Source organism: Carcharodon carcharias, chromosome 14, assembly GCF_017639515.1.
Source record: "Carcharodon carcharias isolate sCarCar2 chromosome 14, sCarCar2.pri, whole genome shotgun sequence".
NCBI lineage: Eukaryota > Metazoa > Chordata > Chondrichthyes > Lamniformes > Lamnidae > Carcharodon > Carcharodon carcharias.
The window spans coordinates 114,197,507-114,269,595 of record NC_054480.1 but is presented as its reverse complement, the minus strand read 5'-3'; the positions used below and the strand labels follow the sequence as shown (position 1 = coordinate 114,269,595).

Here is a 72,089-nt window from a genome sequence, read left to right as displayed (position 1 = left end):
TTTTGTTGGCCACAGTCCAATTCACCTTTCCCATTGGGTGTTTGTGCCTTAGCAGAATGTATATCTGATGTAGACCATGTAGTACTTCTTTAAATACTGGTCATTGCCTGTCTACCGTCAAATCTTTTAGTGTATTTTCCCAATCCACCATAGTCAACTTTCCCCTCATATCTTCATAGTTTCCCTTGTTCAGCTTTAAGACCCTAGTTTCAGAATGAACTATACCACATTCAAATTTAAAGTGAAATTCTATCATATTATATTCACTATTACCCAAAGGCTCCTTTACAGCAAGGTTATTAATTAGCCCTTTCTCATTACATAATACTAAATCCAAAATAGCCCGATCCCTAATTGGTTCTTCAACATACTGCTCCAGAAATTTATCCCATACACACTCCAAGAATTCATCTTCCACAACATTAGTGCTGATTAGGTTAACCCAGTCCATGTGTAAACTGAAGTTGCCCATTATTACTGTATTACCCACGTTACATGCATCTCTAATTTCCTGAATTATACCATGCCTAACATTACTATGGCTGTACTCAGGGGAGAGTGAGTTATTCCATGGAGCTGGGCTCCACTAGAACTTGGCTGGGACCAGTGTCCTGGCCAATCCTATAACCAGGGCTGTGGACAGGGCTTTTACCTAACAGGTGGGCTAGGAGGGAGTTGTTCAATTTGAACAGAGATTTAGAAATCGAAAGAGAGAGGTTGAGGCATCAGAATAGTCCACCGATGTCATTAAAAACAAGCAGGGAGGGACAGAGTTTAACAACAATTGCACGTGAGTGAATAAAGTCATTGCAGGGGGTAGAAGTAAATAAATGAAATTAAAGATAATAAAAACAGAAAATGCTGGAAAAACTCAGCAGGTCTGACAGCATCTATGGAGAGAGAAGCAGAGTTAATGTTTTGAGTCCATAAGACTCTTCTTCAAAGCTAATGAAATTAAAGATTCTTTATCTGAATGCATGAAACATCTGCATTAAGATAGATGAACTAGTGGCACAAATTGAGGTAAATAGTTTAGATCTAATCACCATTACAAAGGCATAGTTACAAAGTGATCAAGGTTGGGAACTAAATATTCTAGGGTACGCTATATTTTGGAAAGGCAGGTAGCCCTGACAGTAAAAAGTGACATAAGAACATTAGTGAGAAAGGATCTGGCCTCAGAAGATCATGAAGTAGAATCAGTATGAGTGGAAATTAGGAACAGCAGGAATCAGAAAACACGGATAGGAGTAGTTTATAGGTGCCCTAAGAGTAGTTAGTTATACCATTGGACAGAGCATTAATTAATAAATTATTGGAGCTTATAACAAAGGCAATGTAACAATTGTGGGGGACTTCAATCTTCATTTAGACTGGGGCAATCAAATTGGCAAGAGTGGTTTAGAAGATCAGTTTGTGGAATGTTTTCATGACAGTTTCTTGGAGCAATGCAATTTGAATCTGACTAGGGATAAAACTATCAACTTTAGATCAATATCCTGGTGTTTACCATTGACCAGAAACTGAACTGGACTAGCCATATAAATACTGTGGCTACAAGAGCAGGTCAGAGGCTAGGAATCCTGTGGCGAGTAGTTCACCTCAACTCCCCAAAGCCTGTCCATAATCTACAAGGCACAAGTAAGGAGTATGATGGAATACCCTTTAATTGCTTGGATGAATGCAGCCCCAACAACACTGAAGAAGCTTGACAAAGTAGCCCACTTGATTGGCATCACATCCACAAACATTCACCCCCTCCACCACCTCGCACAGCAGCAGCAGTGTGTACCACCTACAAGAAGCACTGCAGAACCTCACCAAGGTTCCTGAGACAGCACCTTCCAAACCCACAACCACTATCATCGAGAAGAACATGGGCCACAGATACATGGGAATACCACCACTTGGAAGATACCCCCAAGCCACTCACCATCCTGACTTTGGAATATATTGCTGTTCCTTCACTGTCACTGGGTAAAAATCCAGCACTGTGAGTGTACCTATAACACAGGGACTGCAGCGGCTCAAGAAGGCAGCTCACCACCACCTTCTCAAGGGCAATTAGGGATGGGCAATAAATGCTGGCCTAGCCAGCAAAGCTCACATCCCTTGAGTGAATAAAAAAAACTGACATAGCGCAATGAAGCAGGGCTAATTAATAATCTTATAGTAAAAGACTCACTGGGAAATAGTGATCATAATACTATTCAACTTGAGGTTATGTTTGAATGTAATGTACTCAAATCATAAACAAGAAGCTTAAATGTAAACAAAGCCAATTACATAGGTATGGGGGGAGGACTGGCTACAGTAAATGGGTAAATAGATGAACAGGTGTGGCTGTAAATGAACATTTAAAGAAACAATTGAACAAAATGTTCAACAAAAATACATTCCATTGAAAAACAAAGACTCAGCAAGAAAGACACGTCTGTGGCTCATTCAGGAAATTAAGGATAGTATTAAAAGAAGAGGCTTGCAATAATGCAAAAAAACAATAGCAAGTCTGAGGATTGGGCATATTTTAGAAACTAACAGAGGGCCATCAAAACGTTGATAAAAAGGAGAAAAATGGAATATGAGAGTACGCCAGGCAGAAATATAAAAACATTTTTAAATTCATTTACAGGATGTGGGCATTGTTGGTTAGACCAGCATTTATTGCTCTTCTGTAATTACGCTTGAGAAGGTGGTGGTGAGCTGCCTTCTTGAACGGCTGCAGTCCATGTGGTGTAGGTACACCCACAGTGCTGTTAGGGAGGGAGCTCCAGAATTTTGACCCAGCTTTTACAAGTATATAAAAAGGAAGAGAGAGCTAGAGTAACCATTGGTCTCTTAGAAGCAGGGACAAGAAAAATTATCATAGAGGACAAGGAAATGGCAGAGGCATTGAACAAATATTTTGTGTCGGTCTTCACAGTAGAAGATATAAGTTTCATATTAGAAATGGATGGTAAGCTAGGAGCTAAAAGAAGTGAGAAAATTAAGGAAAATAATATCAGCAGAAAAAAGTAATGGAGGGTTCTAAAACAGATGGCTACAGAGATGGCAGACACGCTAGCTATGATTTTCTAAAATTCCTTAGATTCAAGAATGGTCCCATTAGATTGGAAGTTGGCAAATGTTACTCCAGTTTTCAAGAAAGAAGGGAGGGAGAGTGAACTACAGCCAGTTGGCCTAACATCAGTTGTTGGGAAAATGTTGGAATCTATTATTAAGGAAGCCTTAACAATGCACTTAGAAAATCTTGGTATTGATAATGTTTTTACTAAAGGGAAATACTGTTTGACAAATTTATTAGAATTTTTGAGGATGTAACTAATAGGCCAGATAAAGGGGAACTAGTAGATGTAGTGCACCTGGATTTCAAAAGGCATATGATAAGGTACCACAGAAAAGGTTAATAGGCAAGATAAGGGCTCATGGTGTTGAGGTAACATATTAGCACGGATAGAGGATTGGTTGATGGACAGAAAGCAGAGAGTGGGCATAAAGCAGGGCTTTTTCATGTTGGCAGACAATGAATAGTTGAGTGAAGGATCAGTGCTGGGCCTCAGCTATTTACAATCTATATTAATGACTTAGATGAAGAGACAGAGAGGTCTCTGCTGATGATACCAGTCTAGGTGGAAAGGTAAGCTGTGGGGAGGACACAGAGACTGTAAGGACATATAGACAGGTTCAGTGAGTGGGCAACAAGATGGCAAATGGAGTATAATGTAAGGAAGTGTGAAGTTATTTACTTTGGTCATAAGAATAGAAAAACAGATTTTTTTTTAAAAGGTAAGAAAGTTCTGAGTGGTGATGTTCAAAGAGACTTGGGTGTGCTTGCACAATGAATGTAAAAAGTTAACATACAGGAGCGGCAAGTAATTAGGAAGGCAAATGGCATGTTATTAAAAGGGGGTTGGAGTACAAGAATAAAGAAGTCTTGCTAAAGTTGTACAGGTTTTGATGAGACAACATCTGGAATACTGTGTGCAGTTTTGGTCTTCACATTTAAAAAAGGATATACTTGCATTGGAGGCAGGACAGCAAAGGCTCAATAAATTGGTCCCTGGGATGAGGGGGTTGTCCTATGATGAAAGGCTGAGTAAATTGGGCTTAAATGCTCTGGAGTTTAGAAGAATGAGAGGTAATGTCATTGGAACCTGCAAAATTCTGAAGGGGCTTAGTAGGATGGACACTGAGAGATTGTTTCACTGGTCGGGGAATCTAAAATACGGGCGCACAGTCTCAGGATAAGGGGCCGATCATTTAGGACTGAGATGAGGAGAAATTTCTTCAGTCAAAGGGTGGTGAATCATCACTGAATACATTTAAGGCTGAGATAGACAGATTTGTTGTCTTTCAGGGAATTAAGGGATATGGAGAGCAGGTGAAAAAATGGAGTTGAAGCCCAAGGTCAGCCATCATTGTATTGAATGGCGGAGCAGCCTTGATGGGCCACGTGGTCTACTCCTGATCCTAGTTCTTGTGTTCTTATGGGTACACACTCTCTCCCTGATCATATTAAGGGCATACACCAATCCCCCACCACCCATTGACCACAGTATTCAACATCTCTATAGAATGGTGGTTTCACCCACTGTACATGTGGAACCTCAGCAGAATCTGTTTCTTGAAATCAGTACTGCACATTGAACTCTGAGAGACTAGAGTTATACTGTGCAAAACAGATCTTTCTGTCATGAAAACTGGCAGCTACTGCCTGATTCTGCTCGAAATCAAGAGTTACCTTCAACACAAAGGCTGGTTTATAAATATACCTTTTAATCCCATCAACCTGGCCAGGAATTTATCTCGTGGTCAAAGGCTAGCATCTAACCCAGCAGCTACTCAGCCTTCCCCTGCCATCACCTTCTAAAAATTACCTGTGTTTCTCTTCTATCTATTGGAAAGGAAGTTGCAGCCCCACTGATGAATCTTTCTGTAGGCAGGTCTGACAGATACAGCAGAAGATGTGGTAAAATGTGGAGGCCTGTCACTAAACAACGCTTTTTTTTTTGCAGGTGCTAGTTATATTCTTCAGTACTTCTGTGGAACAAGGCAGAGACCATAATGAACCATGGGTTTACCTAAAAAGTTACAACAAAAAATAGTGTTCCCTTCAGTTCAGCATCTGCACTGTTCAATGAAAACTCAAATTTATTTTAAATAAACTTCAAATCATTATTGCAGCCTGAAATAAATGTTTTTCACTTTTAATGTTTTTCATTTCTTTCTTCCCTTCTCCTGAAGCCATTAGTTGTTGCTGGGCTACATTTATGGTATCATGGCTCTTAGTAGAGTACAGTTCCCTGGTACAAAAACAAAAATAGCTGGAAAAATCAGCAGGACTGACAGCATCTGCGAAGAGGAATACAGTTAACCTTTGAGTCCGTATGACTTCATCAGAACTAAGGAAAAATAGAAATGAGGTGAAATATAAGCTGGTTGAGGGGGATGGGACAGGTAGAGCTGGATAGAGGGCCAGTGATAAGAGGAGGCAAAGAAGAAATTGCCAAAAATGTCATAAACAAAAGGACAAAGGGGTGTAGACGGTTATGATATTAGCTAAGAAATGTGCTATTGGTGACATTAAGGGTAGAAAGCAGGACAAGCAAGTGACAGCCCTAGTGGGGGTGGGGTGGGGGGGGGGAAGGGATTGAAATAGGCTAAAAGATGGAGATAAAACAATGGATGGAAATAAATTAAAAATTAATAGAAATAGGTGGGAAAAGAAAAATATACAAAAAAATATATATTTTAAAAATTATAAATAATTGGAAAAAGGGGGAGCGGAAAGGGGGTGGGGATGGAGGAGAGAGTTCATGATCTGAACTTGGTGAACTCAATGTTAAGCCTGGATGGCTACAAAGTGCCTAGTCGGAAGATGAGGTGCTGTTCCTCCAGTTTCACTGGAACAGACCTGAGTTTTTCCAGCTATTTTTGTTTTTGTTGCAGATTTCCAGCATCCACAGTATTTTGCTTTTATCTTACAGTTCCCTGGTACCTGACTATTACTGGGATACAGTCCCCCAATGGCAGATTCTTGCTGGGTTACAGTTCCTGGGATACTGACTCTTGCTGGGTTACAGTTCCTGGGATACTGACTCTTGCTGGGTTACCGTTCCTCGGATACTGACTCTTGCTGGGTTACCGTTCCTGGGATACTGACGCTTGCTGAATTACCGTTCCTGGGATACTGACACTTGCTGGGTTACAGTTCCTGGGATACTGACGCTTGCTGGGTTACCGTTCCTGGGATACTGACGCTTGCTGGGTTACCGTACCAGGGATACTGACACTTGCTGGGTTACCGTTCCTGGGATACTGACACTTGCTGGGTTACCGTTCCTGGGATACTGACACTTGCTGGGTTACCGTTCCTGGGATACTGACACTTGCTGGGTTACCGTTCCTGGGATACTGACACTTGCTGGGTTACCGTACCAGGGATACTGACACTTGCTGGGTTACCGTACCAGGGATACTGACACTTGCTGGGTTACCGTTCCTGGGATACTGACTCTTGCTGCATTACAGTTCCTCAGATACTGACTGTTACTGGGTTACAGTTCCTGGGATACTGACTCTTGCTGCAATACAATTCCCTGGCTGAGGTACAATTCCTAAGATTCTTACTTTTTCTGGGGTACAGTTCCCAGGCACTGACCCTTCCTGGAATCGAATTCCTGGAGTGCTAAATCTTGCTGGAATTCATGTCCTGAGGCCCTGAATCTTGCTGGGGCACTGACCTCTGAGCAATGGCTCTAATAGAGAATGGTCTCCTGCATGTTGACTTCTGTTGGGGTACAGTTTTCCTGGGGCTGAATCTCACTGGGATACTGATAATTGTTTCCATGGGTATGACTCTTATCGAAGAATATGGTCCCCAGGCGCTGATCCTCACTGCAGTGGGTGTTGTAGGGGGCTATAGTGGTCTAACCTGGCTGGTCTCCCTTACCCAGGAACACTGACTGCAATAATATTTCCAACTAATAAGAAAACAGAATAACTCAGTAAATGGCAGCAATGGAATTACTTCATTCATTCTCTCTTACTGGGGTACATTCAATGAGTTCCTGCAGCCCTGTGAAGCCTACCCCAAGCTCACAAAATGAAATCAGCAGAGTATTCGGCCATCACAATTAAACCTGATCCTGTCCTCAGGTCATATTCACACCTAAGTCTTCCGGCAACAGATCACTTGTTGACTTGTTCCCCTCTCTATCTCCTTGACACCGAGATTAATGATTATGTCCCACGTGTCCCTCAAACAGAAACCAGCATCAGCACCTCTGGAGTCCCCAGGTGACACCAATATTTATTTAAGAAGCAGTTACCTGGTGAATGGCATGTATTCACTTCGTGAAATTGGCTTCTGATCTGTATGTATTTGCATTTTCTTTCAATTTAAAACACAGAGGCACTTTTTTCTAGCCCTCTTCCCATCCTATACAGGTCTCTTTGTTCTCTGAATGGGATTAGGTCTTGGTGCAACTACTCAGATGGCGACCTGTGCAAACTTGGCGCCACAAAATCTCCACTGCAGGAATCATGTCATGTGAAAACTCAGTGCCTATTCAAAGTGTATTTTAATCAAACTCAATCTCAATTAATTCCGCTCATTGCTCTATTATCTTTGCTCAGACGTAGTTCCCTGTGAGTTGGGCAGTTAAGTTGAAGCCATTCCCATTAGTAGGACTCAGGGAATCGATTATGCGATTAATTACTAGTTAGAGACTTAATTGTCCCTAATGAATCAGCAGGTCCTGAACTGCCTATAGGGAAGTAACAAGCGGAAAAAAAAGCTACTTCAGTTTGCACTCTCTCTAATTAGAAAGGGGATTCTGAGCTTTTCAGGAGCTTGGAACAGAATGGGCTTTGTCCCTGAAACAAAAGTTAGGAGGGGAAACAAAACAAATTTAAAACAAACCTTTTGAAAGATGTCCGCCTGGTGGAGAGGATGCATCCAAAGATGAATAATTCCATTGATTAAATTAAAAGTGACAAGTTTTGAATTAAATATATTACATATGAAGACGATAAACAGATGGAGGAAAAAAAGTAAGGGCAGGCAGAATAACCTGGGAACGTTTTATTTTCAAAAGCAGGATAAACACCCAGAAAGTGCAGAGCAAAGAAGGAAGTGTTCACAAGGCAGAGAAATAGGAATTTGGGGAAATAAAAACAAAATATTGTGCAGGAGGACAGTACAACAGATCAGAACATGTTGCAATGGAGGGCAGGTTTACACCTGCCCTACAATCCAATTTGAGTTATCAGCGATCCTTACAGACATAAATGCTCTGTGAATACTTAAAGAAGCAGGGAACACATTTCAGTTGGGTCAGTTTGGTGCAGCTCCATAATTTCTCCAACTTCTCTTAGATGGCTAATTAACCACCTTAACAATCAACATCACTAAAAACAGATTATTGGCTCATTATTATATTGCTGTTTGTGGGAGCTGACTAGGTGGAAATTGGCTGCCACATTTTCAACATTAGCACAGTGACTACATTTCAATAGTTTCATTGGCTGTAAAGCTCTGTGGGATGCCCTGAGGTTGTGAAGGCTGCTATATAAATGCAAGTTAACGAACAGCAACACTATCATCTTGAGTCTGTAAGCACCCAAATGTAATTGTAAGTCTTAAAAGTAAGGTAAGACGACAAAAGCATTTTTGCAATCTGTTAAATTTAAACCCTTTGTCATCTTATTTTGTGACTAAAAATGCTGATGATGCTGGATTAATAAAGTGCATTCTTTCAGCACTCTGCAAAGGTAAGATGTCAAAAGCATTTTTAAAATCTGCTAAATTAAATTTAAACCCTTTATCATACTATTTTGTTACTAAAAATACCAATGAGCTATTTATCACACATCTGCAACTTTGGGAGAAGGGAGAGAAACAAATATTTACAAAAAAGCATGTTGCTAGATATGTTTGATCCACCCTTGAGATAGTTCACTTAATTAAATCAAATGTCTCATAAAATGGCTTGGGAATATTTATCCATTCTTGATTTATCAAAATCCTATTTTATCTACCTTCTCCGATGTCCCTCACTCCCTTCTCTGGTCAGAGATATAACTAAGTGCTTCCTAAATTCATTTTTCACTCCATCCTCTTCAATGGCATCCTGTTATTAACCCACAGTCATCTTCATTGCTTCTCTCTGTCAAAGGTGAGAATCTTCAATGAGATGCCCAGAGCTGCAAACAGTGCTCCAGGTCGGGTGAGACCAATACCTCATATACAGCACCAAACAACCTCCTTTTGATTGTCTCTGCCCTCTCACTGATATAACCCAGTAATTTATTTTTCCAGTTTTGCTACAGCCAATCATAGTGCTAGTACTTTCTTAGCACTAAAGCTCCTAGATTTCTCTCCTGATCACACTATCTTATTGTTTCTTTTAACACACTAAATAACCCTTAAATCTCCTGATCCCCACATTGCCCCACTGTTCCCTTTTGCATATTCTTCCTCTGGTGTTTCTTTTTTTGCTTCATGTTAGTTATTTTGCACTTAACCACATTGGAGCACATCTGCCATCTACTGACTCAGTTAAATAAAAACAATAAATCTTGCTGAATCTGATTGCATTGCCCCTTCTTATTGCCATGCCATCTAATGCACTGTGCAATAGACTGACAGAAATCAGTGGCTAAAAGGACCAGTGTATGACATTGTTCTGCTCTGTAGCACACTTCCTAGTGGCAATTTATAGTTTTCTGCTTACAGGTTCCAAAAGCAAGTGAGCAGACTTAGCCAAGGGACACCTGAGACAACAGATGCAGCTAAAGGTCTTTAGACGGATTTAGATCTGTCTGCAACTAGAGGGAGATAAATGGCAGATGAATGTCAACAGCTTGGCTCAATTGGTTACGTTCTTACCTCAGAGTCAGAAGGCCTAAGCAGGACTTGAGCATGCAATCTAGGCTGAAATCTTAAGGAGATTTGGAGTGCTGCATTGTCAAAGGTATCACTTTACAGATGAGATATTAGGCAGACAGTGCCTCAGTTCATTTGGGTGAAAATAAAATATCTCCAAACACAACTTAAAAAGGAGCAGGGATCTGCCCTGACCAATATCCTTCCCAATCAAAATCAGAAGGTCTGATTATTCCTCTCATTGCTTTATTCATATTTTCGTTTTTAATACTGATAACTGTGAAATGTTGCACACTGCTTAAAAATAGACACCATGAAAGGTTTTGAATTATCAAAGGCAACACTAACTTCAGTGCATCACAGCATTAGGGAGAGAAACATTGGTTCCTGATCACAGTTTCCATCTAGTGACTCCTGCTGGAAAGTGTAGGTGCATGTGCATGCTCATGTCCGTGTGCATGTGTGAAAATATGAATGAGAGGGAGGGATTGGGCCTGTGTGTGCATCGCCATGATTTAACTTACAGATGTGACTCAGTGGTATCTCGCTCACTTCTGAGGGAAAAGAGTGTGAGTTCAAGACCCAGTCCAAACATTTGAACACAGAATCCAGGCGAACAGTCCACTGCAGTAGTAATGGAGTGCTGCACAGTTGGAGGTGCGGTCTTTTGGAGGAAATGTTAAACTGATGCCCTGCCTGCCCTCTCAAGTGAATGTGAAAGATCTGATGGCACTTTTCAATGAAAGCCAGGAGAGTTCTTTCTGGTGTTATGGCCAATATTTATCCTTTAGCCAACACAGGAAAACACATTATCACATTGCTATTTGTTGGACCTTGCTGTGCACAAATTGGCTGCCTTGTTTCCTACATTACAACAGTGACTATATTTGAATATGTATTTATTGGTTACAAAGTGCTTTAGAGTGCCCTGGAGTCATGAAAGGCACAAGATAAAATCCTGAATAACCTGCTAACGTTCACTCTCTAGGTATGAATTTTGGTATCAGTCATCCTTGGGCAAGGCACCCAAGGGTGACTGGTCTCAAACAGCAACACTCGGCTAGAGTAAGTGCCCTCAGGTGAGAAGGGAAGAAAATGAATATTAAAAGCTACAGAACATTTGTCCATCAAGTTCAGGCTCTCAGATCTACCTCTTTCCTTCAGCGTGGTGCCTAACTGTTGAGGCAAACCCTGAGAAGTTTTCTAATAGATCTGGCCATTTTAACTTCTTCAGTTCACCATGTGCTGAAGCAGGGCGAATCCCCACAATTAAAGCAGCTCTGCCCAGTGAACTGCCAGCCCCCTGCCATGCTGAGTGATTGGAGCCTGCCTGCTTCTGACAGCTGCATGAAAACCCACATCGTCTGTGTAAAAGTTTTCAACTCAACTCGTTTCTGTTCCTGTGGTGAGGGGACAATGTTAAAAGGAAACAAAACACAAAGCGTTGTGTGCAACATGATGTGCTGTTATTCCAACACTTTCAGTAAAAAGAATTACAGGCATGGAGTGGGCATACAATGATTCATTAACCCTGGACGAGTGACTGGCACTTTCAAAAGGAGATAGGAAGTAATGTTTCTTAATCTTATAGAAACAGAAAGTTTAGGAAAAACTCAGTAGTTCTGGCAGCATCTGTAGAGAGAGAAACAGAGTTAACATTTCAAGTCCTAAATGACTCTTCTTCTGAGCATTTCTTAATGTTATGTTGGTAATAGTGGACGAATGAATGGAACATTGTGAATGGTGGGTACCTAAGATAATAGAAAATGCTGGAAATACACTGGTGAGCTGCTCAAAGTCTGATAGAGATTAAAAAAAAGTTGAAATTTTGGAAATGTTTTCCTAACTCCCTCTGCATTACTCCCACTCTCAAAAGGCTCCTCAGTCTCTATGTTGTCTCCTCTACATTGGAGAGACCAAACGCAGACTGGTTGACCGCTTTGCGGAACACCTTCAGTCTGTCTGCAAGCATGACCCAGACCTCCCTGTCGCTTGCCATTTCAACACACCACCCTGCCCTCAAGCCCACATGTCCATCCTTAGTCTGCTGCAATGTTCCAGTGAAGCTCAACGCAAACTGGAGGAACAGCACCTCATCTTCCGATTAGGCACTTTACAGCCTTCTGGACTTAACATTGAGCTCAACAACTTCAGATCTTGAACCCTCTCTTCCATCCCCACCCACTTTCTGATCCCCCTTTTCCCATAATTTATATTTTTAAAATATATTTTTCTTTTCCCACCTATTTTTAAATCTATCGTTTTATCTCCACCTTTTAGCCTATTTCGATCCCTTCCCCCTACCCCACCCCCACTAGGGCTATCTGTCACTTGCTCATCCTGCTTTCTACCCTTAATGTCACCATTAGCACATTCCTTATCTAATATCAACCATCAACACCCCTTTGTCCTTTTGTCTACAACATCTTTGGCAATCTCTTCTTTGCCTCCACCTATCATTGGCCCTCTATCCAGCTCTACCTGTCCCACCACCCTGCCCCCCCCACCAGCTTATATTTCACCACATTTCTATATTTCTGATGAAGAGTCATATGTACTCGAAACGTCAACTGTGTTTCTCTCCACAGATGCTGTCAGACCTGCTGAGTTTTTCCAGCTATTTTTGTTTTTGTTTCCTCAGCCTCTACCTTTGGCTGGAAATTGTCTTTTCCATTTACAGTGTTTGATTTTCCCCCACCATTTGAAGCTGTCTTGGGTGTTTTGCTCAGTATTGGAGTACATGTCTTGTTCAAAATGGCTGCACAACAGTACATTGGTTTTGAGCAGCTTGTCCCCTTCCTTCCATCAGCCCTACAGATCATTCCAGCTCTTTTTTTGTTCACCTTTGTTGATGGATAAAATAGGAAATGAATTCCCATTCTAGCTGTGAATGTTAATGGATTAATAACATAAACAGGAATTTTGTACAGGTGAGGAACACATTTGTATCAAAATAGTCCTGAGTGACAAACATAGCCCATGATGTAACTTCCAGTCTCTCCTTCCCTCTCCTCCTAGGATTACATTGGCTGATGTTCATTCTGGTGGTTGACCGCACAAGCTGCTTTGCATTAAAGAATAATGTTTTAGTGTTTGATATTCAGAGTTATAATGAAGAGTATACCTGGGTACATGGGCATACGTAGTTGATGGTATACATTGTTGTATACGTTGTTGAGAGTATATACATTATATAATAAGTTAATTTTTTGTGGGAAGCGTATGCTTACTTTTTTTGGTGGCTATAAATGCAGGGGTGTTTACCTCAGGGATGGCAAGATATTCTGCCAGAATTCAGAGTGGGAGAGGCAGCAGTGCTGGGAGTCATCTTTAGAAACATTGAAAATAGGAGCAGGAGTAGGTCATTCAGCCCTTCGAGCCTGCTCCACCATTCAATATGATCATGGCTGAACCTCTATCTCCAAATTGTACTCCCGCACTCTCCCCATTCCCTTTGATGCCTTTAGAGTCCATAAATCTATTTATTTCCTTCTTAAATATATTCAGTGACCTGGCCTCCACAGCCTCTGGGCTAGAGAATTCCACAAGATCACCACCCTCTGAGTGAAGAAGTTTCTCCTCATCTCAGTCCTAAATGGCCTACCCCATATCCTGAGACTGTGATCCTTTAACAGCAAGTTTCTGAATTTAATGTCATGGGAGGCAAGAGGAACAATACTGCCAACTGTACCAACCTCTCTTCTCCCCCCACCTCCCCTCAATTCTGACAACTCTCCCCATGAGTTAGGTAGACAGCCTACCACTCTGTTGATATTCCTCCTCCTCCTCCACCCCAATTCAAGTAACTCCCTCCATTCTCCATAAATATTGGCAGCTTTCTCCTCACCTTCATACATGAGTCAGGCACTTGATGCCAGGCTATCCACCACAAGAGCATCACTATTCACCACATATCTGCAACTTTGGGAGGAGGGAGAGAAGAAATTATTTACAAAAAAGCATGTCTCCAGGCATGTTTGATTCTTCCTTGAGATGGTTTACTTAATTGAATCAAATATCTCATAAAATAACATCCCCACCCCCCCACCACCCCAATTCTGGTAGCTGTTTCCCCTCCTCCCAGTTTCTCTCTCAACCACCCCCACCCCCCTCCCTCTTCACTCCTGATTTCCCTGCTTCTCCTGTTGGTTGCTGGCTGGTTGTCAGTGGGCTGACTGAGGGTTGACCTGACTACAGAGTTATGTTGATCGGTAGGGACTTCAATTTTCCTCTACTATTAACGAGATCTTTCTTTTAATTACCTATGCCAATGAAGGACAGGCACCAGCGCACTGACTGTCGGTTCCTATAGCTATACATTCTCCAGAAACCTTTCCACTTCGGTAGCATTGATGTGTTGGTTCTGTTCTTCTTCCTCTTGTGGAGCTCAAGGCCTCAGTGCACTATTTCATTGTATTGTATGATTTATACATCATAAATTATTTACATATATTGAAAAGTTTCCACCAAATTGCTGGAAAATGCATCAAATGAAGTGTTAGAGATCAATTTTTGGGGAGAGATTTGTAGGTTCATGTCTCTAACGCAGACTCAACCCACCCAATTAATCTCCTACAACCCATGTACTCTTTTCCTATCATGGACGTTACCTATACATTTAATCTTGGTCCACACCTCAAATTCACCTTCTCCCACCACCAGCTCCACCTCCCCCCACCTTTAATCTCCTGAGGGAAAATGATGTGTAAACATTCCCAAATCCCCAAATGTAGTCAAGCAAAACTAAGGTCTATTCTCACACCTCTAGGAAATATTAAAGGTATGTACTTATCAATGCAGAAGTTATTTGCTGTGCTTTACAATCTGTTTGTATTGTGACACTGACTTACTCAGTAACCAGATTCAATGTGATGGCAGACATTCTATGTTCTAGTTGGTCTGGCTTCCAGTCACAGCCAATATAAATTATCCTGATGATCTTGTACGGGATTTAGAGCACAGGACTTTACCTGATACTACTACTGGTTATTGCTTTGTGAAATCTTCCCTTGTTTTGGTAAATAGACTTCAAAAGTACCTCACTGGCTGTAAACTGCTTTGAGACATCCATTAGTCATGAAAAGTGTTATATAAATGCAAGACTTTACATAATGAAGCAGATTTCTGAGGCAGTTAGATTCCCTTTCTGTGATTTCAAGTTTTATTTAAGAACTCCTAAAAACTCAGAACAGAGACCCTGACCTCTGTGCTTACCTGCCCCGTCTTACTTTACCTGCCATCGCTTCTGTTGGAAGTCACAGACCTGAATACCTCTGGCTATTGGTGGGGAAATCCCGCCCCATGGTTTTATTTTCAAACAGTAACTAAACAGAAAGTTAGGAGATTCTGTAGAAGTTGAGTCCCATTGCTCTCACAACAATGCCAGTTGGGTCATTAATATTAGAGAATAGGAACCAGATGGTCCACTCCTGCTCCTATTTCTTATGTTCTTATGATGCTTTGCAAGCTTCTAGTGTAAAGGTCCTGGATTTGAGTTGCCAACTTTGGTTGGAAATATTCCTGGAAGTTTCATTACATGACTTCCCCTGATAGCCTCACCCATTCAAATAGCTTTTCTCCCCATCTCCAATATTGTTAATAATTAATAAATGAAAGAATTCAAAGACAATTCCAACAGATCATTTTGTTTTCAAGGCTTGTATAATGTTTTCCTGGGTTTTGCACAACAACATCCATGATTAATCTTTAATTCCTGGGCACTCCTGGCTAATTCTGGAGGATTGGCAACTCTAGCCTGTGGATCCATATGCTTGTTCACTGTCCCAGCCACTGCTTGCAGCAATCCAGATTTTTTCATAGGACATTTCCTACATATTTCATTTAAGCATGGATTAAACATCAAAAATTCCAGGCCCAATTACCATTTCCCTTTTAAAGAACATAGTTGTAACAGGAGATCCTGTTTGAGAGTATCAAAGGAAATACAGCAAGGATGGATAAATGGAATTAACACACAGATGTTCCTAATGTAGATCATGTTTTACTCCATATCAGAACTATGATAACATGACCTGAGAGTGTTTGATTAGATCTAACTGCTCTGTATTTTGAACTCATAATGCTTGACACTGACAATGGGTGCTTGGATGGAAATGTATTCCATTCCCCAGCGCCAACACTCCTCACTCTGATCAGCACAAACACTCAGACTAAAAAAAAGTTTCAAAATACATCAGAAGTACTAAGATGTGCATAAGAGATTCAACTGACACATTTTCATTGTAGCAGTGTTCAATAAACTGAACTTCGACTCAGGTTTGACATAAGATTACATATCATTGATCAATATTCTAGAACATTCTTCACATGAGATTCAAATAAAATTTATTCATAAGAAATCAAATGTTAGACCCAATGAGGGAGTACTGTACACAATTGTTGCTTGCTAAAGTTGACAGTTCTTTTCAAATAACTATTTAACAGCAATGTAGTCTTTTTTAAGAAGGTAATCTTTAAGACAACAAGAAACAAAAGACCACATTGATCCTCTCTACAGCATCACTGTATTGAAATCAAGATTCATCACACCATCTCCTACTGCTATTCATTCTCTTCCAGAATCTGAAAACTGTGGAAATCCTCGTCTTCCTTGCATCCAAAATTCTACTAGCTTTAATAACCTAAGCTTGGCATCAGCTAACCACTATTTTATGTTTTTTCTTCTACTCTTTACAACCTTGGTGGTGTCCTGCACTGTGGGCCTTGCCGCTTCACCTAGGTTCCTCAGTAATATTTTAAAAAATTGCACATTGTCTACAAGATTCAATAGATCTACATTGGGACAATAATGGAAGACAACATTTTGCTGTAGCTTCATGATGGTGGAAAAGCATAGCAAGCAGTGGTGTCTTTATATTCTCCTTTTAGCACTGGAGTGTCACCTTATTAATCAAAAGATAAAATTGATCCTTTGGCTTGTAACTAAGACCAATCAAAATTTGTAGCTTAATCGTATCCCAGGTTACAGTGGTGGCCTTTAAGATCCAGGCATTTGATGTTGTGACTATTGACTCATGATGGTTGAAGTTATTTTGGAGTTGAAGGCTGTCATCATATTGCCATGCCAACCAAGAAATTGTTCATTAACAGTCTGTCCATGGCTGGTAACTTTCCATCAGATGGGTTGCCAGCTTTTGTCAATAGACTGAATATGCTCCTTGGCTTTCATCCTTAAGGAAGCAATGCTGGAACTTCTCTGGTCTACATCTTCCAAAGGATATTTGTCCACAAATGTTGTTGCACATTGGTAGGGTGGAGGTCCCATGGACTGCATTGTCTGGGCCATCGGTGGTGGAGAATTTAAGAACGTGTGACCTGAATAGCTGGTCTGTAAGCCTTGAGGTGCCCCTATGAAGCCGGGTATACTATGGATAGAGGTTGCATTAGAGATGGGAGATGTCAGCCAAGGATCCAATGGAAGGGAATTGCTCATGGGTCCAACACTGGAGGGCATCGGTGGTCTACTGAAGGACAACATGGGAGAATCATGCAATTTCATTGTGCTAGCCTCTATCTTCTCTTGTCTCCTCCACTTTGCTCTCCTATTTTGAAACCATACCTGTGATTTTAAAAAAAACATTTTGAAGGGATGATTTGTACAGAATATATAATGCACATACTAGCTTACACTCCCTTCATGCACCATGTCCCCCCATCACAAAATTTTCTGCTCTCCTCCCCTGAAAGTTCTGATTCACGTTGAGGTACAGTTACCTGGGCACTGGCTTCCCTCACAGGACTGCACCCAATTGCCAGTTTCCATAATGGGGGCAAAACAGCTGATCTTCAGCTGGTACCCCAGCCCCACATCTATTTCCTTTAGAAGTCAGTAGACAGTGACATAAAGTGAAAACACTGGCTGGTTTTCTGGATTCAATTAACGGAAAGACACTGAAGGAAATGCTTGAACAAAGAGACCGAGAGGTTGAAATATATAACTCTCTAAAAGGGCAAGTATGGCTGAACAAAGCCACAACAGAACTTTGGATTTTATAAATTGGGGCCACAGAGTACCGGTGTAAAGAAGTAATGATGAATTTGTAAATAATATCGGTCAGACCATGGTTAGAATAATGGGTGCAGCTTTGAATGTCCCATTATAGAAAGGACATTAAGTACATAAGGAGTGTAAAGCATAGACTCACCAGGATGATGGAATGGGAAACTATAGTTTTGGGAAGAGAGTTGAGATACTGGGAATCTTTAAAATTATGAAGAGTTTTAATATAGTTAGTTGGAGACTTAGCAACAAGAGGTCAGCAATTTAAAATTTCCACTAAGAAACTTAGAAGTCTGGTCAGGCAAAATCTCTTTACATGGAGGGCTAATATATGAAATAATTTGTCACAGTAAGTGGCTGAAACAGAGATCATTTCATCTTTTATAGGAAAAACAAAGCAGGATATAAGGGAGAGTATTGGCAGTGAGATTAGTTTGGATTGCTTTCGCAAAGAGTCACACAATGGGCAGAATGGTCTCTGTCTGTGATGTCAACTTCAATGGTTCTATCCTTAGCTCAGAAGTGCTGAGGCCAATTGTAGCCCCTCAGTGTCCTAGCTGAGATTAACATGGCAGAACTTGAACTGGCAGCATTGGGTCTGTTGATTTATCAGAATGCCATAGATTGCCTCACCCACTGTATCACTGGGGAAACATCCAAAGTAATACAAGGAAAACTGTCCAATTTGGATTTAATTACCTAGAGCGTACACTTCAATAGAATGAATATTTTATGGCTTTAGATCCACCCAACATATGGCTTCATAAAGGACATGTTCACTGTGACACGACGGGGATTTGTATTAATGGGTTTCATTCAATTTCAAATAATATAATGAAAATTGATTGTATCATTTGAAAATAGGGGTGGGCATCGAGCGATAGGGTTGGGTCCTATCACCCTGGGCCATTGAGAGTGCCTGATGTTAACGGCAGCTTTCTAAAACAGGAAGGTTGGCCATTCCTAACTGCGATGGTCAGAAATGTTCATCCTTGCCAAAGATATCTGAACAATTAACAGAGAAAATTCCCTCCATTCACCTGCCACTGGTTTAGGTCATAGAGTCATTAGGTGGAGAGCAACTGGATTAGACTTCAAGCAGAGACAAAACTACGAGCACCAAAATATTGAGGCAACTTAGGCAGAGAAGAACCAGAATGTATATTTGTTGAACATAATTACATTTTTTAATCATTTCCTGTAGTTATAATATTCAAGAGGAGTCAGAGAGATAATCCACAACCGATTGAAGAAGGCCGTTCACTGGTGCATCTAGTACTCATAAATTAAGTGTTCCCGGGCACAAATCCCCCCTCACCCCTTCTCCTGAAGGTGCAGACGTCTGCTGGGGTTCACTTCAGTGCTTATTGACCACTGTCCAGTTGGTCGCTCAAGTGGTTGTTGTTTATGTGTAAGCACAAACAATTGGCCAAGTCGCATCCAATCTGTAGTGTATGGAGCAGGCCATATAATTCATCAGTGACCCCACTTCTTGGGACAGCCTTAAGTTTTTTGGTGGGCTCCAGGCAGAATTTCCGCCGATATTTGGGAGTTTGCGGCTGTAGAATGGGACATGGCGGCTGAGGCAAGATCGTTTCCTGCAGCTGCTTAAAGGGGCAGGCAATCTGAGAAATTATCGTAAAGGTCTCCAATTTCCACTGGTAGATTCCACTAATTGGCTAATTTGACAATCAATTTTTCTCGCATCCATTTGTCATCTGACCTCAGACCTTTATTTTCTTTCCTCGGTCATCTCACCTCCCTTAGCAACACTAAATGTCTGTTGAATGCTGCTGTAAGTAGTGTCCAATGTTGAAAATAGAATTTCCAGTGCTTCTTTTCCAATACGCCAAAGCCAATTAAGTACTTTTGGAGCGTAGTCAGTGTTGGGAAACACATCAACCAATGTGCAAACAGCAAGGTCCCAAAACAGCAAAGAGATAATTGACCATTTGATTATATAAGGTCTGCCCATTCACTATCCCTGTTTCCCCTATCTCTCTATTTTCGCTCTTGTGTATTATTTCATTTCCTTTTTCCTTGTGTAACAGTTTGGTTCTGTTTTTTTTTTGCTATTTCTGTCCCTCTGTTTTATTGCTTTGGTTCTGTTCTTTGTGTGTTTTCTCACAATCTTGTGTTCTCATTTTCATTCTACTTCTCTCTGTTTTATATGATTTTCTCTTGTCTCTTATTTTTCTCCCTTCCTCTAGCTCTATTTCCTCCCTTTTTTCTCTGTACATTTTCTATCTATACAGATGTTTTGTTCACTCAGTCTTTCCCTCTGCTGTAGCTATATTTGTCTTTTTCACTTCTAACAAATTTCCACCCTCAGTGTTCTCATTCCTGGTTCTCTTCCACTATAATATCCCTCAGCTATCCTCCTTCTTTCTAGATTTTGTCTGCCTGTATATCATCTCTCATTGTTTACTGGATTGTCATTATTTCTTTTTCACTGCTTTCTCTCTTGTTTTCTCCTTCTGTTACTTTTCTGTGTCCCCTCTTTTTTCCTCTAAATCTGTTACATTTCTTTTCTTTCTGTTCATTTTTCTCCATCTGTCCCTCTCTCCCTATCCCTATATAGTTAATATTTTTTTCTTTATTTTCTCACTTCTCTGACATGCTCTTTGACGGCTCAGCACCTCAATCCTTCTCTATTTACTTAGCTCCACTCCACTGCTTCACTTTAACGCTGTCTCACCTGGACCCGGACCTCAGGGAGGTTGACCTTCATGGCTAGCTCCTCTCTGCTGTACACATCAGGGTAGTGGGATTTCTCGAAGGCTCTCTCCAGTTCATGGAGCTGGTAGGTGGTGAAGGTAGTTCGGTTTCTCCTGTGCTTTTTCTTGGGTGGCTCCTCGTCCATTTTCTGGTCGGCTTTCTCCTCGCTCTCTGTACTGCTGGTGAGCTCACTGAGATCCTCTCCACATTTGTTCAAAAAAACCCTGGAGTCTGAGGAGGGCAAACAAAACATTAAAATGACAGAAAACATTTCCAAAAGTTTAAAGATCAAACTTGCCTCAACAAGAAGCGGTTATTTCATCAATTGAGACCAAATCACAGATAACGATAGTATTAAAATCTTAAACACAAAGCGGCTCCTTAAAATTTTTTGCACATTTATCCTAAGTTTAATTAGAACCATAAATTGATACACTACAGAATGAGGCCATTCTGAACTTCCACATTTCACTCTGCAATGTTTTGTTTGATTTCAAATTTGTCATTTTGCTGGAAATATAATAACCACAGCTCAACATTTTGTGCATTTTTTAAATATCTAATTGAAACTGTTAGAGCACAAACTTTCCTTCAGGGTTTATTCCCTACACAGCTCACCTGGCTTCCCATCCCAGTTAATTTGTATTTGATTCAACTATTTAAACTGGGACTTTCTTTATGGGCATTGGGTGATTGTGAGTCACAAAGCAGAGGAATTCCATGAAGCCTTGAATTCCTTATCTCTTGCACAGGGCATTGGTGAGACCACATCTACACTGTTGTGTACGGTTTTGGTCTCCTTACTTAAGGTGGGATAATCTTGCACTGGAAGCAATTCAGAGAAGGTTCACTAGGCTGATTTCCTGCGATGATAGGTTTGTTTTATGAGGAAAGATTGAACAGGCTGGGCCTATACTCATTGGAGTTTAGAAGAATAAGAAGCAATCTTGCTGACAGGGTGAATGCTGAGAGGATGTTTCCCCTCATCTCAAACTAAGAGGCACAGTTTTAAAAAGTCTCCCATTTAAGACTGAGATTAGGAGGATTTTTGTTTTCTCTTGGAGGGTCATAAGTCTTTGGAATTCTCTTCTGCAGAGAGCAGTGGGATTGGACCATTGAATATATTCATGGCTGAGTTAGACAGATTTTGGATAGATCAGGGAGTCAAGGGTTAACGGGAGGCAGGCGGGAAAGAGGAGTTAGGGCCACCATCCGATCAGCCATGCTCTTATAAAATGGCAGAGCAGGTTCGATGGGCCAAATGGCCTACTCTTGCTCCCAATTCTTATGATCTCCGGATCTCCAGCGCCTTGACACCAACACGCTCAAGTAGGATCTAGCGGATTTGGAGCGCCTCGATGCCCTGTTATCCCCAGATCCCCCTCTGTCTCTCCGCTCCCACCAACGCCTCCGCCCGCCCCCCACATTCTTGCGCTTCTGTATCGGTCCCTTGACATGGAAGCAATTCACTGGCCGAGAAACTGCAACTCAGCAATGTTTCTGAGAGATGGGTTAAAATGCTGGTTTGTTAAAGAGACAAACGAATTCATCCGATGGAGCAAAGCGTTATAAAAAAAAAACCGAGACAAAAAAACTCAAAAAATGATGAGCAAATAACATAACAAAAAAGGTCAACAAAATATTCCAAAATGTTAAGTTTATGGAAGGTACTGAGACTTTATGAACAGATTTATGAAATTGATTGTATTAGAAGGGGAATTAATTTCAGCGAAACTCAATAAAAGAAAGTTTTGGCAATGAGTTTGGAGCTCTGAAGCTGGTTTGTGAGAGGGACGTTTGCATGGATTCGTTAACCAATTGCGTGATGTTACGGCCTGGATAAATCTGGACACAGTCTCCGGGTAGACGATTCCGTGAATCTCCCTATACCTCCTTGCAAATATGATCACCGAGTTTTAGGGGGGGGGGGGGGGGGGGGGGGGGTGGTGGGGAGCAGAATCCCAATTCACAGTGCGCGCCCCAACAAACGTAAAACAAGCAGGTCCTACTTGCTCGGTTTAAACAGAACAGGTAAATGAGAAAGCCGAAATAAGAGCAAAAAACTGCGGATGCTGGAAATCGAAAACAAAAACAAAAATAAAAACATTAAACAAAAACAAAAATACCTGAAAAAAACTCAGCAGGTCTGGCAGCATCTGTGGAAGGGATGCTGCCAGACCTGCTGAGCTTTTCCAGATATTTTTGTTTATGTAAATGAGAAGCCGTTTAGTTATCGAGCTTGGATCTGATGCTGAGGAGTTGCATCCTGGAGAATGAGACCGCCTCTATTTCTGTGCTTGTTTCTGTATTTCTAGACTTTTAACAAAGTAATTTGGCGTGAATTGTTCCGAATTCCGAGATACTCATGGCAAAAAGGCGAGAAGAGGCAAGTCAACAGAATCTTTTAATGCGGAGAGTCCGCACACCCCCACTGAAATATTCCCAGGAGATGTGTTTATGGAGCAGGTTACCCATCGGTGTTGTGTCAATGGAAAATTAGCTCTTCACCCAGATTTGATAAGGTCGTGCAATGACTGGGATTCCATTTACTAACATGCCGTTCAGTGTTAATGCGGAAGATTATTTCTCTTCAAAGTTCTGGTTTTACGGCGAGAGGTGACTTCCTGGTCGGGACCTGACAAACTTCTCTTAAACCAGTCCATGAAATAGCACTTTCCACCATTAAAAACCATTCCTTAATCCCGCCAATTTCAGGGAACTGGGCGCCCAAATGACAGAATAATTCAAGTTCCACTTTGTCTCTGAAAGTATTAGAAAATTCCAGGTCATGGTGCAATTTTTAAATTGCATGAATATACTTAATAATCTTTAAAGCCAAGAATTGAATGGATTGCGTTATTACTAGAACTAATTTATACTGAATTTAGTTAATAATTATATTGTGTTTAATTATATTATGTTTTCTGGGTCTTGACTAAAAAGAAAGTTTATAAGAAAAGATGTGATTACAAGGTCTCCCATTGTAACGTGAAGTATCTAGTTACATAATGGGGAAATGAATAATATAACGACCAGATCGAAAACTTTCTGGGAATGTATCTGTATTTAAATTACCTGTGGCAGCGCACAACAGGTCAGAATGTTCAGCACTGCTACAGTTTGTTAATTGTATTGAATTTTGGTTCTATTTATGATTTTGCCGATTTATATTACCTTTACTTCCAAAGTGATTTTTGTACAACTGATTAAATTTGAATGCTGATAAAGCTTGAGGTATTTATTTCCTTTTGCGCCGCTTCCACCAAAAAAAAAAACAGCGACCTAAAGTTGAAGGGAAAATTAGAGCTTTGGGTCAAGGTGTATCTTACCGTCCAAAGTGTGAGGCCGATCTGTCACCTCCTGGAGCCCGAGGCCAGGGATGTGGTTGTAGCAGTCAGTCTGCTGGGGCTCCCCCTGCTCTTGAAGGGATTTGGAAGTGAGGGGTGAGGAGCTGAGCAGGGATTGATCCTTCGCAAATCCCAGGATCACGTCGATGCTGTGAACTCGCGAGCAGGCGCCTGGGCTCTTAACCATTTCGTGGAAGCTGCGGGGCGACAGGCAACTCTCGTCCATGGTGTTCATTTCAGCCCCGAACGACGCATCCGGGCTTCAGAAAACACAAATCACAAGCGAATGAAAAAAGAGAAAAGAAATCTTTGCAAACACTTGGCTTACAATTCTGCTGCAAAACAATGTTCAAAGGAAATCCAATCGTATTTTTTTTTAAAAGTTGCAATACAAGTATAGACTTGAAAAGCTTTGAAGACGCATTATTGCTTAAAACAACAAATGTAAACACATCATATATTATATATTCATAAATAAATATATTATATAAATAAAAACGTTTTTGTTGTAAAAATGACCCGACAAAATAAGAAATAAACGAATTACAAAAAATAGCAGAAACTCTGAATTTAAAGCGTTGGAAGTTCCCAGTCGCGCCAGTTAACAAATTCATAATGTAACAGGCATTTTTTCTTCAATGTAAAAATATTAGCAGGCCGGGAGGGGATCTCAAAAGCAACCAATAAAGTCTCAAAAAAATGGGAAAATATTTACCTCCAGTTAGATGAAAACACAACCTGAAGCCTTCCACAGTTGTGCAGAAGTTCCGGGAAAGCGTCGCCCTGCTCTCAGTGATAGCTCCCAAAGGGTCCCCACACTATTCCCAATTGCAGTCCCTCAATCTTTTAAGCTTTCCAGATGTCGGTATACAGTGTGTGTGGTGGGTGTGTGGGTGGGGGGGGGGGGGGGGAAAAAAAACCCCAGGATTAGTGGAGCTGATTATGAGGCGAGACATCCTCTTGCCAGTGATTGGCACGAAGATTTTTTTTATATATAAATGCAGTAATTGCTGCAAACCGTTCGCTTCAAGTTGTATATGCGAGAGGACGGCTTCTCTTAATGAACTGTTATCTCCATCGGAAACCTTCACTTTGTAAACTGGTGACTTGGGTGTGAATCAAATATTGAGACAACACTTTCGTGTTTGGGTATAAGTGCCCTTCCCTCCCTCCACATCTCCATGTCACTCTCAAGTTCGTTCATTAACACAAAATGATTGGGGCCCCTCTCTAATTAAATTTAATACAATTTAAGCGAGAGAAAGCTACATTTTTCAATATTTGAATATTTGAAATGTTTAACATTTAAAATGCATGTCGGAAAGAGCGGCACAGTCTGCATTTCCTTGTGCCTATTTGTATCGTGCTAATGGAACGGAGTATCATGTTATAGGTAAAAACGAAAAACGGTGCTTTAAGTCTGATACAAAGACTGACGAGGCTAGAAATACGAAACAAGTCAGTAAGTGTTTATAATAAAAACAAAGGCGGCTTAACCTTCGCTGTTTTCCCTCTTTCAGGACTTCCCCACGACCTGCTTTCACACAATGGTGATCTGCTTGACACATTTGTACAATAATTCGGACACTTAATACTTCTGGAATAGTAGGCAAAGTGTTACAATTCGAGTTTCTATAAAATTCCACTCATTTTTTACAGTATGTAGGATTAGCTCAAAAAGTAACTCCGATCCGAAACATCGCGGCTTCATAGGTTGCTAGATTTCATTTTGTATTTTTTGATTGTAGGTAAATATTAACTTTCATTCTCAGCAACCGAGGAGATTTGGGAAGGTATTTAAAGTTACTCCGATCCTGTTAGTGAATTTTTAAAAATTACTTTTTAGTTACAGGTGAGATTTGACGATACTTGATACGATATTTGTCCAAGCATTAAGGATTTCTCCTGTACAGAAACGCATTTGAGAAACGTAGATGAGTGGATATGTCTAACATCAGAGAACAGCAAAATCCAAATCAGCCAAAGAAATCAGACAAAAACCAAAATGCTGTGGCTGCTGGAAAACAGAATAGCAGAGAGGCATTTCAGATTCGCCAAGCTAGAGCTTCCCTTTCCTTTTTTACAACTCTAGAGAATCGTAAAAAAAACTTGTATTTATAGTTATTTCTATACAATTTAGTAAGAAAAATCAGACAAACTAATGCTACGATTAATACAAAGCTGCTGCAGTGAAAAATTGAAAACAGGAACGGGACATCCCGTAAAATAACACCTCCCCTTAGATACCAACACTGGGGTAAAATAACTCCCTCCCCTTAGATACCAACAATGGGGGTAAAATAACTCCTTCCCCTTAGATACCAACACTGGGGGTAAAATAACTCCCCTTAGATACCAACACTGGAGGTAAAATAACCCCCTCTCCTTAGATACCAACACTGGGGGTAAAATAACTCTCTCCCTTAGATACCAACAATGGGGGTAAAATAACTCCCTCCCCTTAGATACCAACACTGGGGGTAAAATAACTCCCTCCCCTTAGATTCCAACAATGGAGGTAAAATGACTCCCTCCACTTAGATACCAACACTGGGGGTAAAATAACTCCCTCCCCTTAGATACCAACACCGGAGGCAAAATAACTCCCTCCCCTTAGATACCAACACTCGGGGTAAAATAACCCCCTTTCCTTAGATACCAACACTCGGGATAAAATAACCCCCTCTCCTTAGATACCAAACACTGGGGGTAAAATAACTCCCTCCCCTTAGATACCAATACTGGAGGTAAAATAACTCCACCCCCTTAGATACCAACACTGGAGGTAAAATAAACCCCTCTCCTTAAGACACCAACACTGGGGGTAGAATAATCCCCCCCCCCCTCTTAGGCACCAACACTGGGGGTAAAATAACCCCCTCCCCTTAGGCACCAACACTGGGGGTAAAATAAACCCCTCCCCTTAAACACCAACACACCGGGTAAAACGGGTGACTTCCATCCCAAGTTAATAAAATTCATTCATTAAGTACCCCCCCCCCGCAACATAAGATGGTAATAACGCTGATAAGATCGGGATAAACTTTACCGCTTGTTATATGGGTTAAGATAAACAATTAAACTGATAATATTTCATGCTTAAAATGAATCCCCACGCATAGCCATTAGACGGGAGCAGTTGTGTGTTGTCTGTCCTCCGATCCGACCTTTGCAGGTTATAACGAAAGGACTTCTGACTTAAATACACAGTGTTCGAAAATATTGCCCAAAAATAGTTTCTAAAGGAGCACCTTCCAAACTCCTGACCACTACCATCCAGAATGACAACGGCAGCAGGCACATAGGAACACCATTACCTGGAAGTTCCCCTCCAAGCCACTCACCATCCTGACTTGGAAATATATCACCGTTCCTTCACTGTCGCTGGGTCAAAATCCTGGGACTCTCTCCCTAACTGCACAGTGGTGTACCTACACCACAGGGATTGCAGAGGTTCAAGAAGGCAACTCACCACCACCTTCCCGAGGGCAATTAGGGATTAGGTATTAAATGCTGGCCGAGCCAGTGATGCTCACATCCCACAAATAAAAAAGAGGAAATCCAACAAATTAAGAACTCATTTTCCTCCGATACAAATTAATTTGCCTCTTTCTGATTTAGATTGATATTCAAGATAAAATCTCCCAGATCGGGACAATTTCCTGCTCTCGCCCTACATTAGAGCTCAACAGATCTGTGGAGGCAGGTGGAATGTTTTAAATGAAAGAATTAAAGAATAATTCACAGTCACCCTGAATCATTGGCTCTGAATGCATGATATTGTGTTCTATTATTGTATTATGCGACTGTAATTAAAAGCCTTCCAGAAATAATAGTGACTTTATTGTGAGTACAAAGTTGTGTTTGCAATTAATTTGAAGGAGAATTTAATAAGCGATTAAGTGTATAATGAAGCCTTTAGTTCCAACACGCCGCTTTCTGTTGTAATTGGCCCTCGTTCCAGGGCTGGTAATATGTTGGAATTCTGAACAATGTGTGGGAAAGTGAGCGCCGGTAAAGGAAGTTAAATGATTGTGAAGTTTTTGAAGGCTGTTAGAATATGATGAACACTCCGTAAATGCATCGGTTTTTTTTATATAAAATAGGTCAGATAGAGGGACGCGGTCTCTTTAAAAGAATTGTACCGGAGACAATGAGAGCTGCCGGGGTCTGTGGAGACTCCTCTAATCCCCTCATTACTGGGAACGGATAGAAGGCGCACATGTTGTGAGTCTGTATCTTTTTTTTTGTTTCAGAGAGAGAGCTACAGGTTCCGAACTTCAATCTCTTTCCACACTGCAAATTCACATGACAAGAATTTCAGATTTTAAGAGCCGAAACAAGAGGGTTTCCCAGTGAGAACAAATAAACCCACCAAACATCACTTCCGATCAACGGACGGTATCTGAATATCTGTGTAATGAATAACAGAGTAAGCAGACTGAGTTGATATGAATTTGTGTAGAATTCGACTCGCTACTTAAATAAATTGGAAATAGATTAATATCAAACAAATGTTCTGTCCGTGTTAATTCGAATGAATGTATTCCTATTTAGCAATCTGACTTTAAGGAAAATAAACATCACTTTTGTTGATAGGTTTGCAATCTCTGATTAGTTTATGTAGATGCATCTACAATCAAATTGTATTTTCATGACTTTTAATATTTTGAAAGAATGTGTCAAAATCAACAGGCCCTCGCTTCTGCCGGCAATTCCAGGCAAATCGGCCTGCATTTCATCAGCAAGTGTGTGTCTGTGCGTATGTCTATGTCTGAGCGTGTGTCTGTGTCTGTCTGTGCGTGTCAGTGCATGTATCTGTGTTTCTGCGTGTGTGTCTGTGTGTATGCATTTGCCTGTGTGTGTCTTTGGTGTGTCTCTATGTGTGTTTGTGTGTCTGTGTGTGTTTGTCTGTGTTTATCTCTGTGTGTATATCTGCGCGTGTCTATGTATGTCTGTGTGTATGTGTATGTCTATGTGTGTCTGTGTCTTTGTGTGTGTGCCTCTATGTATGCCTGTGTGTGTCTGTGTGTGCGTCTGTATGTGTGTCTGTGTGTGTTTTAAACTATTTTCACCTTGCGTTTGTCAGATAACAGGAATTTGCAGTGTCAGAGGGACAGACAGGACAGCAGTGATTCTGAGAGAAGATGCTGTCCCTGTTCATAGGAACAGGCCTCGTCACTTCATCAGCCTGAGAATGAAGCCACAAGGAGTTCTTTACAAGCTAAAGGAGATCTTTCTGACACTCAGCCTTTCTTATATCCCAAATTTCAACTGATCTCCGCCTCCACGTTTATAAAAGAATCACGTACCTCCTCACTGTTTAACTTCCCTGGGCTACATGAAGCTCAGAATAAGCCTCAACATTTTGGAAAAGCTGAAAATTAAAGATGAATGCAGCCTCATGACAAAAGAAGGCATTTATATAGCACCATTCATGACTGCAGGAATCCTCAAAGGGCTTTACAGCCACTGAAGTACTTTTTGAAGTGTAGTCACTGCTGTAATGTAGGAAATACAGCAGCCAATTTGCACACAATAAACTCCCACGCACACCAATGAGGAAAATGATGGGCTTATATTAGTAGTCATATTGGTTGAGGGATAAATATTATCCAGGACATTGTGGGGAAATCCTGCTCATCTTTAAAATAGTGCTGTGGGATTTTTTTTAAATATTCACCTGAGGCAGATGGTGCTGGATTTAAAGTTTCACTGGAAAGCTGCCCCTGACTGTGTGGCAATGGAGTTTCAACCTGAAGGTAAGAAGGGTGTTGGGGGGGAGGTGTTCGATGCTTTTGAGAACCCGGGAAACACAAGAAGTTAGAGTAGGGGTAAGTAGATTTTGACTTTGTGTTTTTGTATAGAGTGGGAATGGCCAATGGGCATCTTGTTTCTCATCTATCTGCTTCTACTTCTATTGAGGTGAATACAAGTGGACAGGAGTTAACCACATGCCTGTTCGCTATCACCCGTTGAACACTGTCCACTTTCACTCAGAGTTAACATTATCCTGATTTTAACACAGTGGAGATGTAGAAAGGAGGAAGGGTGCACAGGGCAGGCTTTTTGAAGCTTAGCAGGGACAAGGGAGAAAAGATGTGAGGAGAACTGACCCAAGTAGTATTGATAAAATGATGATTGTGACAAGAACAGGGGTCAAGGTTAAAGGTGAGAGAGTTCAACGAGCAGATGACACTCTCTTATTGAAGTTCAACTCAAACAGTTTCCAAATCTTTAACATGACAAGTAACAACATGTCAGAAATGCTTAAAGGATTGTGTTTATTGAGAGAGCACAACTGTGAAACAATAGTTACACAAATGAATTCAAAGCATATTTTACAAATATTTTCAATATGATAGAAAAGTGTTTCATAATTCTGCTTCACTTTGTTTCAGGTTCTCCTCTTTTTCCCAGTACTGCCTGGTGCTGGGGTCCCAGCCACATTCTGACACTTCACGAACCCTAACTCTGCAGGTACCCTGGGAATCCAGCAGAAACACTGGCATTCTGCGACCTTCCCCTTAATGTTAAGGTGGACCATGTTGTATGTTGCTGTGGTTGTCTAAGGAAGAGGTTCAGAGGCATAGAATCTGAACAGTAACTAATTATTGTAGAACATAACTATGTACAGACATACAAGACAGTAAGCTTCTTCAGTCCAAGCTATGAGCTTTATCCATTCTACTATCAGACTACTACTAGTCATGTGACTCCCTTTACATCACTATGCTGGCCGTACTATTTCGTCAGTCCACATTAACACTTTCAGTTCTGAACACCCTAATACTACAAGGTTCAGGTGGACAAGGGTTTTGCCTACATAGAGGCATTCTGGCTGATTTGTCCCAATTCCTAGCCCCAGGATGCTGAGGCCAATTGTAGCCCCTCCCCCACCCCATTACTAACTATGGGTAGGCTGGAAATCAAACTGGAGCTGGGGCAGGGGATGGGGCTAGGTGGTGGCTGACGACCTGTTCAGTTTTGGTACCTCACAGCTGTCTTTGTAGGTGAGTCTTTTTTTTGGCAAATAATTTGCCGTCATCAGGCCTGTTGCAAATTGGAGTTTCCACCATCTCTGGGTGTTCTGCTGCAAAATTGTGATAATGGGACAGAAAATTACACTGCAAGGGTTCAGTGGGGAAATCATATTGTAAATCTCATTCCTTAGCTTTCAGGGATGTCTTGAAAGAGGCCATTTGGCCCATTGTGTGCCCCTTTGAAAGAGTGAATCTTCCTGGCTCTTTCTCCATTGCCCTGTTCATGTATATATCCAATTCCCTTTGGAAAAACATTATTGAATGTCCCTTTCAGACATTCCAGATCATTTAATTTCATGTTTTAATAATTAAAATATATCTCTGACAGAGTGAGGTAACTTGAGTGGAAACAAGGTTGAAGGAGGGGAGATCTCTCACACTGTTTCACTATTCAATAGCCCCTGTTGGAGAGCTGAAGTGTGCACATTTCCACCTAGCGTCTATGGATATTAGCTGAGAACTGTGATGCCCCCTGTGGTTGAATAGGCTTCACCTGCTCACCCGCTCGTGGATCTGTATTCAGGCGCAAACAAGGGAAGGTGAAAACTGGGAGGAAGTGGGAGGATTTTGGCCTTTTCAGTTGGAGTCTGGTATGCATTGATGACTGTGTCTCAGCACTGATAATCAGTGCTTGGTAAACTCAAGGTTTCTTCCATACAAACGATACAGAAATGGCCCTACACAGCCCATGACTGATGCCTAACCTCCTTAACTCAAGCATCCACTTAATAAATTAATATAATTGCATTTTAGTTTTCAGCGGGGTGAGTGGTAAATTGATTTGTCCCTGCAGAGGGGATTTAATAGTTTCATCACTTTACTATATTAATACAATACCGCTTTGCTGGTTTCTTAATTACATTAATTGAAGGCAAATTGGTTAAGAAGGAGCAACGTACATGTCAATCCGCTTACTTTTATCAGATGACAACATAAGCTGCAGTGATCCTATTAACTGTAAAATCTGCTAACACTTAAAGGAGCTGCGTCAGCGCACTGTAGCCACGTGAATCCCCAGCTAAGGATTTAATGTTTTTTGGTTCACTTAAAGTCCGATTGAGAGAGACAGGATAAGAAACTGGGGAAGGAAGAATTGCTTCAGCCCCAGTTTCCTACCCACTCCCCCTCCACCTGAGGACCCTGGCTTAATGCCAGGGTGTCAACCTTGCTTGGGTATTTCCCAGCCGCCCATTCTTCATGTAAGAGTGTTGCCAGGTTATTGGACAAGGAGAGGCATCACAGTCACAACATCCCACTCCACAAGGGAACATGGGATTTTGGAGCAGGAGTGGACAATTCAGTCCTTCAAGCCTGTTCTACCATTCAATAAGGTCATGGCTGATCTGGTTGTGGTCTCAACTCCACTCTCCTGTCTGCACCCCCACATAAGCCTTGACTCCCTTGTTTTTCAAAAATCTATCTAACTCGGCCTTGAATAAATTAAATGACCCAGCCTCCACTGCTCTCTGTGGAAGAGAATTCCATATACTAGCGAACCTCTGAAAGAAAAAAATTCTCCTCATCTTTGTCTTAAAAGGGATCTCTTATTCTTAAAATGTGTTCCCTAGTTCTAGTCTCTCCCACAAGTGAAAATATCCTCCCGGTATCCACCCTATCAAGTGCACTTAAGATCTTATATGTTTCAATAAGATCACCTCTCATTCTTCTAAACTCCAATGGGCATAGGCCCAACCTCTTCAGCCTGTCTTCATAGGATAAGCCCTTCATCCCACCCCCACAACCCCCCAAAATATATCCTCAATTGATGTACAAACCTGTACACATTTTCCAACCATGTTCAGGAAACAGGAATCCTGGACTGAGTCTCCCCTCCCTAGCCCAGATGGCCAGCTATAGTGCCCCGTACTGCAACCTACAGCTGAGTTCAGCACCCTTGACAGACCCCAGGCTCAGCTCCCAGGCAGAATAGTGATTCATTGATGAAAATCTACAAATTGAATCCCTAGCTTTTGTTGATGGTTGAGTAACAATTAAATGGAATTGGGAATATGTAAATTATAAATATTATAAAATCAATTTAAATTGAGAAGATTGAGGCAAGTTTAATTTTGATACTCGCTGTCATTCTCAAAAGAGTTGTTCTAGATTTCTCTTATTAACTCTCTGCTTACTGCAGCCAATGCTGCTTACTGCACACCTGTCCAGAAACTGGGATATGGCTGTTAACTATGGGAGTAGGATCATTTTCTTCAGGGGCTGTTACTGACCAAAATGGAGGACAGGATTCAGAACAGTGAATTAATTGGATTTTGGTTTTAACTAAAATGCAAAGATGTTCCATCTGATCTCCTCATACTTGCTTTCATTTCTCCTTATCTTAACTTGTCATATCTTTTTGATGGCCTGTGCTTTTTTTATTTTTTATCTTTTCATGGAATGTGAGCGCTGCTGCCAAGTCCAGCATTTATTGTCCCTGAGAAGGTGCTGGTGAGCCGTCTTCTAGAAACTCTGCAGCCTATCTGGTGTAGGTACATCCACAGGGCTGTTAGGGAGTTCCAGGAATTTGACCCAGCAACTGTGAAGGAATGGTGATATAGTTACAAGTCAGGATGGGACGTAGCTTGGACGAAAACTTGTAGGCGGTGGTGCTCCTGTGTACCTGCTGCCCTTATACTTCTAGGCAGAGGTTGCAGGAATGGCAGTTATTGTCAAAGCAGGCTTGGCACGTTGCTGCAGTGCATCTTGGAGATGCTACGGACTGTTGCCACTGTGTGCCATTGGCTGTGGGAGTGAATGTTTAAGGTGGTGCCAATCAAGTGGACTGCTTTGTCCTGGATGGTGTCAAGCTTCTTGAGTTTTGTTGGAGCTGCACTCATCCAGGCAAGTGGGGAGCATTCCATCACACTCCTGACTTGTGCCTTGTAGATGGTGGACAGGCTTTGGGGAGTCAGGAGGTGAGTTACTCACCACAGGATTCCTAGCCTCTGACCTGCTCTTGTAGCCACAATATTTAAATGCTTAGTCCAGTTCAGTTTCTGGTCAATGATAACCCCCCAGGATGTTAACAGAGTGGGATTCCGTGATGGTTATGTCACTGAATGTCAAAGGGTGATGATTAGATTCTCTCTTGTTATAGATGGTCATTGCTTGGCATATGTGTGTTGCAATGTTACCTGCCATTTGTCACCCCAAGCCTGGATATTGTCAAGGTCTTGCTGCATTTGGATATGGACTGCTTCAGTATCTGAGGAGTCACGAATGGTGCTGAATATTGTGCAATCATCAGCGAACATCCCCACTTCTGACCTTATGATGGAAAGAAGGTCATTGATGAAGCAGCTGAAGATGGTTGGGCTGAGGATACTACCCTGAGGAACTCCTGCAGTGGTGTCCTTCCACTGAGATGATTGACCTCCAACAACCACAACCATCTTCCTTTATGCTGGTTATGTCTGCAAACAGTGGAGAGTTTCCCCCTTGATTTCCATTGACTCCAGTTTTGCTAGGACTTCTTGATGTCACACTTGGTCAAATTCTGCCTTGGTTTCAAGGGCAGATACTCTCACCTCACTTCTGGGGTGGAATTTTCCCAGAATTGCATTAAGTACGGTAGTGGGCGGGTAACATGGAGTCCTACCCGACAGCGAAAATGGTGGGTTTTCACTTTGTATCGTCCCGAGCCCGCCTCATTATTTATGCACTCCTGGGGAACACGCTGTTTCCATGGTGGGCGGGCTCTCATTCACCCGCTCGCCATCACCCTGTTGTTGCATCATGCAGGCTGCCATCTTTAAATGACAGCCACCTGCACACCATTCATCGCTACCAGCTCACCAGCGGTGCCCGGGAGACATGGCCAGCAAAGGGAAAAAGACTGCAGCCCCCCTGCTTCAACGACGGGACCCACAAGCAACTGCTGGATGCCATGGAGGACCGCCAGGATGTGCTCCATCCTCTCTCTAGCTGCAGGATGGGCAGAAACATTACAAACCAGGCTTGGGAGGCGGTGGCAGTGATGGTCAGCACAAACGCCCTGCAGAGGAGGGCAACCACCCAGTGTCACAAAACGATGAATGATCTCCTCCGTTCCACCAGGATAAGTCACTCTTCTCATCACTCCCAACTCATACACTCACAAACCCATCACACACAGGGCCCTCACTCACTGCTAGTGCTAGGGACATCACCATTCACTCTTTCACACACACCGTCATTGTCTTCATCCTGTCTATGGGACCGCTCACCACCCACAGAGGCCAGACATACTTATCATCTGTCCGGCAAGCATCCTGATACATTCTCCCCATCTCTATCCATGCAGGACAAACTCACTCACAACAGGAGGGAAAGGCCGCAGATAGGTGAGGGATGCTGGAGATCAAAGTTCTGACAGAATTCGAAAACAGAGCCATTCAGCTGGCCAGTGATGACCGGGACTGGTCCTGTGCTGACGGTGAGGTCGGCGCTACTCTACCAAGTGAGGATCCAGCAGTGCAACATCCATCAGACAACCATACTGTGAATGATGTGTCCTGTTTCACAGGCCACTGCCATGTACTAATTATCTCCCCTTGCATTCTCAGGCATATCTGCCAAACAGCCGACAGAGTCCACAACAGAGAGCGTCCAATCAAGCTCCGAAGAAACCTCTGAAGAGAAATCTGAAGATACCCTCCCTGAAGTCCCGTCACAGTGCTCACCCATGTCCTCCACCAGCAGAGACACACACCTCGGTGGGACCTAGCTTTAAAGTAGCCTTGGGATCACAATCTGGTGAGCACACTGCACTGCCTGATCCACAGCACGTGGAGTCAGGGACTTCTCAGGTCCATGGTACTTGGAGGACTGCTGGAGACCAGAACGTTGCTGAGTCCGAGTCAGATGATGAGCCTCAAGACTCGGTCATGTCACAATTGCTGGAGCTGCGAAGGCAAGCTCGGGAAAACCAGGAAGAGATGTCCGCTGCACTCCTCAGATTGCAAAGCATGATGGAGGAGTCCACCCTCCTTCAGGCTGAGGTGGTAGCACCAGCATTGCACCACGGTCAACACTGGCAGGATGGTGGCTGCCATGGAGACCTTGATCCAGGACATCACTCCTGCACTGCAGCGCGAGCTTAACTCCATCGCTGATGCCATAGTTAGCCTCCAACTGTGTATATGAGAGAGGGGTGCTGGGCAGCTCAATCTCACTCGAGCTACCCCTTCTCAAGGAGTGGGCCTGGGGCCGTCAGGCACCCATAGGGAGGAGGATCAGCAGGTGCACGCTCTGGGGCCATCCACCCAGGTGACTGTGGGAGTGACCGGCCCATCTGACTCCCCTCTTCCTTTGACCTCAACAGCTCCAGCTTCACAGGCCGAGGAGGATGCAACTGCTACACAGCAGGACCCCGAAAGCAGGCCCGGGTCCGCCAAGTCTCGGTCCTCCAGAGAAGGCCCTCCAAAATCATCACAGGCAGGGTGTCACAATCAGCAGACTGCCTCCACCTCCGCTGTGGATGTCTGAGGAGCAACAAGACGTAGCAGCAGGGCTAGAAAAATTAGGTAAAAATAGTTGCACATCCTGGCCATGGGTGTTGATCGCTTATACATACTGTTCACTATTTTGCATAAACTCCTAAGAATGTCTCCCTGCCTATGGCTCCTTGTTCTGATGACCAGTGTTCGTGTCACTCAGATATGAAATCTTTCTACACAAGTTAAAGGCAGGTGTCTCAGTCCAGGGCCTCTTCCCTGTGCTCTGTGTAGCTTTCAGACCACAGTGATGGTCCAGCCTCACACTCCCTGGAAACATTACTGATGCCTGCACCTTGGTGGTGCTGGTCATTGCAGCCAGAATGTAATGGGCAGGCGCCATAGAGTTCTCTCATACTCTCTGTGTGCTCTCAGCACCTTTAAAGTGGGGCTGGCCCCCATCACACCAGCATCTGCAACCAGTGAAGCTGTGCACCAGCTCCTGAAGGGCTGAGGTGCTGAAGGCGGACACAACATGAGATAGGTCTAAAGCTTCATGGCTGCATCTCTGAGATGACCCTGATCAGAAAGCGCAAGCGAGCTGCCCTTGGCCAGACAGGAGCCAGGCATTCTCAGAGGCTATCTGAAGATCTATGGAGTATCCACACTGCATGTTGTCATCATCCTCCACGATCCTGGCAGCTATGAGGGCCTCCCGAATGCGACTACCTCGTCTAGCCAGTGCGACAGCCTCACCCCGTCATTGCTGCCACCGAGGACCCCCTCACCATCACGCAGCAGACCAAGACGATGAGTGACACTCTCTGTGGACTGTATTGCAGGGCCCCACCAGACCGGTCCAGGCATCACAACTGCATCATCAGCATCCTGATGGTTTGCTCCACCAAGTCGTGAGCTGATGCATGAGCCTCATTATAGCATTGCTGTGCTGCAGTTTGAGGCCACCATACGGGTGTCATCAGCCACAGCCTCTGCGGGTAGCCCTTGTTCCCAAGGAGCCAACCCTGCAGCCTCTGTGGACCCTGGAAGACTCCAGGGATCTGAGACCGACTGAGGATGTAGGCATCATGCACACTCCCTGGAAACTGTACACTCCTGCAAGATGCGTTTCTGGTGGTTGCACACCAACTGCGCATTCAGTGAGTGAAAGCCCTTGTAGTTGATGAAGTCCATTGAGTGTAGCCACGGAGACCTGAACACCACATGAGTGCAGTTAATCGCACCCTACACCTATGGGAATCCCGAGATCAGGGTGAATCCAATGGCCCTTGCTTCCTGGCTGTCCCAGTCCCTGGCGAAATTGTGTGCATGGAGAAGATGGCATCTGTGACCTCAGGGATGCATTTGTTGGTGGCAGATTGTGAAACCCCACAGAGGTCACCTGTGGAGCCCTGAAAGGAGCCACTGGCATAGAAATTGAGCGCTGTGGTCACTTTCACAGCCACAGGCAGTGGATGCCCTTCATGTTCCCTTGGCGCCAAGTCCTACAGTAAGTGGCAGATGTGAGCCACCAGGTCCCTAGACATGCGCAGTCATCGGTGACACTGGTTCTCAGTCATCTGCAGGAATGGCAGACGGTGCCTATAGACCCTGGGTGTCACTAGGCACTGAACAGCCTTGGCTCGCTGCCGCTCCTGGGTAGCATGTGCGGGAGCCCCTGCTGCCCCTTCTTCCTGAGATTGCTGCTCCTGCCTTTGCATAGCCAGGAGCATCAGTCATTCCCTCCTCCATCGTCTATGGCCTCTGTAGGCCATCAGGCGTACAGCTAGGTCATCAGGATCCATGATCCTGACATGGTCCTCCTGAAACATGAAAGAGAGAGAGATGCGGTTATCATGGCTGTACTTAGCACCTTTCCTGGCTCTGTCTGATCACCCATTAATGCTTCCCAGAGAGTACTGGATGGCCCTTGGATGGCCAGAGATAAGTGAGCTGCATGGCTGCCATGTTAACATGCAACATGGGCGACATTGGTCTAAACCGGGATGCTAAAATTGCAGGGGCTGTGAGTGCCTTCAGCAGTGACTGCTATGTGGCCCGTGTTGGTGAGGAGATTGTACAACGTGTGCAGTCCAACTGTTCTGCAGTCCATTAAAGTGGCGGTGGACTCCAAGTCTGTGCCAGGAGTGGGGGTGGGGTGGTGTTGGGCGTGGTAAGGTAAGGAGTGCTTGGTGGCCCTTTGACAGCACTACATTTCTTGCATGGGCGGACAGGCTAGGAGACCGACCTCAATCATATCACTGTGACTGTACCTTATCTGTCTGAGTTGCAGAGGCATGGTCAGTTTATATAGGTGTCCCTAATGCGTGGCCACTTCCCTCACTTACCATGACCCCCACCTCGATTGCCTTTGTGCGGGATGCAGCGCCAGGGCAGTACTTGACCCCCCACACCCACTGACAATGGTCACCTCCAAGGCTGGCCAGCACTTTCCCGTCGACGCCACCCCCTCTCAGCAATCGCCTCTGAGGCCGGTCAGCACTTGCCCCCACATCCCCGGTGCCCCTGAGGCTTGTAAACATGGGCAAGCTGTGGAGAACACTGCTGCTCACTCACCTCTGTTCCCCAAAAGTGAAGGCCCCCAAGTGCATGTCGCCTGTGTGTTGTTGTGAAACATGTTGGCTTGCTTTCCCGCCAATGTGGATGAGCGATACAATGGGGTTCCAAGAGCCTGGTGGCATGGCCTTTTAATTATATGTTGATGTATTACAATTAACATCCTGCCGACTGATGGCGGGAAACATGGCTCGCCATTGGTGGGCTAAGCGAACAATCGCAACCTGCCTTTGCACCATATTTTCCAATCACGCCATCTATCACGCCAGCTGCCAGCGGGTTCGGAAAATTCCACTCCTGGAGTTCAGCTCTTTTGTCCATGTTTGGACCAAGGTGAGTAGCCTTGGTGGAACCTAAGCAGATGAAACTTCATGAGGTCCAGAGTAGATGTTGAGGACTCCATGTGCAACTTCCACCCAACTGTATACCACTGTGCTGCCACCTCTGCTGGTGGGACAGGACACAACCAGGGATGGTGATGGTGGTGTTGGGTCGTTATCTTTAAGGTATGATTCTGAGAGTATGTTGCTTGACCGGTCTGTCCCAATTTTGGAACTAGCCTCCAGATGTTAGTAAGGAGGACTTTGCAAGGTCGACAGAGCTGAGTTTGCGGTGGTCATTTCCAGTGCCTTGGTCAATGCCAGGTGGTCCATCAGTTCCATTTTAGACTTCTTATTGGATTGATACAACTGATTTCCTTCCCTAAAGGGCTTTAGATGATTTTTTTATGTGTTTAATTCCACATTTTTATTGAATGTAATTTCATCATCTGTTGTGGTGGGTTTCAAATCCGGGTCCCCAGAGCCTCTGCCCTGGATCTCTGGATTACTAAGAAAAAAGCAAAATACTGTGGATGCTGGAAATCTGAAACAAAAACAGAAAATGCTGGAAATCTACTCTGGACCTCATGAAGTTTCATCTGCTTAGGTTCCACCAAGGCTACTCACCTTGGTCCAAACATGGACAAAAGAGCTGAACTCCAGGGGTGGAATTTTCCGAACCCGCTGGCAGGTCTAACAGCATCTAGGAGAGAAAGACAGAATTAACGTTTCGAGTCTGTATGTCTCTGAAGAAGAGTCATATGGACTTAAAACATTAACTCTGTCTTTCCCTTCACAGACGCTGTTAGTACCGCTGAGTTTTTCCAGCATTATCTGCTTTTGTCTCTGGATTACTAGTCCAGAGACAATACCACTGCACCATCCCCTCCCAGCACAATAACATTGTTCTTCTTCTGGGTTCATATAAGCAGTGTCGCATTAGAACACCATCAAACTAGTTGCAAGCCATCCAAAGCAGCCAAGGTAATAAACAGCAATACCTAGAAAGTGGAAGATTCTAAGCACTCCTCCAACCTGTTCCAACTTAGAAACAACCTCCTGGAAATTTGATTACAAGAAGTCTCACAGCTGATTGAGAATCCTCTGCTTTACAAGACCTTCACTTCAATTAAGCATCACCTCATCTAAGAAACTATAGGCCTGCCATGAAAGAGGCTGAGATAATTATAAGCTGTAACCATTTTGTTTTTACCTTCATCTGTACCTAATCTTTGTGTGTAGAATAGGGTGTGTGAGACGAGAGAGTGAGACATTGGCCGGGATTTTCCAGCCCCATCACGGTCGGGACCTGCCCCAGCCACAAGCCCTTTGACTAACGACAGGACAGGAAGATCCCAGCGACAGGCGGGTCTGGAAAATCCCACCCTTTGCATTTTAAACATCCGGGCTAAGTGTGTGATAATAAATAATCTTCTTTACTTTAAAACTCAAAAAAATTTTGCTGCTGGAATTATTTAATTGGGACATTCAATCTGAGTGTGAGAAAACACACACGCCTTACCTGCAAACATGTTGATCACAGGCATTAAAAAGGAACACCCTCATTTTGTCTGTGACAGGAAGCATTGCATTTTAATATAGTTAGAGGGCATGGGTGGGAGGACTTGGGATGGTGAGGAAAAGGTAGCAGGAGATTACAGAGATGTGAACATGATGCCAAGAAGGGGCTGCAACATGAGGGTTTGAATTTTAAATTCAAAGGAATTGGGAGGCCAGGTGTAATGCAGGAAAGGAACAGGGGCTTTGGGCTGGTTTTAAAAACAGATGGTCAGGTGGCGAAAGAAGCTTGTTACCCTGGGATTGGCTGAATGAGAAGCCACTAATATAATTAAACAATAATGTTTCATAATAAATTATAATAAATTAATACAAAAGCAAAATATTGCAATGTTTGAAATCTGATATAAAAACAACAAATGCTGGAAACATTCAGCGGGTCAGGTAGCATCTATGGAGAGAGAAACAGAGTTAACATTTCAGGCCTATGATCTTTCTTGCGTATTTTCAGCATTTTCTGTTCTTATTTTATGGAGTAAAATAATTACTGTAAACAATAGATGTTCTTCTAGGCTAGTAAGAGCACACTAGGAACATATTCAGATAAAAGATACAGTCAAAGACTGGACCTCTGATATTGCTCACAATGCAGATAGTCAGTCAGAAACTTCACTGATATTCCACACACTGCGGACAGTGTTTCCTCCCTGAAATGTGACATTTGGCTTCTTCCCCAAAGATTGGGTCCCAAAAAAAATTAATCAACTTTTTTTTATATAAGTGGATCAAGTTTAGTTAAACTGCTTATCCATCACAAAATGTAATATCTCAGGCCACAAACGATGCCCTAATAATCCTCCCACCCAAAGCATCATGTCAGCAAACTGCACAATTGTCGTCTTGCAGTCTGATTATATTTTTTCTTGTATCTGGATTATTGGACAAGGAAAGAAATCCCAGGAAGGATTACAGGGATCAGGGATGAAAGAAGCCAGGGGATAAATTTTAAAGGGGAATTATGCCTTGTCTTGATTGTCCATTACCACGTTTGCACATTTTATTCTCTGTATTTGGCTCATTTTTAAAATTAGACAGTGCTCACTGGTTAGCTTGCAGTTCCTGTGCCCATGTCTAAGGATCGTGAAATCAGACTACTGAAAAATCCAGAGGTAGAGTTTCTGTTTGTCCATATGCAATGGGCGTAAAATTAACTGGTGCACTTCTGGACAGGGAAGTTTAAACCAGTCCAAAACTGGGCCTTGGGCTCAGCTCACCCTTTCTGCAGAGTTGGATGTAGGGCCAGCAGTGGCTCACAGGTAAGTCCCAAGGAGTTTGGGGAGGACAGGGGTAGAGGGGCTCATCATACACTCAGTGGTCAGCAGACATCCAGTGGATTCAAGGGGCCAATTCCTGATCCTTCTGGCTCCACATTCACTTTTTGGTGGAGGCTGCAGTCTTGGCTCCAATCACGTTATAGGGTCATAGAGTTATACAGCACCGAAGCAGGCCCTTCAGCCCATCGTGTCCATGCTGGTCATCAAGCACCCATTTATTCTAGTCTTATATTCTAGCACTTGGCCCATAGCCCTGTATGCTATGGCATTTCAAATGCTCATCTGAATACTTCTTACTTTTTAATATGTCTAGAAAGCTGGAGTGGAGTAAGCTCATGGCTGGGCAAACCAATTTCTGGACAGTGTACTTCAACAGACGTTCAGCCCCTCATTAACCAGTTCAAGGTGCCTCTGTCTGTTGCCAGCTAATTCAGCAATAGAGTTAATGGTTGCACAGGTTGGGTACTGGCCATCCTGTTGCTAAATTTGTATGTTTTGTACCCATTCCACCCACAAAAATACCAATTTAGACACACCTGCACACATACAGACACACAAACATAACCATCCACACAGTTGCACATATGCACAGACACACATTTGCACACATGCACAGACACACACAATTGCCATCCTTTGCCCTCTATATGGGCACAGTCCATTTATATAAGTCCATGGCTTATGTGCAAATTGGCAAGAGTCAAAGACTGTGCAGGGGGCCACTGCTGCAACCTAATCAGCTTAAACTGCACACCCTAACAGTGCCAGACAACCTCCTGTTAGCTGAATAGGTAGAATCAGCCTGCTGATACTGCACTGCAGGGCATCTAGGGTGAAGCATAAAGAATCCCTGTCACATTAGCTCAGTGAGGAAGGTTGACACAGATCCAGACCAGCAGTCTTGGCTCTAGTGGTAATATTCTTACCTCCCATGAAGTTTGGGGTTCCAAATTCCAGTCTCTCATGGCCAGCGGTGTCAACTCAGAGAAAGCTTAACCTTCAAAAGAGGCAAGTCTTTTGAGAAATATTAATCACCAACCCGGGGCTGGGAAACCCAGCACAAAGCAGAAGGTAAGGGTAGAGGAAACGTACAAGCTTTCCCCTCTTAGTATGGAGCAGAAAAACATGAGCTTCTTTTGGCAGAAGACATGTGTGAGTGACATACTGTGCATGTGTGTGAGTCATTATATGTGACAGAGAATGTGTGTCTTTGTGTGACAAACAATATGTAGGTATATGTATAAATGTGTGTATGTGACAGAGTATGGTATAAGTGTACATGTATATGAATCTGAGCATGTAAGTGCTTGGCTGTGCACATGAGGTCTGAGGTCTTGGTCTAGTTGAGGCTTTTGGTCACTAACTAAAGATTGTACCATGAAAATGAGCTTGTGAACATTGGGCGTGAGGCCAGAACAGAGTCAGCTACAAGACTGTCCATTATCAAAGATCAATGAAACCAATTGTTTTGGCAGAACGTGCAGAACAATTCTTGAATGAGGAGCCTCTTTGTAGCACCTGAAGAGGAAGAGATAAAAAAACTTCAATTGACCTAAAGAGTTGTGATATCACACCATGTAGCCCAATGTCTCATACTGTGGACTGTTATATGACAATCTATTATTCCTGTCTGGCACAAGTCATTAAATAACAATAAATATTGAAGACACACAGATATATAATAAACATTAGCAAGCATTGTTTTCTTTAATGGGATATGGGCGTCACTGACAAGGCCAGCATTTGTTGCACAACCCTAATTGCCCTTGAGATGGTGGTGGTGAGCTGCTTCTTGAACTGCTGCAATCCATCTTTGCAGGTACATGCACAGGGCTGTTAGCAAGGGAATTTCAGGATTTTGATCCAGGGACAATGATATTCTTCCAAATCAGGATGGTGTGTGACTTGGAGAAAAACTTGCAGGTGGTGGTGTTCCCATGCATCTGCTGCCCTTATCCTCTTAGGTGGTAAAGGTCACAGGTTTGGAAGGTGCTGTCAAAGGAGGCTTGGCACGTTGCTGCAGCACAAATTGTCCAAACTGCTACTACTGTGAGGCTCTAGTGAAGGGAGTGAATGTTTAAGGTGGTAGATGTGTTGCCAGTCAAGTGGGCTGCTTTCTCCTGGATGATGTCAAGATTCTTGAGTGTGCAATGGTAATAGATAATGCAATATGGGAGTGTATTTCAGCCAATGCACAGTATATTATTCTACTGCTAAAGTGGAACTATTTTCTTTAATTGCAACAGGTCTAGGTGCTGTTAATAGGTCCTGAGGAAATTCCTTGTCAGAGGATCAATTAAAAGTGGGTTGACTGTTTTTCTATAGATTGGTAACTTGTTGTAAATCTTTGACTCTACCCTAAGATCAGAAAAAGAAGATAAAATGGCTGGCCTTACTTTTTTATGACTGTGACTGATGTTTAATAAAATGCAATGGTTGGTGCGTGACATTTAGAAAGTGAAAAACACGTACAGATACACAACACACAGACACACACGGCCATATGCACAGAGACACACGTACACACACTCAGACATAAAGATACACTTGTATACATACAGACACACTACACACAGACACGCACACACAGAACAAGCAAAAACACACTCTCACACACATATAGTTGCACGCGCTCACAGGCTCACATTTGCACATGTGTAGACACACACTCGGACACAACCACGCACACATGCATTCGCTCCTGCACACAGATACACACACATGACACAAGTCTTTTATATGTTTATAAATACATGGTTTAAACCTTGCTCTTGTGGGTTTTGACATCGGCAGACCCCCAGCCTCAAATTAAATTTCAGTCCTGTAATCCTATCCAAGATCCCTAATAATTTTCATGTAATCTTGTTATATTTTATTTGATTTCCTAGCCTCTGGAGCATGTAGGAATATTTCTGATCCAAAATTTGAAATCTAACAGGATTACAAGGGATTTTTTTTAGTGCTTCTAATTCTGACTTTTAAAAGTCTCTGTTACAAAGTGACAGAAAATCAACTTTTAATATTTGTTTGATGATAAATATTATATTTCTAATAAAACAGTCTGCAGTTGGACCAGTTTATTTAGTTTCGGTTTACACATTGCGACACTTAATAATACAATAATAAATCTCCTCAAACACCAGGAATTGATTTATTAATAATTAGCTGTCAAACACGATTTTACATAAAAATTAAAATGCAAACACATTAATTGTCCTCATCCTGTTATCCTTGTTATTGCATCTGACATTTATTTTAACTTAATCATTTTTCTATCAAAGCCATTATTTTTAACTCTTTCCTCACTAATCTTTAGCTTCTCTCATTACAATATTTGAGATCCAGATTCCCACTGTCCATTTACAAGAATTTAAAGCACAGAAATAGGCTATTTGCCTAACTAGTCCATGAAGGTGTTTATGCTCCACATGAGCCTTCCCTCTTCACCTCACCCCATCAGCATAGGGTTAGATAAATAGAAATTAGTTTTCGTTGATTGAAATTCAGTCAATGGAAAATCAAGAATTCAGAGCATGATGTGGTCAAACTTTTACTGTCAAACATGGAGGGGTTTTTTGCTAATAAGTAACCTTAACCAAATTCTGTAAAAGGTTTTATTTAATGTACTCTCGTTTCATAATTCTCTAAACTCTTCCCAGCTTCGCTTCCCTGTGGACAGCCCTGGCTGCCTGTTAGCAAAGAGGACTACAATACCCATTAAGGTACTGCAGGCCACCTGCAAATTGCGAGCCAGTGACCAGGAACACCATCACCTCAGGATGACTGCAACAAAATGGGGACTCTGTGGGCTGACATATTTCATGGTCGGAGGTGGGGAGGCGGGAGGAAGGGGTAGCATTGGGGGTTGGGGTGGGGGGGTGGGGGGTGCAATGGTGAGGTGAGTTGGGAGTGTTCTCAAAGACAATCAACCAGTCTGATCAATAAGCTGGCAATAAGAAGTAGGAGCGGAAATAGGCCATTCGGTCCATCAAGTCTGCTCCGCCATTCAATGAGATCATGGTTGATCTGATAATCCTCAACTCCACTTTCTTGCCTTTTCCCCATAACCTTGATTCCCTTACTCATTAAAAATCTGTCTTCTCAGCCTTGAATATATTTAACAACCCAGCCTCTACAACCCTCTGCAGTAAAGAAATCCACAGATTCACTACACTCTGAGAGAAGAAATTCCTCCTCAGCTCTGTCTTAAATGGGTGACCCCTTACTCTGAGATTATGCCCTCTGGTCCTAGACTCTCCCCCAAGGGGAAACAACCTCTCAGCATCTACCCTGTCAAGCTCCCTAAGCATCTTATACGTTTCAATAAGGTCACCTCTCATCCTTCTAAACTCCAATGAGTACAGGTCCTGAGAGGGTTGGAATTGATCTCCTATCCTACTCTGTGAGTCATTAGGGTTTGACGTGAGTTTAATGGATGAACTCCTCAGGGAATATGTAGAAAATGCTCTTCATTGCATCTAACCCTAGCCTGCAGCTGTTTGATTGTAGAGGGAGCTTTACCCTGTATCTAAAAGGTATCTTCCCTAGAAGAGTTTCATGGGCAATGTAGAGAGAGTTTTACTTTGCACTGAACCCATACTATACCTACCCTGGGAATGTTTGATGAGATAGTGTAGAGGGAGCTTTACTCTGAATCTAACCCACTCTTTTTTAGTGATACTTGTGACAATGTATCAGGTTATTGGGCAGAATTAAAAATCCTTAAAAACTAATTTTATAGCTGAATTAACCATTCACAATAGAAAGTAGAACCAATTCAAAGAGAAACCAAATTAAATGTGCAAATTTGCTGAATGCAGGTAATCTGGCACAAAACAATTTCTAACAACAGATGCTCAACGCTTTTGAATTTAATCATTCTCCAGAATTATCTGAGTTCAGTATGTAAGGTTTATCAGTGAAACAGTGAACACTGTCCATTAATCACGTGGTCGGACACTTGGCCAATAGCTTCCCTTTCTTTCCTCTTTTTATGTCTTTTGTGCTGACTAAGGAATGGTGCTGGAGAATTTCACACACCCAAAGCCTTCCAGGTGGGCTTACTGCCAATGCTGGGTTAAGGAAGGCTTTCAGCACCCTGCCACGACCCCCTGGTGTCTCCCACCCCGTTGCCTTGAATCCACTAAACTGACTTCACTGCTGCAATCCCATTGCCCTGACTTTGCCATTCTGACCCCACTCCCACTGCCACAACTCTATTGCCTCAACCCCACCCTCTCTGCCCAGCTCCTGCCACCCTGAGCCCACTGAGTAACAAAGTTTTGTGTTCTGGCCCTTTGGCAGACTGAGGGAGCTGAAAATCATTCCAGGTAGGACCCAGGTAGACTGGAGGCCTTTACTCTCTGGCTTTGGGTTGCAACTGAACCAAGGGTCTGGGGATGGAACGAACGGATCTACTGGACATGTAAATAGTCTGCCTTTACTGAGCAAGGGAAAATCTATGTTGTTCTCTCCTCTTTTGAAAGCATAAGATTCAATATTTTATTAATGGCCAAAAATAGCAGTAAATTAGTGTGTATAAAAAGACATGAGTAACAGAACGCTATTCCTTTCTCATGCTTATTCCTTTTTATTGTCCATTGCTTTGTTGAGATGGTGTAGGATAGTCTCAAAGCCCTAGTGTGTGGGAGCTTGAATGAGGAATCCAGGTGAGGTACGAAGATCCACAGCCACAGTTGAGAAGGCGAGTAGTGGTTAGGTGACACCAAGCAAGGGGTTTTAAAAAAACTGTGAGGGAAGGGAAGACTGAGGGAAGAGAGGATTTCCACTGTTGTTGAGGTCCTGCAAACGGCTGAAATAGAATAGGAAATGATGTGACAAGTTTCCATTTCAACACATGAGGATACAAGGAGAAGGTAATGTGTTCAAAGCCCTACCTTCTCAAGAGCAATTAGATATGGGCAATAAACTCTGGCCTTGCCAGCAGCACTCACATCCCACAAACTAATAATAAAAATCACCCACAGAAGGATTAACTAGATAGTGATCATGAGGAGAACTTCAGGCTGATTTTTTTCCCTGATCCTAGTCAAAGTTCAGTGAGAGCAATTAGAGCAGCCTGGATTGCAATACTGCTTACCTCCACATAGACCAGATATCAGGTCTTGGACCTACTGGCCCAGATGGCTCTTTGCCACAGTGGACACTGCATTTACCTACTGAGTGACCAGGGGAGCAAGATTTTCCTTTAATTTCCAACTTCCTCACCAATCAGTGCATTTTGCTGTGATCTACCTGTTTCTGTCAGTTTTTGTCTCTGCACTGTGCTTCTGACACTTGATAAATTGTCTGTATTGCACCTATCACAGGTGATACTTGTCTGTACTTTCAATTCATACATCTTCTACCCCATGCTTGTTTTAGCTGGCAGATTTTCTGTGCTATACCATCTCCTATTCTAATTCATGGTTAACCTGTTTCCTTATTGTTTCCAGTATCTTGAAAATAGATGTCATAATAATGGGGAAATTTCATCCAACTGAGCTTCGGTAAGTCACAGATATAACAACTTTACATTACAGAACATTTTTCCTCAGCTGTCTGTTTTATCTCAGTGAACGTTTCCTGGGCCTTGATCTTGATGGTATCAAAGTCCATGTTTTGAATGGTGCCCAAAAATGAATCATTAATTTCTTCCTCATCTTCATCCTGTTGCACCATCTTTGCCAGTTCCTCAGGAAGTTCCACATCTCCTCCAGCCATCTGGACCTGACTGTCATCCTTGTCATTCTGAATCATGCAGGACAAAAAAAAAGAGGCTTGTTAACCCATTATATCCCTTTCTGCATTGCACCCTCCTCCCTGATTCACTGAAGATCAGAAGATTGGTTGGAAAGTCATGTGTCTCTGAACAAAACACGAGCCTGCATTTCTGATAAGTACTCCAGATATGGAGTGGAGAGGGGATGATGGTGTGCGATCTATGCCAGGAACACGAAACAAAACGGCACCCGTCAGTCTATATACTTTGTTTCAATTAACCCCCTCCTCTCCTGACCTTCACTGTGGCACAGTCTCCAGAGCAACTGGCCAATCACTACCTCACCTGAACGATTAACCTTGACATTGATCCAGGCAATGAGTGCCAGCAGCCTGCTTGACAGTGGAAGGCATCAGAATGGAGCCCTGCTCTGTCCCCTGCTAACACCACCACCTGCATTTCCCCCTCCAAGTCACACGCCATCCTAACCTGGAAATGTATTACCATTCCTTTACTGATTGGATCAAAATCCAGAAACCCCCTCTCTAACAACACCGTGGGAGACCCTACACCACATGGAATGCAGTGGTTCAAGAAGATGGCACACTGCCACCTTCTCAAGGGTAATTAGAGATGGGTACTGAATCCCAGCTTTGCCAGCAATGCCCAAATCTCGCGACTGAATAAACAACAGCACAGCAGGGTTAACTAAATAATGATCATGAGGAAGACATTGGCTGACTTTTTTCCTGATCCTAGAAAAGGGTCACTGATGCCTATTGCAGAAGCCCTGTATTGCTGTACTGTTCACTTCCACATAGACCAGACCTACTGGCCCTGATGGCTCTTTGCCACAGTGGACACTGCATTTACCCAATAAGCTATCAGGAGAACAGATTTTCCACCAATTTCCAACTTCCTCAAAAGTCAGTACATTTCCCTGTACCTGTTTCAGTCAGTATTTTTATCTGTGACTGTTGATAAATTGCCTGTACTACACCTATCACAGGTGACGCTTGCCTGTACTGTACCTCTTTCAATTAGTACATTTTCTATCCCATCCCTGTTGGTTGGCATTCTTCCTGAATTATATCTGTAAGACTCTGTACATTTCCTGAACTGTATGTGTGGCAGTCATAATATTGTCTATCCTGTACCTGTGACAATCTGCATAATTTTTGTACTTTACCTATGACAGTTGATATATCACCTATACTTACTGTGATCATTGGTACATTTCCTGCACTGTGCTTGTTTCAGTCTGGACATTCCCTGTGTTTTATCTATGACAGTCAACTCATTTGCTTACATTACCTGTGACACTGGATTCATTTTCTGTACCTTACCTGTGGCAACCGATATTTCTCCCTCATGTGCAATCGAACCGTGGCCCTTTCTGCTTTTTTTTGGGTGAAGGCATTGTCTCGTTCCATTCTGGAATGGGAAAGATATTTTAAAACGCAGCATTCAAGGCTTGATTTGGTCCTGCACTCTCTGTTCCAAATTGGGTTCTGGTTAATAATATGCAACTAAATTGCATGATAATGATTCAAATAGAGTATGCCTCTGTTTGTTGTCAGATGTACTTATCTGGGCACTGCAGTGGGTTAGACATTGCCCTTTTGCCTCTGGAGCTCAAGCTCTTCCAGTTCAGTTGGCTCTTATGATTTAACAGAATTGCTCCTAAGTTGTCCCTGACCTAAGTCTTAGGTCTCTGTGCTGCAGGTCAGCCATGATCTAATTGAATGGCAGAATTGGCTTGAGGGGTTGAATGGCCTGGTCTTTACCATTCCGAGAAACGACCCTTGGCTGAGGTTCGAGAAGGTGGTGGTGCTTGTGGACCTGTACCCAGCAGATGTCAATGGCGTTGGTGAGTCAGAAGGCAACAGCAAACCTTTCCAAACGTGAAAGAAGAGATGGTGGAAACAAATAGAGGTGATGATTTAAGAGAAACACCTGGACGATGGAACAGTATCGGAGCAGGTGATCAGGATACTTTGCAGTGTCAGTGCACTCCTGCTCCCCTGGCTCCACAGCAGCTTTGAAAAACCTGGCTTTAAACAAACTCACCTGCTTTTGGTGGCTGCTGCTTAGATCGCAGGAGAGGCTGAAGCAGAGCAGGCTGGCTCCTGCTCCATTTGGTAATCTCTAGTTTGTTGGAAGTGGTATGTTATAGTTCACTCAGGAGTCTGGGTTGCTGTGGCAACATGTATTTTTACATGCATGTTGTAGTCTGGAGCTGTGGATAGTAATGCACTGTAACATCCTCCACTGTAGCCTCCAATGTTCTTTCCATCACATAGCTGACCAGGAATCTCTTTTGCTCTTATTGCCTGCCATCAGAAGATTTGTCAGTTGATACTCAGCCTGTTTGGCTATGTTATGAACGCACTTTCCTTAGCCATCAAGTCCTGAGGTGGGACTCGAACTTGGAGCTTCTGGCTCAGAGCCAGGGACGCTACCCATTGCACCACAAGATCACTTGTCTAGTTTACTACAGGGTGTCTAAAACAAGCATTAGGCCTCTCATTTACATATTTAATAGACCTAAGTCCTACATCAGGTGGCCACCATGAAGACCTGGAAATGGCTCAGTCCAATAATGGTCATTCACCCTGGAAATTGGCCCTCCTTGTGGCTACTCATGCCTGTAAATTGGATGCAATATGATCCAATTTCTAACCAAATATTACCAGGACTGCTAATTCTCCGGGAAATAGGACCCAAGGTCTAAATATTAACAAGGACACTGGGAGAGAATACCTCTGCTAGTCTTTGAATTGCGCCATGGGATCTCAACATCCACCTGAAAGGAAACACAGGACCTTGGTTTAACATCTCATTCGAAAGATACTAGAAAGTCAGCTGTTAGTTATCAAGATCCCCAGAATCAGTTCTAGTCTCTCTGTCACTTTCTATAGAGATTTTAAAGAACACCACACACAACCAGAACAAACAGACCAGGTTGTCCTTGGGCCTCACACCTCACAGCTTAGACTGGCTGGGGATCATTCACATCACAGTTTGCCTGTGGTTTACTCCCCCAATGCAAGTGTTGTGAGCAGCCCGATGGCAGTGACAGTAATACAATGGGAGTGGCACATGCTGCCCTCTCAAAAGATGGCAGAACATCTGCTCCGCTGCCACCCTATCAACCAGGTAAAGGAAAGGACTTGCATTTATATAGCTCCTTTCTTGACCTTAAGATATCCCGAAGCAACTTACAGCCAGTGAAACATTTTTAAAGTGTAGTTATTTTTATAATGTAGGATATGTGGCAGTTAATGTGCACAGAGCAAGTTCTCATGAACAGAAATGGGATAATCTGTTTTAGTGACGTTGATTGAAGAATAAATATTGACCATTACGCCTTGGAGAATGTCCCTGATCTGCAAATAGAGCCATTGGATCTTTTACGTCCACCTGAGAGGGAAGATGGGCCCTCATTTTATTGTCTCATTTAAAAGGCACCAGAAAGACAGCTGGGTCTTAATGTCCAGCAGCAGCTTCGGACTGTCAGGCCTAAGGCCTTGGGCATCACCGACCTCGAACATCTCAAGGGCTCTGATCTGAGCATCAGAAGTCTTTTCCCTCCTACACTGAAGGGGCAGCTTGTAGGAGCAGGTGAGCAACCAACAAAGAACAATAGACTAATACCTGTGCAATTGTTTTGTTTTATGATATTTGTGCACACCATTAAAATGTAACAGGGTTTGAAATGATTCATTAGCGGTAGAATGTCTGGCGGAGACACTGGCCTAGCAATCCCAGAGGTCATCAATATCAGTGTTGGCCTGTGGTCAGAAGTACTTTACTGCAAGGCAGGACTGGGAGAGATGTTATTCAGGACTTTTATCGGTAGTGTGAGTATGGGTGGTGTACAGCTGGAGTGTGGGTGGTTGCGGTATGCGTGTGAAGAAAGTAAATGATTATTTCAGCCGACCCTAGGAGTTGAGCACAAAAGTACAGACTAATGTGCCAGGACAGTGATAAGGGATATCAGAAGCTGTCTTTCAGATGAAAAGTTAAACTGAGGCCTTATTTGCCCTCTCAGGTGAATGAAAAGGATCCCATCGTATTACTTGAAGCAGAGCAGCATCCCTTGTGTCTTGGCCTTTAATCAACTTTACAAAAAAGCCAGGTTATCTGATCATTATCACAGTACTGTTTGAGGGAGTTTGCTTTGTACAAATAGGCCACTGTTTTCTATATTACAAAAGCAGCTACACTTCTGAAATACTTCATTGCCTGCCAAGCGCTTGAGGATGTCTAGTGGTCATGGAAGGCACTATATAAATGCAAGTCTTTCTGCAGAATGAGGAACCTCTGAGTCAGCTGAGAGTGCTGGCACTGAGCCAAGTACCTTAACTGCACTTTAGATGGGTAAATTATAAATCAGAAAGTCAAGACCTGTTACTAACTGAGATGTGCAAATTATTGACTTTATAATTTATATGTGACCCCACTAGCTTCCCAGAATCCACTGCAGCCTGTAAAGGCAAATGATTGGCCACCCTGCACTGTCTGTTGATACTGGAGTTCATCTGTGTGAAGGGCTCTGCTTTATCTGTTGTCTCTTTGCTCGTGCAAGGGCTGGTCACTCGCTTCATGTCACAGGTAAATCCTGCTTAAAGCTCCTTCACCCTAAGCTGCTGCTGTCAAAGTTTAGCCTCAAATCCTGGATTGCACTAGTTACCTGGCTTCGTAAAATAGAAGGTTACTTAGCCCAGTTTGTTGGCACTATACTTACCATATTTCCTCAAATATAAGTCACACTTTTTCAATCTGGAACAGGGATTAGTAACAGTTTCTCTTATTGGGTTGACTTGACCTTTATACAGAGAATTATGTTATGTTATATACTATACATGGTACACTTCCAGCGCAACAGGCTCATCACCACCTTCACAAAGCAATTAGGGATGCATAATAAATGCTGGCCTTGCCAGTGATGCCCTCATTGCCCACAATGAATAAAAAGATGTACCGCCTGCTTTTAATACTACTAAAGATAATTCTGCACCTTCTGCTATTCAGTCTTCCCACTACTATCTAATTACGTTGGACTAGGGAGAGAAAGCAATAGTTGGGCCTGCTAATTAATGTGCCATTCCCAAACCACTCACTCGTGGCAAGCTCAATCATTCACCTTATTATTTAACAGCAGCTCTGATATTCCAGCCTGACATTGTCATTCTGCGTTTTTTCCTATATTCTCCCCTCCTCTCAAAGGCAGTTCCACGGGGCGCAGTCTCCTTTCTGGTACATCGTTCATTCCTCACTGCCCGGAACAATGCCAGAATTTTATGTTGCCCCACCGGTGGGTTTTTAGACGGGGGGAGGTGGGGAATGTGAAATTGCAGGGATGGGATACCCTCTGAGTTTCCACCTGCCCCAATCACACAGTGGTTTTATGCTGGGGTGGGCAAGGACTCAGAAGGGAAGCCTGCCCTTGCCCCAGTTGAGGCCCAGCCTCAATAGTGAGCCTCTGACTACGAGTTAACATACAGCAAATGTTGCAGACAAACTGGCTGTGTGATTCAGTAACACACTAGGGGGTGAACTGTAACACCGAGGCATCAAGTCCGTAACCTGAATAAGATTTAATGTCGAGTTGTTTGCCGTATGAGTAGAAATGAATGGCTGGCGAGAGGATGGAGCTGGCATAGGGGAAGGCCAAAAGTCAAGATTTAGGTCTCGGCCGGGAAGGAGGTTGAGGGGGCACCTCCATCAGAGGCCACCTTCTGAAGTCAGGCCACCCCATCCCCTTTTGGCTGGTGGCCTCTGGATCTCCCTCCCCAAACTTGGTCTCTCCCCCGGGACCCCAATTCATCCCCTTTGTGCTCCCCCACTGGCCTTCCCTATCCTCCCCACCATGGGATCCCTTCAACTTACCTGGGCCTCCTTGCCCCCGACTTCCTGACGTTCTGCTGAAGTTCCTCTTCTGTCCACTGCAGCGCTATTGCTGCAGAGACTGGAGAGCTGCCGGCCAATCAGATTGGTTGGCACCTCTCTAAGGGGGCAGTTCCTCCCGAGTGAGGGGCAGAAGTCCCACCTGCAGCCACTTTATGCTCATTTGAGTGTGAAATAGCTGCAGGGCACTCGGGGTTGGGGGATGTGTACCCCGCCAACTCTTTGGATGGCGGGGTCAAAAATTCAGGCCAGTGAGCTTTGGCAGGCTGTTTGACTGCAGATGCATCCCAGCCAGGCCCAATCCTGCCCTCATCCGATATTCATGTCCATGTAACTACAAGAGTCACTTCCTTACAACCAGGAGTAGAAGTCCAGTTCAATTCTTCCTACCTGAGCGACTGAGGCCCAATTATAACACCCTTGTTGCTGCCCAATGCTCTGACTGCAAGCTAACATTTGACAAATGCTGCAGACAAACTGGGCCCAGCTTGGTGTTTATGATCCAGTAACACACTAGGGGATGAATTGTAACACAGGGGCATCAAGTCTGTAACCTGAATAAGATTTAATGTTGAGATGTTTGCATATGAGTAGAAGTGAACCAAATGGAATATAACAATGAATCCCCTGCTTAATGTGTCCCTTAGTATGGGTGGCCCTCTTCCATGCAGCATTCAGATGAGGGCAATTTGTTCATCTGTAGAACCTGGTAGATGCTGTTCTATGAATCTCCGGGCGTCAATTCACAGCCTGGCTCAGTGTGGGTTGAGATTAAGGGTTAGAGTTATCCCAGCAACGTTTCTTTCATTCATTCATGAGATGTGGGCTTCACTGGCTGGGCCAACATTTATTGCCCATCCCTAGTTGCGCTTGAGAAGGTGGTGGTGAGCTGCAGTCCGCATGGTGTAGGTACACCCACAGTGCTATTAGGAAGGGAGTTCCAGGATTTTGACCCAGTGACAGTGAAGGAATGGCGATATATTTCCAAGTTAGGATGGTGAATGACTTGGAGGGGAGCTTCCATGGTGGTATTCCCATCTCTCTGCTGCCCTTGTCCTTCTAGATGGCAGTGGTTGTGGGTTTGGAAGGTGCTGTCAAAGGAGCCTTGGTGAATTCCTGCAGTGCAAGTTGTAGATGGTAAACACTGCTGCCACTGTGTGTTTGAGTAAGTCAAAGGGCCCTATTAAAAAGTAGGCCCTCCTGGTACATTTTATCCCTCTCTCCATGTGGAGAAGAATTTGGTCTCCACTGGGCAAATCCTACTGGAATCAGACACTCATTGTGGTGGGCAGGCAGGGAAGGGTTGGTGAAATCACAGACAAAGACCTGTCTCCCAACATTCTATAGGACAGCATTACAGAGAGTTACCCTTGAATGAGAGACCCTGGCTAGAATTGAAACTCTCAACAAAAGTTTAATGATTGGCAATAATGGGTTAACAGTGAACATCTCCTCACGATGGACTTCTCTGGGTCAATTTCAACCACTCAAGGGAGCAGCTCAGAGCAGGACTGTCCTCCATGTATGAAATAGACTGAAGTGCAGTCCATTACCATGGAACCCTTTGTTATTTAATCTCACCTGCCCTCTACTCTATCACAGTCCTTCCCTTTTGTTCTTCCCACTCCCGCCCCCATTTCACTTGCTCAAAACCTATCATAGTTCAATCTTTCTTCAGTTCTGATGAAGGTCATCATCAACCTAAAAACATTAACTCTGTTTCTCTCTCCACAGATCTTGCCAGACCTGCAGTCTGTTTCCAGTTTTTTTAAATTTCAGGTTTCCAGGTTCTGCAGTACTTTTGCTTTTGTCTGAAATGTAGCCAATGCAGGATGACACTGATTTGAGCGCTCACTTTCTCTCCAACACACGCTAGGGTCCAAGCACATCAGACCAGGATAGCCCTGAGGTGCTCAGCACAGGCAGTGGAAGTGTGAACTTGTCGGGAGAGGCTCTATTGATCATGAGCTAAGTACTTTTCAGGATGTGTGTACATTATCCGTGCAAGCCCCCAGTTTACACAGCACAATAATCCGCCCACGATGCAGAGTGTACACTTCACTAACATCATCTGTATTCCTTTACGTTGTGGGAATGATTTGACAGTCTTACACAGTTGCCTCGCTTTGCGAAAAAGGTATAGAAACAGGGATTGGCCGTGCCTCAACACTATTTCTGGTCCTGTCCCCTGCTCACAAACCAGAACAAGCATCTTGAATGCTCCCTTTGAGAGCTCAGCCACTACCCCAGATGGAGTACCAACTGGAAGCAGGATGGTTAAGCTGACAAAGCAACAGGATCGAAGGCAAACTTTGAGCAGATACTGGGAGGGTCAAAGGGATGAGGTATTACCTGGATGGATTGGAGCGGGTGGAGTTTTTCTTGTTGGAGCAGAGAAGGCTAAGAGGAGATTTGATCCAATAAATAAATAGACACTGTTTCCAATGGCTGAGGAGTCAATAACCGGAAGACACAGATGGGTGATTGGTAAAAAGAACCAGAGGCAACATAAGGAAAAACTTAGCAACAAGTGGTAAGGATTTAGGATGCAATGTCTGCTAAGGCGAAGAAAACAGGTTCAATTGTGGCCTTCAAAATGGATAAACCTTTGAAGGATAAAAAATTCAAGGATATGGAAAAGTGTGGGAGTGGGACTGACTGGATTGCTCTTTGAAAGAGCCAGTCCACACTTGGTGGACCGAATGGTTTCCTTCAGTGCTGTACTACTTTATGATCCTCTGGTTAAATGAGCTCAGTACCATCTCACCCAGCTAGAACTGAAGATCACAGGCTGGATTTCTGCTCCATGCTGATTTATCTGGTCTCAGCTGCAGTGGTGCAGGAGGCAGTACGACCAAACTCAGCGTCCCATACCCAGTGAGGGTCAGCATTCTTACTCTAGATCACTATAAGGAACAAACTTGCTGAAATAGGATGGCACTGACTCTGTGAATAGAAAAGCCCACAGCTTCTCACAACCTTGGGTTTTCCCAATTCGTGCCTCACAGCCTTTGAACTTTTGAAGTGTTATCACTGTCAAATGTAGAAAACTTGACTTGTGCAAACTTGGAACATGATAGCGGCTTGATGTTTGTTGAGGGATAAGTACTGGCCAGGACATTGGGGAGAGCACCACTGCTCTTCTTTAAAACTGTGCCATGGGATCTTTTATGTGCACTGGATATGTTGAAAGTCTCATCTGAAAGACTGCTCTCTCTTTCATCACTGTACTGGAGTGTCAGCTAGATTTTGTGCTGAGGTCTCTGGAGTGGGATTTGAACATACAACTATCCACTGACTCCTGATGGCAGGTCCCTGTGAGCGGATCTTGAGTGAAGACAAGGTTGTATTTGGCTGCAGCACCTCCCATAGTTAAATACTTTGCTCAGGGCAAAATTATCCATTGAATGTCAACACTGGCTCCATTAACTGAAAATGAGGGAGAGCCAGCATGACCTGACCTAAACTCAATTGTGACTCAAATGTAGTATATCCCTTCTCAGCAGCCAGTCACTTCAGATAATTCACATGCACAAAGGCCTAGATACAATTGTGCACCTTTCTTTTGGTGGTTGTCATTGGCAAAGCTTGCATTTTTGCCCACTTCAAACTGCCCTTGAACTGAATATTTCAGAGGGCAGTTAAGAGTCAACCATACTGCTGTGGGTCTGGAGCCCCTTGTAGGCCAGACTAGGTAAGGGTAGTAGATTTCCTTCCGTTAAGGGCATTAGAGAACCAAATGAGTCTTTACAACAATTGAAGATAGTTCTGCTCTGGTGGGATTTGAACCCGTGTCCCTAGACCATCAGCCTGGGGCTCTAGATTACTAGCCCAGTGACATTACCATTTTGCCACTATCCTCCCCCCAGGTTAACAGGGCTATCAGGCTTTTGTTACAGCTGACAGATAATGGGCCCTGTATATTGAGCAATCCCATGTGAAGGACACATTGAAGGTGCAAAGAGAAGGGGAGAAGACAAGGGTTGAAAGCGCATTATCTATTGAAGGAAAGGAAAGGAGGGGGAAGGGTAGACAGAAGGAGGTGAGGAGTTCTGCAGGGTTAAGAACCTTGGAAATCTTGAGTTAGAATAGGGGACACAATGGGGAGGATGAAGGAAGAGTGTACAGAGGGGCTACTTTGGGAATAATAGAATAAGATTCAGTAGATTGCTGGCCATATGAAATAGAGAGATGTGAAAAAGGGAGAAAAAGCAAAGAAGAAATGGTTTATCAGAACAGTTTCAATGTAAGGCTAAAATATGAGGGAGAAATTTAAAAACAAATACAGGGCTGAATTTAACATTTTATATTTGGCAATATAATTACTAATAAGAAAATGAATATAATGCTTTAGGTGTCAAATATGAGTATTTTAACAGAAATAATGCAGAGTTGAAAAGCTTTACAAATTAATTTACGCTAAATTAATACTAATACAGGTAGTGATGAATGATTTCTCCCCCTGCTCCAGTATCCTCTCCTCCCAACCTTCCCCTCAAAGATTCTGACAATTGCTGATAGGCAGTTGCCATGGTGTCAATTGCCTTCCAATATCTCACCCAAGCAACCCTGTATTGAGTGACATCAAACTATTCAACAATGGGAGGCATCATGGCTGAACTTGATCCTGCCTTGGCTGGCAGCCACAGACATAAGCGTTCCGGCAGGGGTCAATGGACAGTGATCAGAACCCTGGTTGATTCTTTCCCCTCCTTATTCTAGGGACATGGAGGACACATATAGCACTGGCTAAAATCTGCAGACTGCACAAAGACTGGGAGTTGCGCCTGAGAGCAGCATGGCCTGTATGATTCATCATCAGTTGGTGCACTTAACACTTTTCACTTCTTTGATGGAAGTGCAAATGCATGAAAAGATAAGTGCATGGACAATGCTTTTCAAATAGCATGGTCCAAAATTCCTATTGACACTCAGTGACTATTACTATGTACACTGAACTTGGGATATGATATAAATGGTTACTCAGTTGCAAATGGTAAATTCTGTTTCTGTAAAGTTCATCCTAGGAGCCACTGTTTGTAAGTTCTGATTGAATTCTACGCAAACCATTTACTTTCCAATTTACAGAGTCAAAGGAGTGATTCAGACAGTTCTCGGTGCTATATCTCAGTTGTTATGAACATTTATTTACAATATACACTGGTTGTACCTCAGAATGCAGCAATGTTTGCAAATTAATGGGAAGTTTAGAATTTCAGTAAAACATATATGGTGCTAATTTTTAACACGGCTTCGTCTTATGCACACATAGCTATGTTTTTTTAAAAACCCTTAACTTGCGTTTATGTTTAAAACTGCTCTTCTGGTTCCCACAGTCACGCGCTTTCCTTTCAAACCCTTTACTCTCTGTTGTAGCACTCACTTTTCCTCCAACAGCTGCCTCTGATATTCTTCAAATTCTTCCCTTGTCATTCCCGAGCTTTTTGCAGTTGGCTTTCCATCTCCTTCCTCTGTCTTCTCCTCTTCTCCCCCTCCTCCTCCTCCTCCACCACTACCTGCCAGATCTTTCATTTTTCCACTGATCATGTTTTTGAGGAGGAATGTCATTTTGGCAGAAACTGGTCCAAATTACAGGGAGGAAAGGCTGGCTCTTCTTAACTGGAGCAGCGTGTGCTTGAAGGACGCATAAGCCTCAGGTGTAATTGGTAGACATCAAGTTAAACGGCTTAAATCATTATAAGACGCCACAGTAAACCATTGGGCTCTTTCGCTGCTCAGATCTAATGGACCATTATTCCTGGTTTAAGGGCCTCTATGAAGTATATTTGAAAAACACATCACACAAGGGGTGGCATTTTGCTTTTACATTTGCAAGAGTTGTCCCACTAATGTTCTAACATTTAAACAAAGAAAATGCTGCTTATTTGAAACAATCCAGAAAAGACTTGGATAGATAAGGAAAAACGGTTTCCAATGGCAGAAGGGTTGGTAAGGGCACAGATTCAAGATAATCATCAAAGAAACCAGAATGGAAATTAGGAGGTTTTTTTTGAACGCAATGACTTGTTTAATCTGGAATGCACTGCTTGCATGAAAGTCAGAAGAAAGTAGGTTCAACTGTAACTTCCAAAAGGGAACTGGATATATACTTGAAAAGGAAAGATTTGCAGCAGTATAGGGAATGAGCAGGGGAATAGGACTAATTGGAATGCTCTTTCAAAGAACTGACACAGGCATGATGGGCTGAATGGTCTCCTCCTTCTGTGCTGTAAGATTCTACGGTTTTTTTTTAACTGAATTCAAATTCTTGAACCACTATTGTGGGATTTGAACTCATGTTCTCTGGCTTATTAGCTTAGGCTTTTCTGTATTACTAATCCAGTAACATAATCACTCCACTGCCATACTAAAACAATAGCAACATGCTGCAGATACTGGCAGTCTGAAACAAAAATGCTGGAAACACTCAATAGGTTAGCAGTGTCTGTGGAGAGAAAGAAATAGGGTTAATGCTTCAGGTCAATAAAAGTTAATCAGAACTGGACGATGCTAGAGAAGAATAGTTTCTAGATCAGTGTAGTCAGGGAGAAGCGGGGTGGGGGCAGGGAAAGAGCAGGGAGGAAAGGGTGGAGGACAGGAGTAGCTAAATGATAAAAGAGATAGTCGTGCAAGAAGGTAATAGTGGACAAGTGTAGAAACAAAAGATGGGCCCTGATGAGGTGTAAATGGTTGCAGCAGAATAGCAGAGGAGAGAAGCATAGAGAATCTGGTAATGTTGCTATGGCCTGTGAATGGTGGTGGAAGAAAGGCAGGTAAACCCCACCCACGTTGGACCTGTTCTGTATAATGTTGTTCATTCTAACAGGAGCGGCTGTTCCCTTCCGCTTTCCTACACTCCACCATCCTTTAACGTTTTCAGCTCCAGTGAAAAACGCCCTAGCACCTTTTCGTTACTGTAACCCTTCATCTAGAGTAACACCTTAGTGAATCTATGCTGTTGTTTTTCCATCACGCTACTCGAATATTCAAATGCTGTCCTGGCTAGCTTCCATATTCCTCCCTCTATAAACATAACATCATCCGCTATCCTAATGCCCCTATCCTAACCAGCAGCAAATCCCACTCACCCATCGGTCCTGTGCTTGCTGACTTACATTGGCTCCAAGTCCCTGAACATTTTCATTTTTAAATTTTCATCATCAAATCCTTCCACACTTTGCCCCTCCATACTTCTGTAACCTTCCTCAGTCCTACAACTCTGGGAAATCCATATCCATCCAACTGCAGTCTCCTGTACATCCACTACTTACATCACACCACCGCTGGCAGTTGTGCCTTCAGCTGTAGAGGCTCTGGATTTGCCTGGAGTTCTGGACTTCCCTCCCTGAACCTCCCCAACTCTCTGTCCTCCTTAGTGACGCCTGCTGGCAAGAGGCATTGTACACGTGAACCAATTCACCCACTAGGTGAGTACAGGATTAAGTTAGGATATTGTGATCTTGCAATGTTGAATGATTTTTCACCTCTTGCTATTCATGTCACACTCCAGCGACATGGGCATACAATTCAGGCTGACATCCCAGTGCAGTACTGAGAGAGTGTTATTTCGAAGAAAAGCAGGGGAGTTCATTGGTGTCCTAGCTGGCCAATGTTAATCTCTCAACCAGCATCACTAAGAACAAATGATCTGGTTATTGTCAAGTTACTGCTTGTGGGAGCTTGCTGTGCAAAAATTGACTGCCTTAATTTCTGAATTACAACAGTGGCTACATTCCAAAAGTACTTTAAGGCAATTGAGGAGATCCTCTGTTTGTGAAAGATGCTATGTAAATGAACGTTTTTCTTTCTTTTTTCTGTGTTCATGCATTGGAAAAGGCCACTCAAGCAGCAGTGGAATGGGGGAAAGCTCATCCTTTGCCTTGTTTGTAAAGATAGGAGTCACATGTGCCACTTTCACTCGATGAGGATGGTACCTGGTTACAAAGAGCTGAGATGTGCACACTGTCTGCCCACATATTGGCTGGAAATTTAAAAGAGTTTGGAGTGAAGATTGGAGTTGGGCGGGCACAGAATTAGGCACCGCTGACCTCTGTGGCAGTTCCCTGCCAAGATCTTGACCCCCGGACATTCTGACTGAGGCCAGCTTGGGGATGAATCGGCAGCCCACAGGGAAAAAAGGGGGCTGTCAACTGAGGCCAATTATTGGTCATTAAAAAGCCTGCTAAGGCCCCATTCCCATGCTACATAAAACTCCCAGTTGGCAATGCAGTTAGCCGACGTTGACCTGGTCCATGGTCAACTTGCTGGGCCCAGGCCAGGGTGGGGGTTAGGGCCTGATGGATTACATAAGGGACAAGCCCCAGTGAATCCATAATGGCCACCAAGTCACTGTGGTCACTGGTCATCGCCGGGAGGAGTTGCTGTTCAGGTATAGGCGAGGCAGCTTTGGGTTATTAAGGAGTATAAATGAGTTCACCTTCACTTGATCTGTCGCTATTTCCATGTTCATATCAGCAGCTCCCACCTTGGCTGGTTGGACTGTAGATTACTGAATGCTGGACAGCCTCCCATTGGCCACCATCCCTGATTGGACAGCAAGCCCGCTGTCTGGCTGCGGATTTCTTAAATCCCCGAGGGCGTGTCTAAAGCATAACGTGTGGGATTGTGATAGATCCCATTTCCAGTTCCCAACCCCTGATTGAAAACCCAGCCCATTGATTGTGACCAAATCAGCTCAAGCCCTCAGTAAACTTGAAACGTCCAGTAGGGGTCAGTGGGTAGTCATTGGGAGCAGGCCAGGGGTGCTGAGGCCAGGAGTAGCTTAAAACTGCTTCCCTGGCTGAACTCAGCTAACTCAGCACAGGCTCTGTGGGCCTTTCTGATTGGTATATCTGAATAACACAATCAGGTGCTGCATGTATGAGGTGGGCAATAAGAGAGCTAGTCATGTGGGATTGTTTGATATTTGTCTTACTCTCAGAGTATAACCCTTCCTCTTACACTGTGTTAATGGACCTGTGATTTCAAGGGATTTGAAGGTAATGTGCTCTGGGCTCTCTTCCTATTGCGGTCAGTGGATGTTGAGTTGAACCTGCATCTCACGACTTTGAAACTATAAAGCATGCCCCAGTTTTTCTCACTGATGACCCCTCTTCAAATCCCAATATACTTTCTCTCTTTCAAAGATAGTCATCAATTGTAGCTCAGCAGTACTGCACCTACCTCTGTATCAGAAGGCCCTCGGACTCAAGCTCCAATAGATCACAAAACTTACACTGACATTCCTGTGCAATACTGAGAGAATCCTGCACTGTGGCGCCATTTTTTGGATGAGATGTTAAACTGAGGCCCCATGCCTGCCCTCTCAGGTGGGCTTAAAAGATCCTCTGGTGCTATTTGAAAGAAGAGCAGTGCAGTTCTCTCTGGTGCCCTAAACAAGGGCCCGAACCTCCCCAGGAATGGCAGTCACTGCCGGAGTGCCACGCGTTCCTACTTTTCTCTGCCATGCCAGAACTCCGCATTTCTGGTTGAGACTTCCGATCCCTGCTTCTCCCGAAATGTGGAGCTACCTAAAATGGAACTGCTTTTTCGTAGCGCTGGATCGTCGGGGGAAGACAAGCCTCACCTGCTTTTTACAGCACCAGCTGCCATTTTCAGGTAAATAAAGAGTCTAAGTGTCCCAAACGTCTTTGAAAAGCTCCAGGGTAAAGGGGTAGGGTGGGTAGGGTAGCTAAGGTAAATGAGTGGCAAGGTGGCAGCTGGGTAGGGTGATGGGTGGGTAGGTAGGTAGGTGGATAGGGTGGCAGGTGGGTTAGGTACTAGGTTAGTAGGGTGGTAGGATGATAAGTGGGTAGGGTGGCAGGTGGGTGAGGTGGTAGGTGGGTGAGGTGGTAGGATGGCAGGTGGATAAGGTGGTAGGGTGGCAGGTGGGTGAGTAGGTAGGTGGATGAAGTGATAGGGTGGCAGGTGGATTAGAATGGTAGGTGGGTAGGGTGGCTGGTGGGTGAATGGGCAGGTTGGGTGGCGGGTAGTTTGGTTGGATCTGGTGGGATTGTCAGGTCAGGGGTGTGTCAGGTTGGATCGGAGGCTAGTCAGGAGGTTGGTGGATGATTTGGAGGAGAGTTTGGGGGTCAGGGAGAGTCGGGATTCAAGGCGGTGGTTGGGTGGTGGAGGCTAGACAGGTTGGGTCAGTGGGGTAGTCAGGGTGTCAGGAGGGAGTCAGGGAGTTGAGGGTGGAATTGGAGGCGCAGTCAGAGTGAGCAATTGGAGGGTCAGTGGTACAGTTACCTAGGGGTTACACTAAAGTCTGAATTTTTTGGTTGTCGGGCGTGTGCGATTGGCAGGCATGGGAGCAGATAGGAAATGGGCCAACGGCTCATCTGGCAGTGATCAGCCCCTGACCGCGACTTCACACTGGCTGGTCAGTTAATGGACTGCCAGCGTGAAACGCACGCTGAAATACTCAGCACTGCCAAGTTGGGGGTGGGAGGAGGGTGAACGCCAACGTAACTGAGGGTGCAGATGAGCACTTCGAGAGAGTTCCCTGAAGGCAGACAGCTGGCCCAGGGAGCTGCAGACCTCCACAGACTAAAGGACAGGACAAAAATGCTGCAAAATATGTCCATGCAGCACAATCAAGCTCCCGAAAACATACCTCATGAGAAACCAGTCCCCAGATATCTCTTTTTATTTTATTTCCCCACGGTGATTTCATCCTGCCCTGGATCAAGGTTTGAGCAACAATGTGAATGCCACCTGGGAGAATGGCCCATCTGCCAACCATAAATGTGGATGGGCCACGTAAAATCACTGTTAATTGCGCTGGGTAGGGTGGTGGGTGGGTAGGTAGGTAGGTGGATAGGGTGGCAGGTGGGTTAGGTAGTAGGTTAGTAAGGTGATAGGGTGATAAGTGGGTGGGCGCGCTTCCAACTGCCGCGTATGCCCACTGAGCAAAATATCGGGTGAGTGCGCAATGATGTTGAGGGTGCGTCCCCACGTCATTGTGCACTCGTGCGATATCTTGCTCACCCGACACCATCTTGCACTATTTCATGTTCATTTGGTTCGGGCGTGTACCTGCTAACGGGACGTAAAATTCTGGCCCAGGATTTTTCTGTCTAACATTTCCTGTGTAACTATCCAGGTAAGTAAGGCGGAACCACCCAAAATCTCTGACTCCAACTCAGAGATAGAGACTTTTCTGGAGTTCAAACTTCCTGGTCAATTCCCATGGAGTCGGTGTGTCGGGACTTCCGAGGGACCATCTGGAGACTGGGAGATCTGGGCCAATATTTATACTTCAGCTGAAGTATTGTATCTGATCATCATGGTATTGCCGTTTGTGGGATCTTGCTGTGTGTAAATTGGATGTTGTGTTTTCCTACATTATATCCATGCCCACATTTCAAAAGTACTTCACTGATCGTAGAGAGCTTTGGGGTGACACGAGATCATGGAAGGTGCAACAAGAATGTGAGTTCTCTCCTTCTATATGTCAGAATGGAACTAATTACAGTGAAGCTCAGAGGGTGGAATCAATGTTAGAATATTTTCAGGCACAGGATCCTAATCCCACATGGATCAAAGGTGCAGCGACATGGGGAATATTCCAGAACAAAGCCAATTAAGAGATGGCCTTCATGATCATCATCCAATTGAGGACAGCGGGCAGGTTCCTGAAACAACAGATCCAATTAGAGGACACCAAATTGATGGCAGCCCCCCACCCCGAAGAGGTGGGAGCTACTGAGGCAGATAATAAGGGGAGATCACCTCCTGAAGATTTAATTATAAGGAGGCCGACAGCTCTCAGGGCATCAGTGAGTGGTCATGGTGCAGGTTGGGGCCCTCGGATTCATGTGACTCACGAATGGGCCCAGTGAGATGAGGGACCGATGACCCTTCGACTTATCGCTGCAAACCACCACCCAGTTTCTGCTGGTATCCCTCCTCAATGGGCAGAATGGGAGAATGCCCTCTGATGCCAGGAGATTCCAGTTGGTGTCTGCACTTTGGCCCTAGGTATGTCCTTCATTGGCCTTAATAACAACTGCTGGACAGATAGCCACTGCTGCTTAGAGCCCATCTACACTGAGGTTGTTCAGAGGCAAGGGTGCATCGGGGATCTAACCCAATGCACGACTTTGCTTCTGGCCGCTCTTCCACAGGGCTGGGAAGATTTCACCCATAGTGGCTCAAACTAGGAGGAAGAACACAACTAGATCAACAGGGCAAGTGAACAGTGCACCAGGAACAGGAAATCCCTGGATCATGAGAAAGCAGCAAGTCAGAAATACAAAGATTGAAGCCAGTGAGCAAAAATCTCTCCCAATCTCCTGTGGTGCAATGGCTGATGACAAAAAAGTTGGATTTTGGAAATATTGGACTGGATCAAAATGTTTTGACCTACTTTAAAACTGTGGAACCCTCCAGTAATTCTCCCCAAGTTTCAAGAAAATCACTATTTTGTGTCTGAAGAATGTGGCTTCATACATTGTCAGCAAATGTGATTGTAGATCATTTTCCTTCTTTCCATTTTTGTTTGAACCCTTCTCTCCTGTTGGCCCTCTCTTGGTTGCAGGCTCCAGATACCTGCTGCCCTCTGCTACCTCAGCCAAGTTGCTATTCACTGTGTCCCACACTATGAGTGACACCTTGTGCATCACAATGCAGTTATCCTATCCTACCCAAAACTGGGTGAACTCCTGAGCAGAACAGAATAAAAACTCAGACCAATTTGAGGAAAAAAAATTGGGAATTTCCACTGCAGTTCCCTTAGGTGATCAAGACGAGTCCAGTAGATCACTGGCCCTGAATTCCTTGGAATACCTACCTTGTGTAAGGTGTGATGTCCGCCCCAACCAGAACCAGATCCAGCTCTTGTTTGAAAGAATTAAGCAAATTGGCATTGACCACAAGAGATGACAGCCTGTTCCAGGGTTCCACTATTCTCTGGGAAAAGAACTACCTCCTAACATCTAACCTAGATCTAGCCTTACACAACTTAAAATTCTGACCCCGGGTACTCCCTAACCTACTTAATTATCAAACTGGAGTCACAGACAAAATATATGTGCTCCCTTACTGCCCATGGCCACTATGTTTTGTATGGAAAGAAGTGTGAGTTTTCTTAAACAAAAACAGAATTACCTGGAAAAACTCAGCAGGTCTGGCAGCATCGGCGGAGAAGAAAAGAGTTGAATTTTCGAGTCCTCATGACCCTTCAACAGAACAGTTCTGTTGAAGGGTCATGAGGACTCGAAACGTCAACTCTTTTCTTCTCTGCCGATGCTGCCAGACCTGCTGAGTTTTTCCAGGTAATTCTGTTTTTGTTTTGGATTTCCAGCATCCGCAGTTTTTTGTCTTTGTTTTTATCATTATATTTTTATATCTGTGAGTTTTCTTACCCCGATTGAGTGTGTGTGCATCCCAATCATATAATTCAACAGCAAGATTTTATGTGTTTAAAAATAAAGAAGGTTATTTATTCTCACACACTTACCCCAAATTAAACATAACATCAGGCACACTTGTTCTCTCTCACACACTCCCAAACACCAAGATTAGGTACAGATAATGGTCATGCTCTGTTACAGTAATTTCAGTCTCTGGTTTGCAATCTATAGTCTCCCACACGGCAGGCCTGTGGTTTCTTTGATGGTTACAATGATTTAAAGTTGAAGGGAGGATCTTGCAAAGCAAATAGTTCACAGCAGGTTGAGGTTTCTTGTAGTAGGATATCTAGGAGGTTGGTTCTCAGGTGAACTTTAACTGAAGCAGGTTATGTAAGCTGACTGTCTGATATCTTGCAGCTTGATCCAAAGGCTTCATTGATTTTGCCTGCAAATAACTCTTAGTTTTTAAAAGCAGACAAAAACATGGTTCCCTCAACATGTGACTTTCCACAATTTCAAGTATTTTTCAAATAACGAGTGGTTTTTATGTTGATTCTATATCCTGTGTTGTGAGTTAATACCTCTGAGGGTTTGAGACATCACCATATGCAAAGGGACAGTGATGGGGGCCATTCACTTCCATCTGCCGCCAGCTGAGTTTCCATCGTCCCTTTTTTTCAGCATGAACATGGAGACAGGCAGTCTGGAAATGCCCATAGTCCTTTTGTGTTGGGCCATCCTTAAACAAAGAAGTGTGTGACTTCCCAGGATGGCTGTGAATGTCCAAATTTAATTAGGTGTTCACCTGAGACTTGATACTGACTGTAGTTCAAATGCTGAAAGTCACATGATTTGCAGCAGCCATTTTAATAGCTTGGTTGTGTCCAGGTATTGACTGAAAGTTCATAAGATACTGGGCATGACTGTCTACTAGAACAAAATCTATTTATTTCATTATCTAATAAATCACAATCAGATCAAATCTAATTCTATACTGTAAAGTACAGAGTCCTCACTCTTTTAGCCTATCTTGCTAAGCAATATGCTACAAAATGGGAATTGGTCTTGTGGCCTTCCTGTGCACCTTTTCAAAAGCCTCACTATCACCCATCATGTGAGGAAACCAAAACTGGACATAGTACCCTAACTGAGGCCAGGCCAAAGTCTTCTACATGAACAAAATAATATGCTTTGTGTCATAATCAATTGTCCTATTAATGCATGCCAACACCCTATTTGTTCTAGCCATCCCTTCACAGCATTGTTCATGAGCCTTTAGAAATCTATGCATCAAAACACCCCGGTCTCTTTCTTTCTCCACCTGATTTAGTATGGTCCCCTGAAAAATGAATAGATATTTAGCATTCACCCTGCCTATGTGTATAACACTGCACTTTTCCACGTTAAACATATTTGCCAGTCACGAGCCTAATCTCCCAATACTTCGCGATATATCTGATTCAGTCAAGTCTCTCCTTCGCTCTCAATACTCGTACAGATCTTAGATTCCAGATTTATTCATGTAAACTTGGCCTTTCTATAGTATGTACAGACAGAGTAATAAAGATTTTGGGTGGAATTTTTTGCTGGTGGGATTTTAGTCAATGGGTTTTTGAACGTTTCGCTGCAAATTGCGAACTCTCCTCCGCCTCGATGGGAACACAAAATTGCGCCCTTTGATACCTCTAAGTTAATTTACCCTATTCACTCCACCTTATTGTGTAAAATTTAATACAATTTTAACTTTATCCTTTTGTTATTTTCTCTGTTCCCACTATCCACATCCATGCTAACCTCATTGTTTCCAGGAAAATACAAATGTGGAATAAAATGAACGCTGAGGCTGAGCAATAATTCACTTTGGTTTGACGGTACAAGGGTATATTAATGCTGAGGTGGGTTTCCATGGTGCTGTGGAGCTGCCTGTGTGGGAAGTCGACATCCACAGGGCTTCCAGTTTAGAATACATTTATGACATGGTCGACCTTACCCAATCACCTATGTAAATTTACAGAAACTAAGTTTTTAATTAGCTGGGATATCAACATTTAAAGCTGTTCTTCAGCCAAGGAAAACTCCTTTCACAAACAACCTTGCACCAGCTCCAAAATGCACGGTGGGGATGGGATGAGGCTGGAGTAGGGTGGAGCCAGAGGGGGATGGGGGGACAGGGGGTTGAGAGAGGCAGACAAAGAAAGGGAAGGAATGGGGGATTTTTAACATCAAAAAAGGGGCAAATAAATTTCAACATGTAGAATAAATCAACATTAATTAGAAAATGAACAGAAGTAAAATTGAATAAAGGGCAGGAAGATAAGAGAAAAAGAGGACAAAAATCAAATAAAATTAATGTATTTAACATTTTTAATATTTTGATAAAATGTATTTTAATAGTCCAGGGTTAATTTAGTACTGATGAATCTATTTGATATTTATTTGGTATTTGAGTAGATTTATTACTGTAACATTCATGTATAATTCCCAGTTAGAGTGGGCAAGCTGAAATCTAACAAACCCAGTTGTCTAATAGAAACAGAAGATTCATTGGACCGGGCAGGTACTATCAGGGTTAAATTTATAAGTTTAAAAGGATGAAGTTTCTCTGTTTCTTTTTATAGAGACGTAGTAGCTGTGTTCTTTATATTCACTTGGTTTGTCTTGCTACTGAATAACTTAATACTCAAACCCTCTCTCCTAAATCCCCAATGCTTGGTTTTCCTCTCTCTGCTAAACCCCTTCCCACTCTCTATCTCTCCATTTTGTCCCCCGGGTTTGGTGTGTCCCTTCACTCCAAAGTCCTCTGAAACTCAGTTTCATCTCTCAATGAACTTGCTTACTGCTTGGCCCGTCTCCTAAATCTTCAACTGCATTCACATCTTTCTCTGCTTTGTAAAGCACCTTGTGACCATTTATTGCATTAAGCAGGTCAATAACCAGAGGTCATAGATTTAAAATCATTGGCAAAAAATCTGGAGGGGAGATGAAGAGAAGTTCTTTCACTCTGAGAGCTGCTGGGACCTGGAACATTCCACCTGAAAAGATGGTGGAAGCTGATTCCATCGATACTTTTAAAAGGGAGTTGGACTGTTACTTGAAGATGACGGTCTCACAGGGTTACCAACAACAAGCGGAGATGTGGGACTAAGCATGACTGCTCTTTCAAAGTGTTAGCACAGGCACAATGAGACAAATGGCTTCTTCCTGCGCTGTAAGTTTCTATGATTCTATTCTATGACTGTAAACACATCGGGCGGGATTTTCTGGCCCCAACACCAGCAGGACCATAAATTCCCGTCCAAAGTCAGCAGACTTTGGCTGCTCTCCAAATTTTCCTGCCCCGCCCGCACTGATTCCTGCTGCAGGCAGGACCAGAAAATCCTGGATTATCTAAATTTATATTCTTGAATAATTGGGACCAAATAGATTTTAGACTTTTCACTGAGTTAATATATGTCTTGATTGGTGCAAATAGAACATATAGAAGTTAGGTTAGTCCAGTAACAACAATTCATATTTATATAGTGCCTTTAACGTAACTGTCCCAAGGCATTTCACAGGAGCATTATAAAACAAAGTATGACACTGAGACACGTAAGGAGATATTAGGTTAGATGACTAAAAGTTTGGTCAAAGAGGTAAGTTTTAAGAAGTGTCTTAGTGGAGGAAAGCAAAGCAGAAGGGCAGAGAGATGTAGGGAGAAAATTCCAGAGCTTGGGATCTTGGCAACTGAAGGCACAGCCACCAGTGGTGGAGCGATTAAAATTGGGGACGGGCAAGAAGCCAGAATTAGTGGAGTACAGCTATTTTGGAGGATTGTAGGACTGGAGGACATTACAGAGATAGGGAGGGATGAGGCCATGGAGGGATTTGAAAACAAGGATGAGAATTTTTAAATCAAGATGTTGCCTGGCCGGGAGCCA

At 43.4% G+C, this 72,089-nt stretch overlaps 2 protein-coding genes across 2 annotated transcripts; both read right to left on the bottom strand.

The window, feature by feature from the left end:
* Positions 1-17,024: 17,024 nt before the first annotated feature.
* rx1 (retinal homeobox gene 1) lies at positions 17,025-39,043 on the bottom strand. The gene is made up of 4 exons (XM_041205509.1): positions 39,009-39,043; positions 23,957-24,234; positions 20,608-20,858; positions 17,025-17,468 (listed from the first exon to the last, which is right to left on the bottom strand). The coding sequence occupies exons 1-4, from the start codon at positions 39,041-39,043 to the stop codon at positions 17,025-17,027; spliced, it is 1,008 nt and encodes a 335-aa protein (XP_041061443.1).
* A 9,668-nt stretch (positions 39,044-48,711) lies between these two features.
* On the bottom strand, positions 48,712-60,382 carry cplx4c (complexin 4c). Its single transcript, XM_041205229.1, has 3 exons — positions 60,198-60,382; positions 50,248-50,335; positions 48,712-48,930 (listed from the first exon to the last, which is right to left on the bottom strand). Exons 1-3 carry the CDS (start codon positions 60,380-60,382, stop codon positions 48,712-48,714), a joined length of 492 nt encoding a protein of 163 aa, XP_041061163.1.
* Between the last annotated feature and the right edge of the window lie 11,707 nt (positions 60,383-72,089).

Coding starts and splice junctions, on each gene's coding strand:
- rx1 (XM_041205509.1), bottom strand. CDS start 39,043: ATGCACTTGGGGGCCTTCACTTTTGGGGAACAGAG. Junction 20,859..23,956: donor TCGGCCTCACACTTTGGACG/GTAAGATACACC, acceptor TGCCCTCCTCAG/ACTCCAGGGTTTTTTTGAAC. Junction 17,469..20,607: donor TCCCTGAGGTCCGGGTCCAG/GTGAGACAGCGT, acceptor TTAAAATCACAG/GTATGGTTTCAAAATAGGAG.
- cplx4c (XM_041205229.1), bottom strand. CDS start 60,382: ATGACATTCCTCCTCAAAAACATGATCAGTGGAAAAATGAAAGATCTG. Junction 50,336..60,197: donor AGGCAGCTGTTGGAGGAAAA/GTGAGTGCTACA, acceptor TTCCCATTCCAG/AATGGAACGAGACAATGCCT. Junction 48,931..50,247: donor AGAAATATCGGTTGCCACAG/GTAAGGTACAGA, acceptor TGCATGATTCAG/AATGACAAGGATGACAGTCA.